This window comes from Budorcas taxicolor, chromosome 5, assembly GCF_023091745.1.
Source record: "Budorcas taxicolor isolate Tak-1 chromosome 5, Takin1.1, whole genome shotgun sequence".
Classification (NCBI taxonomy): Eukaryota; Metazoa; Chordata; class Mammalia; order Artiodactyla; family Bovidae; genus Budorcas; species Budorcas taxicolor.
Window position 1 is genome coordinate 101,159,497 of NC_068914.1, and position 60,948 is coordinate 101,220,444.

Here is a 60,948-nt window from a genome sequence, read left to right on the forward strand (position 1 = left end):
AATCCCGTGGATGGAGGAGCCTGGTGGGCTGCAGTCCATGGGGTCGCTAAGAGTCAGACGCGACTGAGCGACTTCGCTTTCACTTTTCACTTTCATGCATTGGAGAAGGAAATGGCAACCCACTCCAGGGTTCTTGCCTGGAGAATCCCAGGGACAGGGGAGCCTGGTGGGCTGCCATCTATGGGGTCGCACAGAGTCAGACACGACTGAAGCGACTTAGCAGCAGCAGCAGCAGTAAACATATCAGATTTTGGAAGTGATGAAATAAGATAACGTAGGTGAAAGTGACTAGTAGGTCGTGGTGACTAAGACATATTTAAGTGCTCAGTGGTTGCTTTTGTTTGTTTGGGGGTTTCTCTGCCACTTTATTTTTTTAATTGAGGGATAATTGCTTTATAGAATTTTGTGGCTTTCTGTCATACATCAAAAAGAATCAGCCATGTCCCCTCCTTCCCACATCTCCCTCCCATCTCCTTCCCCATCCCACTCTTCTAGATGGTTTTAACTTTAGAGTCTTACCTCAGAATATCTGAGAAGGCTTCCACTCCATACTTGGAACAACAGTAGACTGCTCCAAAGAAAGCAATTCTCCCCAGAATGCTGGAGACATTGACAATTCTCCCCTGTGCTCTCCTTACCAGGGGGAGCATGCTCAGGGTCACCTCTATCACACCAATGAGGTTCACCCTAAGGGTATCCCTGTAGGTCTCAATCTTCACCCACTCAGCATAGCCATGTGAGTGAAAGATGCCTGCATTGTTGACCAGACCCCAGAGCCCTAAAACAATAAAAATCAAAGCAGGAGTTTAGTTTCAGACAAAAATGACAGACTTCTACCTTGATCAATCTTTCTGTTGAAAACAGCTAAAAATGCTAGACAAAATATACTTTTTCAATCTTAAACAAATCAGAATATGTATTTTCAATCTTAAACACATCTATCAGTAAGGAAATAAAAGAAGGTCAAGCCAAAAACAAAGAGAAGGCAGGAATCCAGGGAGGATAAACAGAACCCTAATGATAGCTTTTGATTTGAGGGAATTTGCCAAACAGTGTGAACTGAACTTCAGTATTTATAGCATCAAAAAATATACACAATTAGAAGATATGAAGTCCAAGGCCCACTAAGGTAGGGAGTCTAGTAAAAAGACTCTTTCTGGATTAAATGGCTATATTATCACTTTCAGGGTGAAACAGAAAGTACTTCCAAAGGACTGAAAGTATATCTTCTTGTCTTGAGCTCTGGAGTTGGAGGGAGAAGAAAAGAATCAGTCTCAAGGACCAAAATGAAAAGCAGATTTGGTGACGATGAGACAATAAGAGTTCTCCTTTAGATTTGGTGAGTTTGAGCTTCCAGGAGAATTTCCAGTTGATAAAACCAGCAAGTAGTTGGAAATTCAGGTGTGATGAACAAGAAACAATTTAGAAATCAAGGGCATAAAGGTAATAGATTAAACTATGCGTAAATGAGATCCATTCAACACCTGTTGAGCCCTCAACATGTATCAGACAATATGTTACCAACTGGGAACACAGTGATGGTTAACAGAGACCCATGTCCTTGAGCACACTCTCTAACAGGTGGGAAAACATGAACAATAATAATGACAGTACAGTAGAAATAAACCACCATGTACAGCACAGAGGCTGTAACTAACCATAACTTCTGCCTCTGGAGTCAAGAACATCCTCAGGTAGGAGTAATATTTTAAAATCAGTTTCCTAATTTAAAGCAAATTTAAAAAAATAAACATTCTTCAATCCAAAAAAATAATTTTATTACTATTTTAGAACTCATTGGATGAATAGATATCTAGGAGGTCCAATTATCAGGACCTAAAGAACCATAAAACAAGGAGAGAAAGAAGAAAGGGATCAAAGAGGATTTGGATAATATCCAGCGAAAATGAACTTTAGAAAAGTGGATTTATCCATAATTGCCAAAAAATTTAACAACCAAGATGTCCTTCAGTAAGTGAATGGATAAACAAACTGTAGTATATACAGTGGAATATTATTCAGGAATAAAATTAAATGAGTACTCAAGCCACAGAAAAACACAGAGGGACCTTAAGTGCATATTGTTAAATGAAAGAAGCCAGTCTAAAAAGCTACATCCAATATGATTCCAATCGCATGACATCTGAGAAAACGTAAAACTATGGAAAGAGTGGGGACAACAGAGGACAAGATGGTTGGATGGCATCACTGAGTTTGAGCAAGGAGATGGTGAAGGACAGGGAAGCCTGGCATGCTGAAACCCATGGGGTGGCAAAGAGCTGGACACAAATGAGTAACGGCACAACAGCCACATGGAAAGAGTAGAAGGCTGCACAGTTGCCAGGATTTGAGAGGAGTGGGGGAGAGCAGAGGAGGTGAATAGGTGGAGCCAAAGGAGTTTTAGGACACTGAACGTATTCTGCATCATACTGTAATGGTAAATACAGGATATTTTACATTCGGCAAAACCTATAGAACCATACAACACAAAGTGGATCCTAATGTAAACTATAGACTTTCATTAATGCTAATGCATCAGTATCAGTTTATCAATGTAATAAATGTACCACACCAATGCAAGATGTTACTAATAGGAGAAACTATAAGAGGGGGGTTGCATATGGGAACTCTGTGCTTTCCAACTTTTCTGTAAATCTATCACTGCTCTAAGGAATACAGCCTATTAATTAGAAAAAATAAAATGAAAACTTATTTTAAAAAAAGAAGATGATCAAAGTCTGGCTTCAAAGAATGTCTGTATTTTAGATGGTAGCCAAGGGAAGAAGAAGCAGATCCTTAAGAACACCTTGAAAATTCTTCAAACATAAAGAATTGTGAAGAAAAGAATTGTGGTTGTAAATACTTCACTTGCAAGGTGAGATAACAGCCTGAAATCTACTGGGTTCATTATTCAATGCAAACATTGTTAAGGAAAAAAAACACCGCCAAAGATCACAACTGTCTTTCAAATGACAAAGCCAGTCTTTCAAGCCCTGTTTTTGAGATTGTATATGTGTAATATATATGCACATAAAATGTTAACATCTTCATGCCTGAGTAAATGAAAGGAGAAAAAACTTCCCCATACCTCTGTCCCCAACACGCTCCTTCACCCACTCAGTGGCCGCAGCAATGCTCTCTGTCTTGGTGACGTCTAGAATCACTGTCTGCAGCCTGTCTGATGTCTGGTTCCTCAGCTGCTCGGCCCCCTGCTCTGTCAGACACCCAGCCAGGACCTTCAAGCCTCGCAGGTCCAGCTGCCTGGCCAGCTGGTTCCCGAAGCCTGAGTCACAGCCCGTGATGAAGACAAACTTGTCCCGGAGGTGACTCACCACCTGCCTCTCCCGGTACCAGCGCAGGAGGTAGTACAGGACCACGAGGACCACCAGGTACAGCCACATGGTGAGAGGACCTCCTTCAAAAGAAAAAGAACAGCTTTCATTTTATTCCTTCCTTTTTTGTTTAACCAGTATTTACTATGTGCCAACCATCGCACTATTTGCTAGGACTCTGTATTAACTAACACATGGTCCTACCCTCTAGCCACAGTCTAGAGAGGGGAATCAGGGAAGTAACCAAACAACTGCATTGCAATTGTGGTAGATGCCAAACAGAAATATACACAGTCTGATGGAGCTATAAAGGAGAGTGACCCACTACCTGCTAAGTTAGACCTAGCTTCACAGAGGCAATAATTTTTGAAACACTTCCAATAAAATAGTTAAAGAGTTCAAAAAGTGGATAAGGATGAAATTACATTCCAGGCAGCAATAATGTGTACATGAACGGAGGGGTGAGCAGCATAAAACTTCCTGATACCTACAAGCAGTTTAGGTGATGTAGAGAGCATATGCAACAAGAAATGGAAGGTGAAGTGGTAAAGGGTCAGACCAGGAGGGGTCCTGTAAACCGCACGAAGGAATCTGGATGTATGTTATAGGCAACAAGGGTGTGCCATTAGAAGGTATTAAACTGAAGGCTAAGATGGCCAGATATAGCTTTAGAAAGATCTGTCTCACAGTGGGAATGAAGGATGGATTAAACAGGGGTATGATGAAAGCAAAGAGATTAGTTAAGAGATCTAACAGTTTGGTGAGACATTGTAGCCAAAGCAGTTTGTAAATATAGACCAATCATATGCATTGTTGAAATGAATGTTCAGAGATGCCTACACTTCTATACGTAGTTCTAGAGAAAAATCCACCTTTTGGGGGCAATCTGTAGTTTCTGGCTGAACTAACACATGACTCATAAAGTCACGTGCATGCTCAGTCGCTCAGTCGTTTCCGACTCTGTGCAACGCCATGGACTGAAGCCACAAAGCTCTGCTGTCCATGGGATTTCCCAGGCAAGAATACTGGAGTGGGTTGCTATTTCCTTCTCCAGGGAATCTTCCCAGCCCAAGGATCAAACTCGAATCTCCTGAATCTCCTGTGTCTCCTGCCTTGGCAGGTGGATTCTTTAACACAGAGCCACCTGGGAAGTCATAGATAGAGGTCAAAGATGGGTGTAGGGGCTTTCCTGGTGGTCTAGTGGTTGAGAATCACTTTGTAATGTAGGAGACACCAGTTGGATCCCTGGCCTGAGAAGATCCCCCGTGCCATGGGGCAACTAAGCCTGAGCACTGCAACTTATGAGCCTGTGCTCTAGAACCTGAGAACCACAACTACCGAGCCCACACGCAGCAAACAATGAAGCTTGCATGCCTGGAGCCCATGCTCCACAACGAGACAAGCCACCACAGGTAGAAACCCACGTGCCATAACCAGAGAGTAAGCCCCTGCTCACCACAGCTAGAGAAAGCCCAAGTGCAGCAACGAAGACCCAGATCAGCCATAAATTAAGATTTTTTTAATAGATGGGTTTGGGCCCACTAGGACATCACAAGGCCTACACAATGCTTACCTTAGCTTCGCTTTAAGGTCTCCCCAGAGCTCTGATCCCAGATTTCTTTCTTAGCCTCCTCTTTTACCACCCTCTTTTGCACCCTACTCTTTAGCTGTAATAAGCACCTTTCAATAACCCACACAGTACGGGCTTTTCATGCCCCAGTATACAATTCTGTCTATAATTCTTTGCCAGCTCTCATCCATTTGACAAATAATACTCATCTGTTAAGACTCCACTGAATCATTTTCATTCAACAACATCAATTCAACATCCACTATGAGTCAGATACAATGTTAAGCACTGATACACAAAAGCGAACAAAACAAGATTCCATTATGCATTGAATTCATGGTCCAAGTGTAAAGACTGACAAGAAAACAATGCAATATACAGTCATCCCTTGGTATCCATGAGGAGTTGGTCCCAGGACCCTTCACAAATACCAAAATCTGAGGATGTTCTGTCCCTTATGTAAAATTACATTGTATTTGCATATAACCTATGAATATCCTCCTTAAATCATCTCTAGATTACTTACCATACCTAATATAATGTAAATGATATGGAAATAGGTGAAAATACAATGTAAATGCCTGTAATTAGTTGTAAATGTGGTGTAAATGCTATGTAAATAGTTGCTGGCATGACGCAAATTCAAGTTCAGCTTTTTTGGAACTTTCCGGAAAGTTTTCTCCTAATATTTTTAATCTGTGGTTGGTTGAATCTGCAGGTGCAAAACCCGTAAATATGGAGGGCCAACCATAATAGAAGTAAGGGCCAGATGCTGTTGGAGCATTCAGGAGAGGCTTCCAAGCCAGTCCAAGAACTGAGAGATTTCCTAGTGAGAATAAAGTATAACTTGAGATCAAAAGCATAATAAAATTATAGTAAGAGCAGCTAACACTTGCAAAGCACGTGCTGTATTACAGGTCCTGTTATAAGCATTTCATATATACTAAGTCATTGAATTTTCATAACAGCCCATTAAGGTAGGTCCTATCAATATCCCTGTGTGTCAGTTCAGATTCCAAGACAGAAACAGACATGCAAGGCATTCACTGGGGGAAAATACCTAAAGAGACTAAAGGTGGAAAGTGTAGGAGTAGGTGCCAATACAGGTCTGAAACAAGAAAGAGAAGGAAAGTTGGATTTAAAAGGAAGAAACTTAAACTGCAGTTCAGCCCTGAGAAACTCTCAGCTAGGACAACGAGGGTCCTTGAACAAAGACTGCCCAGTAGAGTTCTACGTTGTGCTGAACTGGTTGGAACTTTCAGTTCCACCTCCTGACCTCCAGGGAGAGGAGAGGGGTTGGAGATTGAGTTTTATCACTAACGGCCAATGACTTAGGGGCTTCCCTGATAGCTCAGCTAGTAAAAAATTGGCCAGCAATGCAGGAGGCCCTGGTTCGATTCCTGGGTTGGGAAGTTCCCTTGGAGAAGGGCATGGCAACCCACTCCTGTATGTTTGCCTGGAGAATCCCATGGACCGAGGAACCTGGCGGGCTGCAGTCCATGGGGTCACAAAGAGTCAAGACACTACTGAGCGACGAAGCATACAATGATTTAAATCAGTTATGCCTAGGTAATGAAGCCTCCACCAAAACCAAAAAGGATAGGGTTCAGAGAGCTTCCAGATGAACATTGGGAGATTCAGGGAAGGTGGCTTGGAGAGGGCAGAGAAGTTCTGTCGTGTCCACTAAGTTCTGTCGTGTGTCACTAAGTCGTGTCCAGCTCTTGTGACCCCCATGGACTGTAGCCCACCAGGCTCCTCTGTCCATGGGGTTCTCCAGACAAGAATACTGGAGTGGGGTGCCATTTCCTTCTCCAGGGGATCTTCCTGACCCAGGGATTGAACCCAGGTCTCTTGCATTGCAGGCAGATTATTTACCAAGTGAGCTACAAGGAAACCCAGACCTTGCCCTAAGCATCTCTTCCGTCTAGCTGCTCCTGAGTTATATCCTTTTATAATAAACCAGTCATCAAATAAGTAAAATGTCTCTCTGTAAATTCTGTTAGCCACTATAGCAAATTAATCAAACCCAAGGATGGGGTTGCTGGATCCTTGAAACTACTGTCTGTCAGAAGCACGGGTGATAATCTGGGCTTATAACTGGTGTCCAAAGTGAGGGGTGACGAGAATAGTAGGCTTGTAGGGCTGAACCCTTAACTTGTGAAATCTAATGTTGTCTCCTTGTCGTTAGCGTCAGAACTGAGTTGAATTGTGAAACACCTAACTGGTGTTGCAGAGAATCATTTTTTTATAATTAGGTCCAGAACTGTTGAAGGTAGAGGTGAATAGAACTCGAGGAGCCAGTGAAGGGGAGAAAACAGTGGACAGAGACATTGAATGCTCCCTCCCTCCTCTGCTGTTTCTCTCCTTTTCCCTCCTCCCCCTGCCTCCGTATTCTCTCCCCTCCCCCAAGTTTTCTGCTCTCTCCAATATGAGTCCTGTGTTCTCTAGGCAACTGCCTCTGTTCTGCCCAGTTGTCATTCTCTGGTGCACTGTATAAACAGAGCTTCATCCTGCCTGTCTGTTGACTAAAAGGGTAATTTCCTGATGCCATTCAAAGATGAGAATCCATGTCCCCGGTGAAGAGGAAGCTTGGAACCCACAGCCTTTCTACGTATTACTATTCAACCACCACATAGTAAGACTAAACTTGAAAAAGACATATGCCAGGCCAGGCAGAATCCCAAAACATAAGCCAAAATTGAACATGAATCAAAAGCCTTGAGATGTCTTGACTATTTCAAATATCTATATCCCTTGACCTGACCATTTTCTGAGGCTCTATCCTGTGTTTCTAATTTCCTTAAGTACTCTCCAGCCAGATGTTGAGCCAGATAGTCAATATATCCAAGATAGAACACATCATATTTTCTCCTAAAACTGTTTCTCCTCCAGGATTCCCAATTCCTGTTTGTATTATTTTTAGTCTTAAGGCTCTGACACTTTCTCTTCATTGCCCCATGCATTCCCTCCAGAGATGAGGCTGTAGAGTCCAGCTCTCTATCTGGAGCACCTGTCCCCTACCCTTCATTCCCATGGTCACACCCATTGTTCAAGCCTTCAACATTCAGTACCTCTTGCTTGCCCTATCATAGGAGCATTCTCACCATCCCCACAGTGTTAGTCCCTTCTCGCCTCCCTACAGTGCTGTCTGATAATTTTCCTCAAGCACAGCTCTGTTGATGTCACTATTTGAAAAGTATGCACTGTGCTTGGTCATTCAGTCGTGTCCCACTCTTTGCAACCCCATGGGCTGTAGCCCTCCAGGCTCCTCTGTCCATGGGGATTCTCCAGGCAAGAATACTAGAATGGGTTGCCATGCCCTTCTCCAGGGGATCTTCCCAACCCAGGAATTGAACTGGGATCTCCTTCATTGCAGGCAGATTCTTTATCAGCTGAGCTACTAAGGAAGCCCCACAGAAGAAACATATTTCAACATAATAAAGACCATATATGACAAGCCCACAGGCTTCCCAGGTGGGAAAACATAGGCAAAATTCCTTGATGTTGACCTTGGCAATAATTTTTTTGGCTGTGAAACCAAAAGCAACAAAAGCAAAAATAAGTGGGACTACATCAAACTAAAAGTTTCTACACAACCAGAGAAACAATCAACAAAACGAAAAGGCAACCTATAGAATGAGAAAAATATCTGCAAACTGTATATCTGATAAGGAGTTAACATCCAAAATATAGAAGGGACTCATAAAACTCAATAGCAAAATAAATCCAACTACAAAAGGGCTCCAGGAGTCCGTGATGGACAGGGAGGCCTGGCATGCTGCGGTTCATGGGGTCGCAAAGAGTCAGACACGACTGAGCGACTGAACTGAACTGAAAGGATCTGAGTAGACATTTTTCCAAAGAAGTCATATAAACAGCCAACAGATACATGAAAAGAAGCTCAATATCACTAATCATCAGGGAAATGCAAATCAAAATCAGAATGAACTATCACTTCACGTCTGTTAGAATGGCTGCTATCAAAAAGACAAGAGTTAACAAGTGTTTCCAAGGATAGGGGAAAATAATCCACCTATGTCAACAGTCCCAAGGTTGAACAACTACAACAACCTTAAGAGGTTGGGAGAAAGAAAGGGAAAGCCTAGGAGAAGTCTCAGGGGAGTACTGAGGGCTAGGCTCTGCTTAGCAGGTGTCTTCAGTGAGCCACCTCCTTGGACTGAAGACTCTCAAATGGAAACATGACTCTGTAGGTGTTTCCTCTGAGCCTTTTCTTTACCAACAGCCAAGTCATTAGCCCATTCTGTCTTGGAGACTTCATCCTAAGACTATCTACAGTGAACTGTAGAGCTCATCTGGCCATCCCCCAGCCTGAGATTCCCTTACTGCTCTCCCCACTTAGCAGAGTGAGCTTTTTTTCTAAGGGAACGGTGTTTGTTTTTGTGGATGGGGCCATGTAAGCATGAAAGGAAAGGGAGAATATAGCAGAAGAGGAAAGAAAGGTAGAAAAAGGTGTGGGGAAGTAGAGGGTTCCAGGGGCTCCAGGAGAAAGTAGAGATGGCTTAATCTCTGCTTAAGCACCCACCAGGATGTCCCTTCTTTGTCTCTCCTCCCGCCATCATGAGTCTTCGCAGCCCATCCTCACCAGCCCAGGTCTTATTCAGTGACAGGGCCCCAGGGAGGAAGCAGGAAGGTTTGGGGCCCCATGAACTGACCTCTCTGGATGCCTTGGAATCTGGGGTGAACACAGGGTCACTAGCCACTGGTATGGATATTAGAAATATTAATATTGACTACTACCCCTGATTGGTTTCTCTAAAACTTGAAAATCCCAACAAAAACTAGCCATAATACCGTGTCATCTATCTCTCAGTAGAGCAACCATAAAAACCTGACACAGGTGTGAAAATGAAAGGAAAAACCCAGGAGAAGTCCTAGGGAGGTTGGCAATCCTCAAGGTTAGGCTCGCTCCTAAACTGGGCTTCCCCACCCAGTCACTCTACTTGGTGTGTGCCGAAGACTCTCACATCCAAACCTGGAGGTGTTTCAGGCTTTTGTAACTTTCCTCTTCAGCAACTATGCAGAGCTAGGACTTCCCTGGTGGTCCAGTGGTTAAGATTCTGGCATTCCCAATGCAGAGGGCTCAGGCTCAGTCCCTGGTCAGGGAACTAGATCCCACGGACCACAACTAAGAGCCCTGACCCTACAATTAAAGACCTCGTATACTACAGTGAAGAGCCAGTGCAGCTGAATTAAAAATATATATAGTGCAGAACACATTACATTTCTCAGAACACTTTTTTTGGAGTCTGTTATACCAGTGAGACTCTTGGCTAATACTCTGCCTACCTTTCCTTTTATTCCTTTCCAATCTGCATGAGTTCCCCTGACCTCAACCCTGATTTTGTGGATAGCACAGAAATATGAGCATGTTTTCTGAAGTCAGATTACCTGGGCTCAAATCAGGCTTTACCATTTACTTGCGTAGCCTTGGGCAAGTTAATTAGCCTCTCTACCTGTGCTGTTATTGTGCATGCTCAGGCGTGTCTGACTCTTTGCCACCCCACGGACTGTAGCCCGCCTGCCTCCTCCATCCCATGAGACTTTTCCAGGCAAGAATACTGGAGTGGGTTGTTATTTCCTCCTCCGGGGGATCTTCCTGGCCCAGGAATCGAACCCCGGTCTGCTGCAGCTCCTGCACTGCAGGTAGATTCTTTCCCCGCTGCACCATTAGGGAAGCCCTCTACCTGCATGCTTATCTTCAAAATGGGAAAAGGACCCTTCAGTGATTTGTTGGGAGAGTTTAAGTGAGTTAACACATCTAAAGCACTATGTAATTTCTAGATATTATTAGGATTACTTTGGTGGTGGTTGTTTGATTATTGCCATTTTAGACTTTTATCCCTGAACCCTGCATCTTCCTCCAGGTCTTATCTGAATCACTTTTTCAGTGTGTGCAACTCCAAGCATTGCAACATCCTTAGTCTTTTCTATATGCTTTTTATCACTACACTGGGCCATACTAGTTCACCCTGACCTTCAGTCTCAAGCAGAGGACCTGTCTCTCTGCTATACAGCACAAGGCAAAATAAGGAATAGCTTTTATTCCCTTTTTTTAAATCTTCAGATGTGGGTTTATCTATAAGGTTAAATCAGTCTGGTCACTGATCCAAAGAGTGAGTCTATCAACAACACACGGATTCATGGACTGATCCATTGTGACATTCTTTGTCCTCACACTGGGCATACAAACTAGGTATTACTTGTAAAACAAAGAATGTTGCCCACTATCCAGTTCTACAAGGATCAAGTCATTAGCCTCTGCAGTCACTGACTGGCAGTACACTCTGAAAAGAATTCAGGATGAAGAATGTGATAAGGCATTTTATACTTTGGAAAAATAGATGCCTTAGTTTGAGATATCTCAGGTGGAAAAAAATTTAACGAACCCAGATTTTTGCATCTTCTCATACAGAAAAAAAAGCACTAAGATCATTAACTGAGGACTTCCTTGGCAGTCCAGTGGTTAAGAATCTGCCTACCAATGCTGGGGATACAGGTTCGATTTCTGGTCTGGGAAGATCCCACATGCCACAGGGGCAGCTAAACCCATGTGCCACAACTACTGAAGCCCACTCATTCTAGGGCTTGAGAGCCTGTTCACCTTAGAATCCCTGCTCTGCAAAAGAAAAGCCACTGCAGTGAGAAGCCCATGCACCATAACTAGAGAGCAGCCCCTGCTTGCCACAACTAGAGAAAACCCACATGCAGCAATGAAGACCCAGTGCAATCCAAACAAGTATATAAACAAATTTTTAAATCTTTAACTCAGATGTCTGACCCTGGTGGTGCAGTAGATAAGAATCTGCCTACCAATGCAGGGGACATGGGTTTGATCTCTGATCCGGGAAATTTCCAGGTACAGCAGAGCAGCTAAGCCTGTGCACCACAACTACTGGGCCCGCACTCTAAGGCCTGTGCTCCATGGTGAGAGAGGCCACCACCATCAGAAGCCTGAGCACCACAGTGAGAGTAACTCCGGCTCACCGTAACTTAGAGAAAAAAAAAAAGAGCTTGAGCAAAGTAACAAAGACCCAGCACAGCCAAAAATAAAAGTTTCTTAAAAAGAGTTCACAAGAACAATCAAACATTGCTATTGAACAAGTAAATATATTCAATTTGGAAAAAGCAATTTATCATTATCTACCAAAGATAATGATCCACCTTCCCTATACCCAAAGATTCCAGTTTAGATATACAACAACAAAATATGTACACCATAAATATTACTTGTGATGGCCAAAAGCTGGAGACCACCCACACATGCACAAACAGTAGAATGGATAAATAAGTTGAAATATGTTCATACAATGGAATGCTATACAGTGACAAAAACAAACTATAGCTACAAAGTTACATGAATGAGTCCCACAAACATAATACTGTGACACAAAAGAACACATACTACATGATTCCATCTACACGAAGTTTTAAAATACAAAACCAATCTATGTTGGCACTTCCTTGACTGTGCAGTGGCTAAAATTCCACACTCCCAGTGCAGGGGGCCAAGGGTCAATCCTTGGTCGAGAAACTAGATCCTGATGCCACAACTAAGACCTGAAGCAACCAAATAAATAAAAATAAATATTTTTAAAGCTATTAAAAAATTTTAAAATTAATCTATGTTGATATTAATACAAATCATATTACTGGTTACTTTGGGGGAGGAGGTAGGGTTCATCGAATGAGAACGGTATTAATGGATTATCTACGGTGCTCATAATGTTCTATTACTTGACCTGTGTGGCTGTAACAGAAATGCAAATTTTGTGAAAATTCATTGAACTGTCACCTGTGTGTTTTCCACTCAAATTAGAAAAATTAAAATACCACCTTGGGGCTGGTGCACTGGGATGACCCAGAGGGATGGTACGGGGAGGGAGGTGGGAGGCGGGTTCAGGATGGGGAACACGTGTATACCCGTGGCAGATTCATGTTGATGTATGGCAAAACTAATACAATATTGTAAAGTAAAAAAATAAATAAATAAAATAAAGGCTGAATAATTTTAAAAAAAATACCACCTTGATTAAAAAGAGAAGAAAAGGAATAGCCTGAAGAAAATCACTTCTGCATTTGTCATAAAATTCTTATCAAGAACCCTGTGCATTTATACACTGTGTAAGATCCCATATGATAAATCCTGTCATGCATTTAGTACCAGGAAAGACTTTGTCTTTTCTAAGTAAATAGTATACTATTGATTCTTTTTATATTATCTAATTTTTCCATATTATCTTAGTGGTTTAAGGCCAAATTTAATGTTCAGTCATAGTAATTCTATTAGTCCTCATAAATAGCATTTTTTTCTTCTCTCTTCTCTTTCAACACGTGGATTTTCTTTCTCTATGTTTCATTTGCATTTTAATAACTTCTTTTGTGTATGTGTCTTTTACTATAGATTACCTCAAACCCTTTTTGAAGATGCTACATTTGTCCAAAAATAAAATCTAACAGATTTGCCAACCGTAGTCTCATCCCAAAAGCTGACTCAATCCCTCTGCCAAGTGGGAAAAAAATTAGCAAATACTCCAGTAGTTGATGCCATGTACTGGCATATATATACACATATATCTATGTATAATATGATAAAATGTATCTATACACATATACATAAATCATACTTCATTCATTTCATATCAGTATATGAGACTCCACAAAGAGAAAGGACAAATGTTACCTGAGGAATTTTTATTTGTGAATATATATCACATTTCACCTACCTTTGGAATTTTACTTCTTCTCTGTTCTCTGCAGGATTAGAAATGTAACAAGAGAGAAGGAATCATGGGACTATTAAAACTTTGTTTACTGGTCACATGGGTTAAAAAAAAGAGAAAGAAAAAAAATTTCACCACTCCCAATGCAAAGAGCTTGCTCATGGTAGGAAATAGGGGTAGGGTTAGGGCAGGACAGAACTAGATCATAGAGCTTCAGCAACACAACTCTCAGGGCTTAATTACATAAAGCTGCTTTTGCTTATCCCAAAGTTCACGAACTTACTCCACAGCTCCCAGCATTAACTAAAAAATAGCTGGTTTTCCACACTGTCAAGATTCCCAGTTTACAGAGCATATCCAAGGGGTCTTATGTGTAAGTATAAAATCACTGTCAACTTCTAAACAATATTTAAACTGCAAAAGAATAAAGATCAAAAAAGCAGAGAAAATCATCAGTTCAGTTCAGTTCAGTCACTCAGTTGTGTCCTACTCTTTGTGACCCCATGGACTGCAGCATGCCAGGCTTCCCTATCCATCACCAACACCCAGAGCTTGCTCAAACTCATGCCCATTGAGTCGGTGATGCCATCCAACCATCTCATCCTCTGTTGTCCCCTTTTCTTCCCGCCTTCAACCTTTCCCAACACTAGAGTCTTTTCCAATGAGTCCGTTCTTCGCATCAGGTAGCCAAAGTGTTGGAGTTTCAGCTTCAGCATCAGAGAAAGCCATGGTGATGAATTTTCTTTCAGAAATCAAAGTTGAAGGGTCTTTTAAGAAAATTATAGACCACAATCAAGATCTTTCTCCAAACAGGTTTTATTTCCAACCCCAAACACACACACACACACACACTCACACCATTTGTTCAGGAAGAGTTTTCAGAGGACTTCATGAACCCCACTGAGCAAGGTCCCTTTCATTTCCTGCACACTGCCCATCCCAACCTTCTGCACCTGTTTCACAACACCACTCTCTTGTGGTCAGAGTTCAGGGTGCTTCGCTAGCTTGTGCCTACAGTTCTCAACAGTGCCAGCCTTGTTCAGCTGCAAAATCAGACCTGTTACAGTCAAAATCAAAAACAGAAAGCTCCCATTCTCTAAGTTGGAGCCTCTGCTGGAGTCAGGGAATGGGAAAGCAGAGCCTGCTCTTAGACTGCCCACCTGAGATCAGTTTCTGTGAACTGGGGCTCTGGGCCTTAAGGCTGTCAGACACGTTTACAAAAGACCTCCCACTGCTTTATGATCTAATACATTCTAGCAAATCAGTCAAACCCAAGGAGGGAGTCGTGGGAACCTTCAATTTAAAGCCGGTCCGTCAGAAGCACAGGTAACAACCTGGGCTTGCGATTGGCATCTGAGGTTGGGGGGAGTCTTCTGGGGGGGAGGCTTGAATCTATGGATTCTGACACTACCTCTGGGTGCATGCATGTTCAGTCACTTCTTTGCAACGCTGAGGACTGTAGCCCACCAGGCTCTTCTGTCCATGGGATTCTCCAGGCAAGAATACTGGAGTGGTTGCCATGCCCTCCTCCAGGGCATCTTCTCGACCAAGGGATCAAACTCGTCTCCTGAAACTGGGTAGATAGTATCAGGGCTGAGTTGAATTGTAATACACACAGCTGGTATCCAAAGAACTGGTTTAGAGGTATGGGTAAACCCATCCCTCCCTCACATTGGAATTGTTATAAAATCCTTCAGCATCCTTTCACAACTCTCGCCTTTCTTGGCTCCTATGAAATCACCATCTCCTAGCTCTCCTGCTTCTATTTCTATTTGTTCTCCTTGTCCTTCGCTGGCTTCTCTTCCTCCACCCAATATTTAAAGTCAGTATCTTTAAGAGTTCTATCCAGGCCCTTCTTCTCTTCTCAGTGCACACACCTTCCTTGTATGGGGACCTCAGTCATCATCAACTTCAACCTGATCTACAGTCTAATGACTTTGTAAATCTCTGCCTTCAGTCAAGATCTCTCCTGACATCTAGCTCCTCATATACAACTGCCTGCTGGGCATCTTTCACTGGAATTCATTCATTCATTCCATAAATATAGAGTTCCTACTATGTGCTAGGTCCAGTGCTATTTACTGGAGCTAATGTTATTGATTTTGTTTAGTCAGTAAGTCGTGTCTGACTCTTTGCAACCCCATGGACTATAGCCTGCCAGGCTCCTCTGTCCAAGGGAGTTCCCAGGCAAGAATACTGGAGTGGGTTGCCATTTCCTTCTCCAGGGGATCTTCCAGACCCAGGATCAAACCCACATCTCCTGCACTGGCAGGTGGATTCTTTACCACTGAGCCAGCAGGGAAGCCACTGGAGCTAATAGAGAAGAGTAAATTGGCATGATATTTGAAATCTTAGAACTTATCATTTTAGTAGGAAAACAGACATTAAATATACATTCCTACAAATAAATATATAATTACACACTGTGATGAAGGCTATGGAAGAAAAGCATGGGGAGCTTAGGAAATATCACAATAGAAATTCAAATATAACTTTTCAAAACTGAAATGATGATGATTCAGTGCAATCTGATCCTCCTCATTTTCATGTTACTTCTTATCCCTACATGTATTCAACAAATACTCAACAAATTTAATGGTTACCCACTAGATGCTAAACAACTCCCTTCCAACCAGCTGCCCAATCCTGAAACCTGGGAGATCATCCTAGACCCATCCCTCATCCCCTACATCCAATCAACATTAATTTTTCATAATATTTCTTGTCACTTATGTCCACCCAATCACATCCATCTCTACTGCCTTAGTTCAGGCCACAAGTATTTGTGCCCTGGATTCCAACAACAGTTTCTTGGGATGGTGCTGCCTCTGGTTGCTCTTTCCCCTTCTATCTGTCCTTCACAGGGCTCCAGAGGTTATTGGAACAGACTGGTTCCAAATCGGGAAAGGAGTACATCAAGGCTGTATTTTGTCACCCTGTTCATTTTACTTATATGCAGAGTACATCACGTGAAATCTTGGGCTGGAGAGGCACAAGCTGGAATCAAGATTGCTGTGAGAAATATCAATAACCTCAGATATGCAGATGACACCACCCTGATGGCAGAAAGTGAAGAGGAACTAAAAAGCCTCTTGATGAAAGTGAAAGAGGAGAGTGAAAAAGTTGGCTTGAAGCTCAACATTCAGAAAACTAAGATCATGGCATCTGGTCCCATCACTTCATGGGAAATAGATGGGGAAACACTGGAAAGAGTGACAGACTTCATTTTTCTGGGCTCCAAAATCACTGCAGGTGACTGCAGCCATGAAATTAAAAGATGCGCGCTCCTTGGAAGAAAAGTTATGACCAACCTAGATAGGATATTAAAAAGCAGAGAAAGACATTACTTTGCCAACAAAAGTTCATCTAGTCAAGGCTATGGTTTTCCCAGTAGTCATGTATGGATGTGAGAGTTGGACTATAAAGAAAACTGAGCACCAAAGAATTGATGCTTTTGAACTATGGTGTTGGAGAAGACTCTTGAGAATCCTTTGGATAGCAAGGAGATCAAACCAGTCCATCCTAAAGGAAATCAGTCCTGAATATTAAGTGGAAGGACTGATGCTGAACCTGAAGCTCCAATACTTTGGCCACCTGATGCAAAGAACTGATTCATTTGAAAAGACCCTGATGCTGGGAAAGATGGAAGGTGGGAGAAGGGGACGACAGAGGATGAGATGGTTGGATGGCATCACCGACTCAATGGACATGAGTTTGAGTAGGCTCCAGGAGTTGGTGATGGGCAAGGAAGCCTGGCATGCTGCAGTCCATGGAGTCGCAAAGAGTCAGACACAATCGAGCAACTGAACTGAACTGAAAGGTTATTTCTTTCTTTTTTAAAATTTTATTTATTTCTTTTCTGCTGCCCTGGGTCTTCACTGCTTTGTGCAGGTTTTCTCTGGTGGTTCTTTCTCTGGTTCTTGTGGTGTGTGGGCCTCTCATTGCGATGACTTCTCCTGTTGCGGTTCATGGGCCCTAGAGTGCACAGGCTTCAGGACTAGTTGTACCATTCAGGCTTAGTTGCTCCATGGCATGTGGAATTTTCTCAAACCAGGGATCTAACACTGTCCCCTGCGTTGGCAGGCAGATTCTTACCCACTGCACCATCATAGAAGTCCCCAGAGTTTCTTTCTAAAACACAGTTCTGATTATGTTTCTTCCCTGCTTAAAAGCCTTCCAAGAGTCCCTATAGTCTTCAGACAAATACAGATTCCTGGGGAGGAACAAAGTTTGATGTTATGTTTTGATTTGAATCTGTCATCCTTTATTTTAAGCAGTCTGCAAGGAGGAAGCTAGACCCAAAATGTATATAACTTTATAATTAACAAGAAAATCTATTCAGTAGGTATATTAGCAGGTTATTCATCAAAAATCTGGTGGGTTTGCTATTGTATAGAACATGGAACTCTGCTCAGTGTTATGTGCCAGCCTGGATGGGAGGTGGGTTTGGGGGAGAATGGATACATGTATAGGTATATGAATGGATGAGTCCCTTCACTGTTCACCTGAAACTGTCACAACATTGTTAACTGGCTATATCCCAATACAAAATGTTTTTGGTGTTAAAAAATAAAATTAAGAAAAAATTTTTTTAAATATTGTGGGTTCATTTACAGCTTAAGTGAAAAAATTCAATTTCATATATTATATCCATCAAATAGGTTAAAAAACGATTGCAAAGGCCTATAACATGTTTTATCAGCTTTGAAGTCATCATTTGCTTTGTGGTTAAAAGAATCATTCCTGTGAGATTTAACTAAAACTTTGTCATTAAAAAAAATGAGGGTACTCTTTATTACTTTCAGTAGTTGATAACAAGTGATAAAAGTTATCATAAATTGAAATATGATCTTGGCTCCACCTAGACAGTCTCCCCTGGTTTATGATGCTCTTCTGTGAACATAACAGATTTTCTTATTTTCTCCTATTTTATTGAGGAGGAAAATAACTAGCACAGGGTAATTCAAATTTTCAACTTGTTTCAACAATATTATTCATTCCCAAGCCTTCAATGCAGATATGATTGAATCAGATACGATCAATATTTTATTTTAATTTTAACCAAAACTGAATTAAAATGGACAAATGACTTTTATTTCCATACTCTTTAGCTGGGCACACAATGCTTTGGCCATAGCTTGCCAGAGAGATGTCTTACTGTGCCTTCCCTTGAAGTCTGAGTTCTGACCATATGGAACTATTACTGGCAGTTTCCTGGAAACACCATGCCATTTAAGCTTTTGAGCCCTTCCTCCCTGTACCAATCTTGCCCAAGTCTTTAAAAAAAAAAAAATACTGATACCAATAGACAACTGGGTTAAAAATTCATTGAAGAGTAAACAAAAAATAATTTACAAGTAGATGGACTTTGGGGCTTCTCTGGAAGACCAGTGGGAGGGAAAAAAATTCATCTAAAACATTTTATTCTACTTTTTGATTTGTATCAATTGCCCTTATTAGACTATAACTTTCTTAGAAACAGAAACCATGTCATTTTTCTCCCCAGAGCCTAGCTAAATGTCCAATACAAATTTTTATTAACTGCAGAATAAATGAATTAGTTAAAAAAATGACTGGATGAACCATATCTTTCCCAAACATTCCTTTTACATGCTAAAAACATCCAGAATAACAATACAAGCTGGACTGAAAGTCCATGAAGTAGGTGTCCAAGTCTGCAAAGAACTTGAAGAGAGTGATGGAGGGCTGACAGATTACCCAAAGAGGTTGACAGTAGACATAAGCAGTAAATGTAAAGAAGGTACATAGTGTAAGACTTGAAGGACAAAGGCGTTTTGCAAGTACAAAGATGAAAACACAGGGGAAACCAACTGAATGGCAATACTGCCTCCCAGTGGCCCTTGGGATAAAAACCTGTATATCAAAGCACTTCCACAAAATATCTTTCTCTCTTTGAGTGGTTCTGGGCTATGAGCTTGCGCCAGGCACCTCTTAGTTTATCTCATTTAACCCTCACAACAACCCCTTGTAGACAAATAGCTTGAAGCTTAGGAGTTAATCTCACAGACTAGGAGCCAGGATGTCTGCTTCTCTCACTTACTAGCTTTGTGACTGGGACAAATTAGATCTCAGCATATGTCTCCACCCTAATGGCAGAAAGCAAAGAGGGACTAAAGAGGCTCTTGATGAAAGTGAAAGAGGAGAGTGAAAAAGCTGGCTTAAAACTCAACATTCAGAAAACTAAGATCACGGCATTTGGTATATCACTTCATGCAAATAGATGGGGACACAATGGAAACAGTGACAGACTTCATTTTCTTGGGCTCCAAAATCACTGCAGGTGGTGATTGCAGCCATGAAATTAAAAGACACTTGCTCCTTGGAAGAAAAGCTACGACAAACCTGGTCAGCATATTAAAAAGCAGAGATATCACTTGCCAACAAAGGTCCATCTAGTCAAAGCTATGGTTTTTCCAGTAGTCATGCATGGATGTGAGAGTTGGACCATAAAGAAGGCTGAGCACCAAAGAACTGATGCTTTCAAACTGGTGCTGGAGAAGACTCTTGAGAGTCCCTTGGACTGCAAGGAGATCAAACCAGTCAATTCTAAAGGAAATCAGTCCTGAACATTCATTGGAAGGACTGATGCTGAAGCTCCAATACTTTGGCCACCTGATGGCAAGAGCCTACTCGTTGGAAAAGACCCTGATGCTGGGGAAGATTGAAGGTAGGAGAAGCAGATGACAGAGGATGAGATGATAGGATGGCATCACTGATTCAATGGACATGAGTTTGAGCAAACTCTGGGAGATGGTGAAGGACAGGGAAGCCTGCCGTGCTGAAGTTCATGGGGCCATGAAGAATCGGACGCAACTGAGTGACTGAACAACAACAAATAGGTCTCCATCTGTAAAACAGGGATATGGTTAGTACCGATCACATATGTCCTTGACAGCATAGCAAATGCTATACAAATGTTAGCTATTATTATGTCCTCTTGCCTAATGAGAAAAACTAATGTTAAATAAATCAAGCATACAATAGGAACTCAATAAATAAACTTCCTTTGCTTTGCCCCCTTATGTCTTAGCTCCTTGCAGTGTGCCCTCTTTAATGGTCCTGAAATTCAAATGGAGGACTCCCAAATAGCTAAAAGAAATTAGTTCCTAAAGGCAGCAATAAGGAATTTCCAGTAAAGAAACACCAAAACCTCCATTAAAAAGCCTAAGGGTATGCAGCTCTGGAAAAGAGAACTCTTAATGTTGCTCTCTTTTTTGTTCTTTTTTTAATTTTTGACTTTTGACTGCATCAGGTCTTAATTGTGGGAAGCTCAGTTAGTTCCCCAACAAATTTCTGTATCCCCTGCATTCAAAGCATGGAGTCTTAAGCTCTGCACCACCAGGGAAGTCCCTCTATTGGCACTCTTGCTACTGTTATTAGAGTGAAGACATTCCCAGAAATGAAATTTACTCTACCCAAAACAGGTTGTCTGGGGATTGTGAAAATCAGCTAACATTGTGCAGAACATCACACTTCTAGAAATACTCAAATAAATATGATCTGTCTAGAGACTATTTTTCACCATGTTGCCTACAAAAGATGAGGGACCATGATCACTTTCAAAAATTAAAGTTCATGAAAATGATAGCTTTCAAGCAATAATACTGATGTAACTATCAGACTACCCACCCCGACCCACATTTGTAGTGAGATGTATCTTTACCTGGTAAGACTGATTGGCAAATCTGCACATCACTAGTAAACAGGCTCCTTTCATACTTATAAAACTCTCCATGATTCTGCAAGCTTCCTTGGATTCAGATTTTAGTACTCCTGGATGCTCTATATGAGAGACCAAATATAGAAAGAAATAATGACCAGACCATATACAAAAACAGAACTCTGATCCACAATCTGCCCAAAATATACCCAGGAAACCAACTCCCTTATCTATAATAAACAGCCCAGAAAGCCAGCTTGCTTTAGGTCAGACTTGGAGGAAGTGAGACTGCAGTCTGGAGTAATAGTCCAGGAAGCTAAATAACCCACATAATAATCCATCCAAGATAGTCAAGACTTGATTAAAAACTGACAGCTTCCCTAATTTTTGCCCCCACTTTCAATTTAGAACCAACAAGAGAAAGCCAAATATGCGCACCTAACCAATCACACAGGATGTCCCAATGTGTGTTAGCCCACTTATACCTGCCCAATGCAAAGGCCTTGATTTAGGATATACCTGAAACCTTCTCTCTTGTCCCTATTAAAGCTTTCCCATTCCTCTGCCTACATTTAAGTCTGTCAAAATACAAGTGAGGGTGGCTGACTCCCTTTCTGTATAAAACAAGTTCTTGAATAAATAGATCCCACTTTTCTCATTTGGTTGGTCATTTATTTCCATATATTGGACCTAGAAATTCTATGAAGAACTAATTTCAAAACCTTCTTTAATTGCCTAAATGTGTTGTCTCTAAAACAGTTATAAAGTTAGCAGAGAACATCTCTTTTACTTCATCTTGATAATCTAAGTCTATATGCATTCTTGCCTTGAGAACCCCATGAATAGTATGAAAAGGCAAAAAGATGTAACACTGAAAGATGAACTCCCCAGGTTGGTAGGTGCCCAATACGATACTGGAGAAGAGTGGAGAAATAGCTCCAGAGGAATGAAGAGGCTGAGCCAAAGCAGAAATAACACCTAGTTGAAGATGTGTCTGGATATGAAAGTAATTCCGATGCTGTAAAGAACAAAATTGCATAGGAACCTGGAATGTTATGTCCATGAATCAAGGTAAACTGGAAGTGGTCAAACAGGAGATGGCAAGCACAAACATTGACATTATAGGAATCAGTGAACTAAAATGGACAGTAATGGGTGATGTAATTTAGATGACCATTATATCTACTACTGTGGGCAAGAATCCCTTAGAAGAAATGGAGTAGCCATCATGGTCAACAAAAGAGTATGAAATGCAGTACTTGGGTTCAGTCTCAAAAATGATAGAGTGATCTTGGGTGGCTTCCAAGGCAAACCATTCAATATTATAGTAATCTAAGTCTATGCCCCAAACACTAATGCAGAAGAAGCTCAAGTTGAACAGTTCTATGAAGACCTACAAGACTTTCTAGAACTAACACCAAAAAAAGATGTCCTTTTCATCAAAGGTGAATGGAATGCAAAAGTAGGGAGTCAAGAGATAACTGCAGTAACAGGCAAGTTTGGCCTCGGAGTACAAAATGAAGCAGGGCAAAGGCTAATAGAGTTTTGCCAAGAGAATGCACTGGTCATAGCAAACACCCTCTTCCAACAACACAAGAAACAACTCTACACATGGACATCACCAGATGGTCAATACCAAAATCAGATTGATTATACTTTTGCAGTCGAAAATGTAGAAGCTCTACAGAGTCAGCAAAAATAAAACCAGGAGCTGATTGTGGCTCAGATCATGAACTCCTTACTGCCAAATTCAAACTTAAATTCAAGAAAGTAGGGAAAACCACTAGGCCATTCAGGTATGACCTAAATCAAATCTCTTATGATTTTACAGTAGAAGTGACAAATAGATTCAAGGGATTAGATCTGATAGACAGAGTGCCTGAAGAAGTATGGACAGAGGTTTGTAACACTGCACAGCAGGCAGTGATCAAAACCATTCCTAAGAAAAGGAAACGCAAAAAGGCAAAATGGTTGTCTGAGGAGGACTTACAAATAGCTGAGAAAAGAGAAGTAAATGGCAAAGGAGAAAAGGAAAGATATACCCATCTGAATGCAGAGTTTCAAAGAATAGCAAGAAGAGAAGAAAGTTTTCCTAAGTGAACAATGCAAAGAAATAAAGAAAAACAATAGAATGGGAAGGACTAGCGATGTCTTTAAGAAAATTAGAGATACCAAGGGAACATTTCATGCAAAGACTGGCACAATAGAGGACAGAAAAGATATGGACCTAATAGAAGCAGAAGATATTAAGAAGAGGTGGCAAAAACACACAGAAGAACTATATAAAAAAAGATCTCAATGAGCCAGATAACCATGATGCTGTGATCACTCACCTAGAGCCAGACATGCTTGAATGCAAAGTCAAGTGGGCCTTAGGAAGCATCACTTAAAACAAAGTTAGTGGAAGTGATGGAATTCCATCTGAGCTATTTCAAATCCTAAAAGATGATGCTGTTAAAGTGCTGCACTCAATATGCCAACAAATTTGGAAAACTCAGCAATGGCCACAGGACTGGAAAAGGTCAGTTTTCATCCCAACCCCAAAGAAGGGCAATGCCAAAGAATGTTCAAACTACCACACAACTGCACTCATTTCACATGCTAGCGAAGTAATGCTCAAATTCTCCAAGCTAAGCTTCAACAGTATATGAATGAACCCAGAATACCAAGATGTTCAAGCTGGATTTAGAAAAGACATAGGAACCAGAGATCAAATTGCCAACATGCACTGGATCATAGAAAAAGCAAGACAATGCCAGAAAAAAATATACTTCTGCTTTATTGACTACGCTAAAGCCTTTGACTGTGTGGATCACAACAAACTGTGGAAAATTCTTAAAGAGATGGGAATACCAGACCACCTTACCTGCTCCCGAGAAACCTGCATACAGGTCAAGAAGCAACAGTTACAACCTGACATGAAACAATGGACTGGTTCCATATTGGGAAAGGAGTACGTCAAGGGTGTATACTGTCACCCTGCTTATTTAACTTATATGCAGAGTACATCAAGCAAAATGCCAGGCTGGATGAAGCACAAGCTGGAATCAAGATTGCCGGGAGAAACATCAATAACCTCAGATAGGTAGATGACACCGTCCTTATGGCAGAAAGCGAAGAGGAACTAAAGAGCCTCTTGATGAAGGTGAAAGAAAAGAAAGAAAAAGTTGGCTTAAAACTCAACATTCAGAAAACTAGGATCATGGCATCCAGTCCCATCACTTCATAGCAAATAGATGGAACAATGGAAACAGTGACAGACTTCATTTTCTTGGGCTCCAAAATCACTGTAGATGGTGAAAGCAGTCATGAAATTAAAAGACACTGCTCTTTGGAAGAAAAGCTATGACAAACCTAGTCACCGTATTTAAAAGCAGAGACATTACTTTGCCAACAAAGGTCCATCTAGTCAAAGCTATGGTTTTTCCAGTAGTCATGTATGGATGTGAGAGTTGGACCATAAAGAAGGCTGAGCACCAAAGAATTGATGCTTTTGAATTGTAGTGTTGGGAGAAGAGTCTTCAGAATCCCTTGGACTGCAAGGAGATCAAACCAGTCAACCCCAAAGGAAATCAACCCTGAATTCATTGGAAGGACTGATGCTGAAGCTGAAGCTCCAATACTTGGGCCACCTGATGGCAAGAGCTGACTCATTGGAAAAGACCCTGATGTTGGGAAAGATTGAAGGCAAGAGAAGGGGACGACAGAGGATGACATGGCTGGATGGCATCATCGACTAAACGGACATGAGCTTGAGCAAGCTCTAGGAGATGGTGAAGGACAGGGAAGCTTGGCAGTGCTGCAATCCATTGGGTCGCAAAGAGTCCGACACGACTGAGAGACTGAACAACAACCATATGCTTCTGGGCTCATCTTTCCGTAGTAAATCGTCCAGGAATGGGCGTGGTCTTCTTCGTCCCACCTGTGCAGGGAAACTAGCAAAGAAGTAAATGGGCAGGGACCACAGGAGCACCTACCTCAACCAGAAAGTGAACGGGAAAGTCGCTCAGTCGAGTCCGACTCTTTAAGACCCCATAGACTATAGCCTGCCAGACGCCTCTGTCCATGGAATTCTCCAGGCCAGAAAACCAGAGTGGGTAGTCAATTACCTTCTCCAGGGCATCTTCCCAACCCAGGTATGGAAACCAGGTCTCCCTCATTGCAGGTGGATTCTTTACAGTCTGAGCCACCAGGGAAGCCCAAGAATAATGGAGTTGGTAGCCTATCCCTTCTCCAGCGGATCTTCCCGATCCAGGAATCGAACCTGCGTTCTCCCCTTGCAGGCGGATTCTTTATCAGCTGAGCCACCATGGAAGCTCAGTCGGTCAGAAGCAGTCTCGCCCAGGCCAGCCTCCAAATAGGAACTACAATTCCCAGCGGCCCCTTCGGAGGGCGCCACGATGCGCCTGCGCAGTGGCGCAGGCTCGCCCTGTGTGGTTCCCGCCAATTCTTGCGGTAGTCCTCTCAGTGTTGAATTCTGCGTTCCATGGAGGCGTTTGATCCTGCCGAGCTGCCCGAGCTGCTTAAGCTTTATTACCGAAGGCTCTTTCCCTACGGCCAATACTATCGCTGGCTCAACTATGGCGGAGGTGATGGAGGCAGGGGAGAGGGGTGGTAGTGTGTCTGCAAAGGCGTGTGAGGAGGTTTGGGGAGGGTACCTTGGAATGACAATATGAAGTGCCTCCTGTGCGCCAGGCGTTGTGCTGGGCGCCTTCGTCTCTTATCTCCAGCCCTCTCCGTCACCTCTGAGGGGTAAATGGGCCGAGAGAGGATGTAATGACCAGCCTACGCCGCACACGGAAAGGTATAGCCGCTACCACTACCACTACGTGTTAGTGTGTGCTAAGTCGCTCGGTCATGTCGATTTTTTGCGACCCTGTAAACTAGCTCACCAGCTCCTCAGTCCATGAGATTTTTCCGGCTCAAATGGTCGAACTCACTTTCCGTTTGGTGTTTACCTGCAACCGCGGGGCGGGAGGGGAGTGGAGGGGGGGGTTGGTACAGGGTTCATAGCATGAAGCTGCGAAGTCGTGATCTGCTCAGGGACGGGGGGGCATCTTCTAAAAGAGGAGAGGTACTTAACTCTTCCCTCTTGAATTTATTAGTGCCCACCAAGGAAAGAGGGGTGGTATTACATATTGAAAATATTTCTGCATCTTTATCTTCATCTTTGTAAACCCCTTCAAATTAGGAACTAGCTCTTGTCTTTTTTTTTTTAACATGTAGCATAGTGTTGAGCACAGAGGACTCACTAAAAATATCTTCTCATTGGTTAATGTTTTAATGCTCTGAGCTGGATAAAGTACCAAATTAAGGTGTACATTTATTTTGCAGTGGTAAAGAATTACTTTCAGCATCGTGAATTTTCATTCACATTGAAAGATGATATTTACATTCGCTACCAATCCTTCAACAACCAAAGTGATCTGGAAAAGGAGATGCAGAAAATGAATCCATACAAGATTGATATTGGCGCAGTATATTCCCACAGAGTAAGAAATCATTTTTTTATGTAGTTTGTTGTTTTTTAAACCAAGAAAGGGTTGGTGCCCCTAGCATTTTGAGATAAATTTGTAGTGTTTATTTTATTTGAAGAGCCACACTTTAACCATTTTTGTAAGGAAGTTGTAAAGGTAAAAAAAATTTTTTTTAATGTCCTTTGATACTTTACTGACTGGAAATCATTTAGAAATGGATTGGCTATAATTCACTCTAGGACAAAAATACTTTAAGCCAGTATCTGGCTAAAAGACTAAATGAGGGACTTTCCTGGTGGTACAGTGGATGCAGGGGACATGGGTTCAATCCTTGGTCCAGAAAGATCCCACATGCCATGGAGCAACTAAGCATGTGTGCCACAACTAATGAGCCTGTGCTCTAGATCCTAAGAGCTGCAACCGAAGCCCAGGTGCCCTAGAGCCCATGCACCTCAACAGGAGAAACCACTCCAATGAGAACCCCATGTACCGAAACTAGAGAAAGCCCATGTAGCAACGAAGAGCCAGCACAATCAAATAGATTAAAAAACATTTTTTAAAGACGAAATGAAGAAGTCAGCATGGTTGAACACAGAGGACATTGGAGAGAATCATTCTTGATTCCTCTCTCACACCTATATCTGTTTCGCTAGGTAATCTCTTTAACTCTACCATAATAATATCTACTAACCACTGCTATTAGTGCTACTATCATCATCATCACCTCTTATCTGAATTATTGTAAAAACTTCCTAACACTTTGCTCCTGTAGACTCTAGACTGTATTCTCAACACGGCAGCCAAAAGGAACCTTTTAAAACAAGTAAGATCATCATGATTCATCTGCTCAAAACCATTCTCCAGTGGCTTCTAATTTTACGCAGAGTAAGAACCACTCTCTCCCTCACTCACTCCATTCCTGTCACACTGACCTGTGCTCAATCAATTTCCACTGCCTAGAACCCATTTCCCGAAGTATCTTTTTGGTTCATTTTTCTCACCTTCAAGTCCTTACTCAAAGAGGCCTGCAGCCTGCCCTTCCTCCTACCCTGTCCCCTCACTGATGCATTCTAAGTGCCTAGAATACTGCCAGGCAGAGAGAGTACATCATAAGTATCTGTTGAATGAATCAACATAATTGCCCAAAATTGCCCTTCTTCCTCTCCTTAAAAATACACACAGGTAGGAAAAAGATACACATAGAATAACAGCTTTTGTATGGAGCTTTTTTTTCATGTTGTATAACTTGTTTTTCATATCATTCTTCATTATTCTTTTTTAAAAAAGAGAACTTAGATAATTTGGCCTAGGTTACACAATTTCTAAATGAGGGAGATAGGACTTGAATCCAGGTTTTCGGACTCTAAATTCCAAAGGAAAGAGAGGAGGTAAGAAAAGGCAGGCAGGGAAAACACTTTGGAGCAGGTTTCTCCTCTTTTAGGGATAGAGATTAAAACTGAAGTCTCTGTAGACGAGCCAAGGTGTCACTCTAACTCCTCTCTAGCACAGAAGGGGGAAAAGGTGTCATTTCTTAAATTGGGCCCAGACAGGCATCTATACATCATCTTTGTGTGTTTTTATTGGTTATATGTGCACGTAGCTTACAAAATCAACTACTATTAATTAGGCTTTTTTTTTTTTTTTGGTTTCTTACTTTTGCCTCTATTTTCTGTTCCCAAGAGGCAACCTCTTTTTTTTTTTTTCGGCTGTGCTGGGTCTTAACTAAGGCCCAAGGAACCTTCCGTCTTCATTGCAGCATATGGAATCTTTAGTTGTGGCATGTGGGATCTAGTTCCCTGACCACGGATTGAATCCCAGGGCCCCTGTATTGGAAGTGCAGAGTCTTAGCCACTGTACCACCAGGGAAGTCTCTCTTCCTATTTTTGTTTTCATTTTCTCTGCTTTCTGGGGAATTTCCTCAGAGGTTTTCATTTCTGCTATTATGTTTTCATTTCCAAGAACATTTTTTTTCTAACATATCCTGTACTCTTTTCATTGATATATCTGGTCTTGCTGAAGATATCAATGACAGTTTTTTACATTTTCTTCTGTTACACAGGCTGTTTTATCATACAGTTACATTTTTTTCTGTTTTTCCACTTTTATCAGAGGTTTTCCTTATATATCTGTTAATTTCTTGCTTGTTGCTTATATTTAAGAATAGAGTACCAAAGAGCTGATTGGAAGCTCTGGCTGAGATCTGGGCCATTTTATTGTGGGAGGCTCTGGTGTCAGTTTCTCTAGGTCTTTGCTTGAATGAAAACTCCAGTTGATCACTGATCTGTTCCTAGAGCCTAATAACAATGCCTGACACACCTGGTCAGTCTTCAGAGAGGAATTTTCCTGTCTCCTGCCTGGGGTGGCAGTGGAAAGGTACAGAGGAGAGAACTAGGTCTCAACATTCCACAAGTAAATGTCTAATTAATCCCCTGAATATCTGTACAGTACAACCTTTTTTCAGCTGTGCCTACTCTCCCCTTCTCAGTCCAGGGACCCTCTGTTTTATGCTCTCCAGGTAATGATTCAGGTGTCTTTGCCAGGGAAATGGAAGCACAGTCAGCTAGCTCCACACAGTAGGTTTAGCACTAACTGCTTCGTAAATAGATTTATAATCAGTCCTCCTGTTTTTAATCTCAGCTCCAGAGATACCTGTTGTCACCTTTTCCTAAGACTTGGAGATTCTGAGATGTAAACTGGGTTTCTTCTTGTTCTTCTTTACTGAGAGCTGAAGATTCAGCTTTTTGAATCTCCTTATAAAAATTGTGGTGGTATTGTCTCCTCTCTGGTTCTCTTTTTAAAAAGACTTATACCTGTCTTTAAAAAGAAAAAATTATTTTTGTGCAGGTTTAGAGGAAGCCAAATAAGTATTTGCATTCAGTCTACCTTCTTTACCAGATAGTCCATAGCCTCAAAAGAAATTCCTTAGAGCTTGAGCCAGTCTGACTTGGGAGATCTTTTTGAATTATTGAAAAATTTTAAACACATTTTTGTTACTTATATGACCAATAACAACTAAAGGTCCTTAAAATATCTTGCAGTAGGCTACTAATTATTTGTATGGACCTTTCCTGATCAGAAACCTAAAAATGCTTCATTATGATTTCTACTGATCAACAAATGTTTATTATACAATGTCTTATGTCAATTATATCTCAATAGGATTATCAGAAAACATACTTATGGTAAAACATTGACCAAACCTTGTTTTTAGTAGATGGAAGTTACACTGGCATCACTTCTGGCTGTATAGGATCAAATCAGTGAGCTTCTTTTCTGTGTCAGTCACTGACAGACTTGGCATTATATGGTTTCTTTCCTTCTCTTTGGCCCCTTTTTCTTTATAGGTAGGAAATAAGCATATCTGACAGTGTGGCAGCTCTTATAGAAACTGATTGATATTTTGTCCCTTTAGCCCAATCAACACAATACAGTGAAGCTGGGAGCTTTCCAGGCTCAGGAAAAAGAACTGGTGTTTGACATTGACATGACAGACTATGACGATGTGAGGAGATGTTGCAGGTGAGTTCCGCATGCTTTGCTAGTAGGGTGGGTGATATCACTGACAGTGAGTAATGATCATTCTGCCCCAGTTCTGCAGACATATGTTCCAAGTGCTGGACCCTTATGACGATGGCCATACATATCATCGACCGAGCACTGAAAGGCAAGTATTAGCAGTATCTAAATGGGGTCACGTGCAAGAATCTTTTTTTCTTCTGAATATTAATCTGTCTACACCATTTTATAATCAATTCTCATAAATTTCTGACATGTTTCTTTGAAATATATGATGGGAAAATAAAAGATTAAAGTTGTAGTTAAAACTTTGATAAACCTATTGATCAAATCATGTAATTTTTTTCCCAGTTCAGTCATGTGTTGAGCAATTCTTGCATGCCAGTTACTGTCCTAAGTGAGGGAACTATGAAAGATAACAATTCTTACCTCAAGTAAGTTATGCAGTCTAAGGAGGAAACAAGAAAATTAAGGATTACATATGTGTTAATATGCACAGGGTGCTATGGGGATATAGAACAGCAGGAGTGCATACAGGAATGGGAAGATATTAGATCAGAAAAGGCTTCCTGGAAGAGGTGATGGTAAGGATGAGAATGATAATGACTAACTTATATAAGAGGCTTATTATGTACCAGGCACTATTTCAAACACTTTAAATGTGTTACCTCTTTTAATATTCTTAGCGAGGGTCTTTAGAGAGAAATGGCAGTTGGTCAGGGAGAGAAATGGAAGTACTGGGGCATGAAGAAATTCTTAGCAGAGTGACCAGGATAAGTAAAGAACTGAAAGCAAGAGCTCAGGGAGCATGGGAAACTACAAATAATGTACAGTTGACTCTTGAACAACATGGGTTTGAACAGCACAATTCTACTTATACAGATTTTTTTCAATAGTAAATACTGCAATACTATATGCTTCATAGTTGGTTAAATCTGCAGATGTGGAACCACAAATATAGAGGAACTGCTGATGCAGAGGAACTCGTCCTTTTATATATATATATATGTGTGTGTGTGTGTGTGTATATACATACACATATTTATTTGTTGGCCGGACTGGGTCTTCATCACTAGACATGGGCTTTCTCTAGTTGACAAGGAGGGCTATTCTTCGTTATAGTGTGCAGGCTTTTCTTATGGCAGAGTATAGGCTCAGTAGTTGTGGCACACAGGCTTAGTTGCCCCACGACATGTGGAATTTTCCCTGACCAAGGATCAAACTTGTGTGCCCTGCATTGGCAGGCAGATTCTTAACCACTGGGCCACCCAGGAAGTTCAAGGAACTGTTTCTATGGAGGGCCAACCATAAGTTTTATGTGGATTTTCTAGTGGGAGGGTCGGCATCCCACTTTGTTCAAGGGTCAACTGCAGTATAGTTAAGATGAGTACATGTGGATAAGAGGTAAAAAAAAAATCAAGCTAGAGAAATATGCAAGAACCAGAAATTTACAAATTTATTTTAAAACTGATGATTTCTTCCCTCCTCAGAGGACTTTGGATTTAAACATCGTCTCTGGGTATATTCTGGAAGGAGAGGTGTTCATTGTTGGGTCTGTGATGAATCAGTTAGAAAACTGTCCTCTGCAGTACGTTCTGGGATAGTTGAATATTTGAGTCTGGTAAAGGTAAGGTCTTCTTAATGATAGTTTACATTTCTTTGTTAGCTAGACATCACCCAGCCTTGTATGTTTAGTAACAAAAGCAAACTATCTTTTAAGCATTCATATTTCAGAGTAAATGATTTTACCAGTAGATCAGTTAAAATCATAGTAGTTACATTTTTTAAGATATCTCATATTTTGCTGTATGTGGCAAAAGGAAGTTTAGTTTACTTTTCTGGTCCAAGTATGTCAAGTAAAGTTAACCAAGATTTATACTTTGACAGAATTTAATCAATATCTTTAGAACACATTAAAGAAAATTTTGATTCTTACATGAAGTTTTGTTTTGTTTTTAATGGTTTGTTTTTCAGGGTGGTCAAGATGTTAAAAAGAAAGTTCACCTAAGTGAAAAAATTCACCCTTTTGTCAGGTCTGTTGGGGAAGACTCCATGAAGTTTAAGTTGTGTCTGATTTACCTGCATGTGCTTTTAGAATTACTTTATCAATTTTCTGCACCAGGGTAGCATTTTACAACAATAATAGCCAGAATTAGTTAATTGTCTGTTTTGTACATTCCAGTATTCTTGATAGGTGTTTCACAAATGTTCTTACTGGTCTTCACAACAACCGCATAACATACATGATGGTTATCTCCACTTATAGATGAGAGAAGTGAGATCTGGAGAGATTGTATAATTTGTTTGGCTTTATGCAAGTAATTATTAAAATCAGGATATATGTCCTTGTCTGCTTGATTCCAAAGACCGTACCCTTAATTCACTACTTCTCTAGGATAATGGAAAGAGCGTTGCATTAGAAGTAAGAACCCCTATTCTGCCACTTTAATATGGCCTTGATAAGATATTAGAGACTCTGTCTCTTCTCAGTGTGGGGAGAACAGTGTCTACTCCATCTATCTCAGAGTTGTGGCAGAGATTAAATGAAACAGTGGAAGGGCCCTGGCAGTCCAGTGGTTAAGACTCTGCCTCCACTGCAGGGGCCATGGGTTCAGTCCCTGACTGGGGAACTAAGATCCTGCATGCTGCATGCTGTTCAGCCAAAAAAACAATAATAATAAAATAAAAGCTAGTAACCTAACGTACAAATATATATGCATAAAACAGTAGATGCAAAGTCTATTTTCAAACTGCAAAGCACTTTGTAAGTGTTGAGATGCTAAAGCAAGCAATTCAGAATAGAAACTGTAGATTGTATCCCACATCCTACTACTGATGTATTATTACATTGTCCTGACTTGGTTGCTTTCTGCCCTTGTTACATGTCTATGATGCTATGAACCTTCTAAATTGTGGGATTTAAGAAGTAAACATTTCTTGAATATCTAGTCTAAGCCAAGTACTTTGCTAGGTTCTTTCCCCTTAGAGTGTTTCATTTAACTCTCATAACCCTGTGAAGAGGTATAATTCCCATTTTTATCTAGTTAAGTTCTAGAAATTCAGTGAAAATAAGTACTAGCCTCCCTAGTAAACAAAAGCCATGTGCCATATATGTCGCTAATAGTGTTGGGACTTTGTTATTATTGTTCCTACAGAAAATCTATAAACATAATTAAAAAATACTTTGAACAATATGCCTTAGTTGATCAAGATATTCTTGAGAATAAAGAAAGCTGGGATAAAATTTTAGCCCTTGTTCCTGAAAATATCCTTTCCCAAGACCATTTCTATGTGAGCTACTTGTACTGACCTGTGATATTATAAATTTGTTCTACCTGCATGTTCTCATGTACTTACATAGTTTTAATCTTTTTTACACAAAACATCTCCTATATTTCTGCATTTTTTTTTAAAAAATCTCTAGTCTGGAATACAATAAGAAGCGAGGCTGTTTTGTAAATAAATTTCCTCATTTTGGAAGCTGATCCTCCTAAAATTAGTGACTACTTAACGGATACAAAATCATCATCAAAATATATACAGATCACGGACCAGTTTTACCTTAAACCTTAAAGCTATTTTGGCATTCTTTCTGTCGTACCTAATACAATTAACAGGGGAATTTTTCTAAGGTTTTGTGTTTAATATTTGTATTTTAGAAAACAATAATTACTTTCTATGTAATCTTTAGATATCCTTGTGGTAATACACATTGAAAATAAGTTGTTCATTGATATACCCTAAATGAGTGTGTTCCTTAATGATCCATCACCAATGCGTGATGAACTTCAACAAGGCTTCCAAAGGCATAGCAATTCACTTCAGCGTTGGGAGAATTTGAAGAACACCATCAACAAATATCAGGTATATTCCATTGAAATCTGTATTACAAATACAATAATGCAATTCTTAATTAAATTATCATTTTTTCGCTTACTAAGTTAAAGATGGTTGAAGATCATTTTTTCACCACCTTAAAGAAATCTTCAAAAGTTCCTACTGATCCTCATGCTGGACTAACATCTGTTTTTAGAAAAACAACAAAAATGACAAATGTGGACCCTGGCTTGAGTGGGAGATCATGCTCCAGTATTGTTTTCCACGACTGGATATCAATGTTAGCAAAGGAATCAATCATTTACTGAAGAGCCCTTTTAGTGTTCATCCTAAAACAGGTACTATGTAAAAAAAAATTAAGAACAACAAAAGAAAAATCAAAGTTATTTTTTGTTATAGAAAGCATGTCACTGAGTGTGAATGTCTGAAATAGTAAAGCTTGAAGAATTGTTCTGTCAGCTAGTATCTGAATTAACTTATTTTTCCATTGTCAGTTAGTAGGTATTCAATGAGTTTCCACTATGTAAATAATTTTCAGTTGGGTTTCTAAGGTTCAGCGTTAGAAGCAGAGTTGGAGAGGAACTTAAAAATCATAGAACAACAGCACATATTGTTCAGATGAGAAAATAGTGGCTCGAGAGGTTAAAGTGATTGTCCACAGTCTTAAAACAAATTTTGGGGAATTCCCTGGTGTGATCCAGGGAGGTTAGGACTTGGCACTTTCACTAACGGGGACCAGGTTCTATTGCCATTCGGGGAACTAAGATCCCACAAGCCTCGTAGTGTGGCCAAAAATAAAAAAATTATGTCAGAACTGATAACAGAGTTCAGTTTTTAAGACTCAAAGTTCCATGCTTTTTAGAAATAGAATCACAGATGTAGAGGACAGACTTCTGGTTACCAAGGTGGAAGCAGGGGGTGGCATGAATTGGGAGACTGGGATTGACATATATACTCTACTATGTAAATAAATAATGGGAACCGACTGTAGAGCTCAGGAACCTGTACCAGTTATCTGTGGTAACTTAAATGCGAAGGCAATCTTAAAGGGGGGAGCGGTATATGTAATGTATACATAGAACTAGTTCCTTTTGCTGTACAGCAGAAATTGACAACACTGTAAGGCAACTGTACTCCATTCCATGCTCTTTCCACTATGCTGCCTCCCTCAGGTCTTTTTCAATAGATTTAGCTTTCTTCTTTCACTCTTCTGGATAAGATTTGATGGACTAAAACTGACTTTACAATAAGTATGATAGTAGATACAGTGGCATAAACTTTGCTCCATCCAACTAGAGGACACAATTAGAAGTATCTAGTTATCCTTTTTAGTGTCAACAATTCAACTCTGCCACTTGCTGTGGGAAGTTAAGCAAACGACCCTTGGTTTTAACATCTGTACAATGGAGATACCTCAGTGGTTTATGGTGAAGATCTAAAAGGTTAAATGTTTAGAAAAGTGTCACATATTCAGTACTCCCACATTACCTAGTTTTCTTTAATAGTCTACAATGACTCTGTAGTATATACATTTATATAGCCCCTTTTCAAATGTGCCAGTTATGTGTTTTTAGTTTATTTTGGTAATAAGCTTAATGTTTCTTAATGTTTCTCTTAATATTCTAAAGCTTCAGTGAGTATTCCCCTTATTTAATATTCAAGATTTGAGTAACTAATTACATTCACTCGTAAGTATACATTTTTATTATATCTTTTTCCCATTAAATGGCTATAGTCTTTTCACTCTGCCTTCTACCGGTAACTCTCAATTTCCTTAATTATTTTGTTAGTCACCTGCCATTCTTTAAATTCATTATCTCATTTTTCAGATATGAATTTTATGTCATGTCCCAGTTGTGGATTTTGTAAAAGGGTAATATGTCATTTATATTATTTCCATAGATGCTCAACACATAGGTGTCTGTTTTGATTTCAGCAAATTAAAGTAATGAAGTAAACTACTTCCATCTATTTTGTGTTCCATCTTCAGGACTCACTAAATTTGAGATTGTTCCATACTTACATATTGGAGGATATAGGGAAGAGAAAAACAGAAATCAAAATGGATATAAGAGCAACTAGGTAATAGCTCAACAGTCTTTCACATCTATTTTTTGGTGTTTTTAGAGAAATAAAAGGCACTAATGTGAAAGTACTTTTTTTTAAGACCCAATTTTATTGTGTTTATGTATTTTTTGAAACTTCTTGGCCACATGGCATGTGGGATCTTAGTTCCCTAATCAGGAAGAGAATCATACCCCCTGCATCAGAAGTGTGGAGTCTTAACCATTGGACCTCCAGGGAAGTCCCGAAAGTACTTTTATATTTCTAAATAAATATTCTTAACAGATTAGTGTAACCCTCTTTCTAAGCCTTAAAGTTTTAGCCAAAAATAACTCATAGGACACAGCCTATAATTATTTGTATTGTACAATATTCACCTTATAATTTTTTGTTTTTCACAGGTCGCATTTCTGTGCCTATTGACTTACAGAAAGTGGATCAGTTTGATCCATTTACTGTTCCAACCATAAGGTATGTTCCAGATCACTGATCACTCCTTTTTTGTTTGTGACTGTTGTAAATGTGAAGTAAATTGGATTAGATCCCTTCTGGAGAGGCAGCTTCTCTGAGGCTGTATGATGGTGCCCTTCCAGAAGAGCATTTCCTCGTAAGTTCTACAGAACACAAATTTTTCAGCTACTATTATGCAAAAAAAAAAGTTCAAATAAGTTTGAGAAGTGTTGACTTAAGCAAAATTTCCTAGTCTTTAATATGGTAACATGCATGGAAAACTCCAGAAAGAGAGTATGATGTTTAGAATATCCCAAATTCATTTGGCCACATTTTTTTCACAGAAAATCTTGTGAGATTCATGTGCTTTCATACACTGGGTAATATTGACCAAGAATCAACTTTTAAATTATCTTCTATTATTTGTAGTTCCATTTGCCATGAGTTGGATGTTATTTCTACTAAAGAAGAAAAAGAGAATGGAGCTGAATCTGATATTAAACACAGAACCAGAGGTAGTTAGTATATTGAAGTCTTACTTTAACATAATCTTTTTATATTGACGTCTTTCTGTGACTCAGTAATTAATTTGCCTTGGATTCAGACCAGAATGGATCATTGTTTATCCTGAAACCAGCTCAGTAGGAAATAATATGATCACAGTGTTTCTCTCCTTCATCAGTTGCCCAAATGGTGCTGTTGAATCCAATGTGAGTCTACAAATACTTACAAAGTAACATTTAATGCCAGGATCTATACTGAAAGATTAAATTGTCAATTGATTTTGACAATTGTTTGAATCTCACAGTCTTAGATTCAGTAACTGTTTACTTAACAACTACCATGTATGCAGTATTTCGTTTTCTATTTTTGTATCCAGATGAGTGTTATGTTAAATATATGTCTAAACTGTAACTGAATTGTATATCCAATAATTTGAAAGAGATGGGAATATAAAACGGCCTGTTCAGTTCAGTTCAGTTGCTCAGTCGTGTCCAACTCTTTGCAACCCCATGAATTGCAGCACGCCAGGCCTCCCTGTTCATCACCATCTCCCTGAGTTAGTGAAAGTCAAATCTTATACCAATACCCAAGAGACACTATAGCAATAGTTCAACACTACTTTCTATGATGAAAATGTCATGCACTGTCCAAATGGTGATCACTAGCCTTTATACATGACTTTTGAGAACTTGAAATGTGAGAAACTGAATTTTTAGCTTCATTTAATTTAAATAGCCCCATGTGACTCGTGACTACTGTAATGGGCAGAACAGATCTCTGATTGATCTTTTTAGTCAAATGTTGCTACCTTGCGTTCAGAATCCAAGCTCAAATGTCACTTCATATATTTCAGCTCTAACATAAACAAGGTACATTCCTCCATCAATATTTATAGAATGATTACAAGCATTCTGTTTAAAGTAATGGACAAAAGTCTCTAACAAATAAACTGGAAAATAATAAACTGAAAAAAAAAAGAACTCAGGGAAAATAAACAATGCAAGGAACAGAGGAAACCTTTTTTAAAAAAACTGATCTCCTCAGAGATTAAGAGAAGACAGTGTATCCATGAAGCAAGACCAGAATGCTATGGGAAAAAAAACATTCAGAATAAGAAAGAGGTCTTAGAAATCAAAAACATAATCGTTAGAATAAAACTTTCACTGAAAGGGCTGGAAAAGAAAAGAGGAGACTTCCTAGAAAGTAGTAAAAAAAAAAAAAAGACAAGTTAGTTATGTTTTTTAAGGAGGAAAAAGATAAAGAAAATTAAAGACTGATTCAGGAGGTCTAATATCTGACAGAAAAAGAACAAATAAAATAGGGAGGGAAAAAATTGCCAAAATTATATATGAAAACATCCCAGAAATGAGCCCTTTGTTAAAAGGGCTCAGCATAATGAGAATGATATGCCTACACCAAGGCACATCATTTTGAAATTTAACAGAATTAAGAGAAGATCTTAAGAGCTTTCAGACCCCTTCCTACAGTCCCTCCCCACAAAAAAGCCATGGACCTAGGAAGAATGGCCTTAAATTTCTAAGTAAAAATGGAAGTATTCATTTTTAGAAGTAAGTGCTAGAAAAGAAAAAAGTAGTTGCCATTCAAGAAGATGGAAAGGTTAGCAGGGAGCTGCTATTTTTTTCCACAAAAACCTGTTAATACTATTTTACTTTTTTTTTTTAGTAAATTACTTTTAACACAACTTTTTAAATTTAATAATAAAAAATAATAAATTTAATAGTATCTCTTTGTGGACATCTTTTTACTTTATTCAGAGGTTTTAAGAAAGCAAGTTTTGGCTCCCTATAAGGAGAAGCTTTATAATAAATATCTGTTCAGAAATAAACTGCTCTTTCAAGTATTCATAAAGGCTATTAGCCATGAGTAAGTCAGGGATGCTTTAGATGAGGTGGGAGCCTGGCATAGGTGATATATAAGTTCCATATTATTTCTTTGATTTCTATGATTCTAAACTTTTGTCCATTTTCATATTAGTACCATTTGTTCCTTCCTTTCTACCTCCCAAATACTGGTATGTTCTCTACCTTCCTCACTGACTATCTAATTAAATCTTTTTTCTAAGACCCAATTCATAGCTACCTCAGTCAACTGTGATTGGTCAGTTCTTTGGACACAAAATTATCCGTATGCCTGTTTGGCCTTTAATTATATGTTGTCTTCTGTTACTACATAGAGGAGTTGTTTTTCCAATTCTTTTGAAAGCTTCTTGAAGGAATTCCCTGATGGTCCAGTGGTTAGGATTCCATACCTCCACTGCAAGGAGCCCAGGTTCCATCCCTGGTCAGGGAACTAAGATCCTGCAAGCCTCACAGAGTGGCCCAAATAAATAAATATATATTTTAAAACATAAAAATTTCTTGAGATGAAGTGGTATGTATGGATTATACTTTTTTATAATTTAGCATAGTACTCAATATATAATTATGGCATGTGGGATCTTAGTTCCCTGACCAGGGATGGAACCCTACCCTGCAGTGGAAGCATGGGGTCTTAACCACTGGACTGCCAGAGAAGTCCCTGGTTCCTTTTCTTTTCTTTTTTTCCTTTAAATTCTTTTTAGTAAACTATTATGAGTATTCTTAATTCCATGCAGATAAAATCCAAATCTCATCTTGATCTCAATTAGATTTTTTCCCTTCCTTTGGGTATTAATTATTGATTGTATAATTAAATGGATGATTATGATTCTGTATTCAAAGTTTTATGTACATTTTTAAGACTTTATAAATCAAAGAATACCTGTACTTAATGCATGTGACTATAAACTTCTGATTGTTTCTAGAAGGTATGGCCCCCACTTCACATGTTCAGTGTTTTGATCTGTTGGTAAAACTATTTATTATTGAAGCCACAATTTCCAAAGAAAGGAGTGTTTGGTGGGACTTAATACATAGCAGTAGATGATGTTGGTCTAATACCAGAAAGCCTGACTACTAGAGTAGTTATATACATATGGTTTGGATGTTTTAGAGCAGCACTGTCTATAATATATTAGCCATATGTGGCCTTAGGCATTTGAAATGTGGCTAGTATAACTAAAGAACAGGGTTTTGTTTTCTTAATTTTAATTAATTTAAGCTTAAAAACTGATAACTGATTCAATTATTGGAAAACTTTTAAGCATGTTAGAAAAATTAGTTATATGAGCTTGCTTTTTTACCTACATATACTATAATTTAAATCTAGATCAAGTATTTCCAAGGATAATACAGTATCTGTTAATAAATTGTTATACTTTAAGTACAAAATACTAGACTTGAAAGACTTAATATGAAAGAATGTAAAATATTTCAATCTTTAATGGCAACCCACTCCAGTATTCTTGCCTAGAAAATCCCATGGATGGAGGAGCCTGGTAGGCTACAGTCCACAGGGTCGCAAAAGTCGGACACAACTGAGCAACTTCACTCACTTTTTATCATATGTTGAAATATTTTAGATATAATGGGTTAAATAAAATATACTATTAAAATTAATTTCACCTTTTTAATGTGGCTACTAGAGTGTTTTAAATTATACATTTCTCATTATTTTCTATTGGACAGTACCATTCTATAGAATTTTTACAAGAGACTAAAAGTTATACTTTATGTTATTCTTGCTGCCAAAATGCTAATTATAACTCATGGTCTTCATAATTTAGATTATAAGAAGACCAGTCTAGCTCCTTTTGTAAAAATTTTTGAGCAGTTTCTTGAAAACCTGGATAAATCCCGAAAAGGAGAACTTCTCAAGAAGAGTGGTAAGATTCTACACCTTTCCCTTATAGCTATTTTGATCTTAGTATGGGCAGTTTAAAACATCTAACAAGTGAACAATTTTAAGAGCTCTAATCTTTGCCCTCTCAAGAAAAGTTACTAGTTTATCTTACTATCTTTAGTGTTTTGAAAACCGAGGTCCCTTAATTCAATTCAGCACATACTCATATAACACTTTCTATATGTCAGGTTCTATGAGAAAAATAAAAATGAATTATACAAGGATGAATTCCACACCATGGCTCCCTGCCCTTAGGGAGTACTAACTGATACCAAAAAAAGTATAAAATGCTAAAAAAGCGATAGAGGTCTCGTCTGACTGAGAGAACCTGGGAAGATTTTATATGAAAAGAATGGCATTTAACTCTACTCAGTGAACTACTGTATGAATTCTAGTCCCCAGTGCCATTATATCATGCCTTGAGGTATGAGTAGGAATTCCACAGAGATTTGATGAGATAAACATACAAGAGTGGAGAAAGGAGACAGGTTGTTCATTCTCAAAGGAACAGCAGAAACAAAGGCATAGAGCAGGAAAACATCGAGTCACTCTAGAGGCCATCAAGTAGCATAGCTTATTTGGAAAAAGATGCAGGAAGTGATGAGATAGAAATTCAAAGAAGCCACAGTGTAGATTGCCTTTAATTTCAGACTTGGGAATTTGAGTTTAATTCACATGAACAGGGAAGCAATTAAAGCTTTTGGAGGAAGGGAGTGTCATGATTTTTAGTTGTATCTAAAAAGATAAATCTACTAGCAGTATATGGGGAGAAACAGGGAATAGAATGAGCTGTTAGTATTAGGACAACAGAGCTGGAGATCTCCAAAAAGTGCAAATACTAGAGCCACCATTGAAACTTGGTAATGATTTTTGGGGGAAGCTGAAAGATCTAAGTGTCACAGAAGCCAAGCAAGAGGAAAGTTTCAACGAGCTTATCGAGTTCTTTGACTAGGAGACACTCAAACATATGTCTAAAGCAAAAGGAAAAAAATCAGTAGTGAGTATTATTCAAGAGATTGATGAATACCATAGAAAATTCGCAATGTTATAGAAATGCAAGCCCCTTTTCCACTTCATTTTTTAATAAAATGTGTGATGATTAAATAGCAGTGCCTAAGATAACGCTCTACTCATAGCAGACACTCAAATACGCGCTTGTTGAATGAACAGTGATGACTCTGAACTTGGAAAGCCTCATTGAAGCTGCCATTCCAATGGGGCATATTAAGTCCTTTGTATTCTCGTTCTGTACTAACTCAGCCTATAATGTGGGCTTCAGCAAATGTGAAAGCAAATCTTTATGCATGATGTGAATTTAATGGAAACATTAAGCAAATCAGAATGTGAAATAAATGAGCTTTGTTTTCCTTTACTATCCTTGATAAAAGTATATCCTGTTTTAGATTTACAAAAAGACTTCTGAAGACAACAGCTCCTTTTATATGAATATGGATTATCGTCTACCATCAACCAAGAATCAAATACTTCAAGAGCCATTTAATAAATGTAGCAGAACTGTGTATGTGTCTTAATGCTCAAAGCTAAATTTCCTTTTCTTGAGAAACAATTATGTTGAAAAGATTCGGGAAACCACCAAAGGAGAATGTTCAGATTCCTGAAAGGAGCAATAATGGGAGGATATAAGTGAATGCAGATTAATCTGTAAAATTTAATATTATAATTCTAAGATTACTTATACAGGTACTAACTTCTAGTAGTTGCCATATATAGAAGTGAGTAGTAATATGACCAAGCCTTTAATGTCAGCGCACCAGATTCAACCTCCATATTTCTAGGTGTATGAGGGTTTTGTTCTTAAGTTCTTAATTAACACTTAAGTTAATTATACCTGGAGTGTATATTCAGTAACTTCCTCATTTTGTTCACTGATATTTTTATTGGTCAGGCCACACCCCACTCCCTGTCTTTTAAAAAATCATTTTAAAATGGGCATCTAAACCTACTATAACTTTACTTCAAAAGATATGACTTAATACTGTTACAATATTAGAGCCTAGTATTTTTTACAAGTGTTGGCAATTGTAGCTCCTAACTTCTTCCCTCAGAGAATAATTTTCTAAGCAATTTAGAAAAAATAAACCACTTCACCAGCATAAAACTTTTGGTACTTGTCAAAACACTTGGACTTTGTATATCTCCAGACACTTAAATTTAATTTTAAAGGTTTCATTTCTTCCATATTTGATTTCATATGATAGATTCTGAAATGTCAGATTACTTTTGCCTGATTTTATAGCCAGTCTAAAAACAAAACAGTCATTCTGGTTTACATTGTCTTTTGAGAAACATTGAGAAGCAGGCTTTCAGGCTGGTGCTTTCCGTGGGGTATGAAAATTTTCCTTTCTTTGCATTACCTATAACATTGTTTTCACCATAGCCACAGTCTTTTTTTTCTTTTGTCTTTTGACTTATATAAAACAGATTGTGTAATACAGTCAACACACTGAAATGCCTTGCATTTCTTTCTCTTTTCTAATTTTTTAAGAAAAAAAGACTATTGTGTAAAATTCCTCTATTGAACTTCTGTTTGCTATATATTGTTAAGTCTTTTTGGAAAACAGTGACTGGTCAATTAAAACTCCTGAATAAAGAATTACTAAAGACTCGTTAGTCCATCTTAAGTACTTAGAATGAGAGGAGAAAGACTGGGATTACCCGTTCAATAAAAGATGTTTTAGCATTAAAGCATTTTAATGCTTTAATATTAGAGCCCTTGATAAAAACTGGTATAACCGCCCATAAAATACAGAATATATTGTGCTTGTATATAACAACGTCTGGTTCTTGAAAATAGCAGAAACATGCTCAAAGACAATTAACTTCTCTAACTCTGATTTGACAACTCATCCATGTATGAAAATTGTAGAAACAAAGGGCACAGAACTAGTTTCCATCTTCAAACTTGCCCAGTTTATAAAGCAACCCAAAGAAAGCAAGCACATCCTTGGCTAACGATTAACAGTTATAAGTCAGTAGGCTTGCTGGGAAAGAAAGGGGAGTAGTCAGAATGTTTTACTTATCTAAGACCACAGTTGGCTATTATGGGCCCTTTCTTCTGAAGGTAAATGGAATGCACTGAAAGCTTCCCAGATCACTATTAAGCAGAAATTCTATCAAAAATTTTAATAGTAACATTAAGTTGGCTTTTACCTTCCTAACAGTCCTATGAAGTAATCCTCAACACTATAGTAAAATAGTGAAATTTTAAAGTAGCTTTTAGAGCATTTAAAATATTCACTGCTTATCTTAAAAGTGTTAGGCTCTCAGTCATGTCCAACTCTTTGGGACCCCAAAGACTAGCCCTTCAGGCTCTGTCCATTGAATTTCTCAGGTAAGAATACTGGAGTAGGTTGGCATTTCCTTCTCCGGGGGAACTTCCCCACCCACGACTCCTCCCCTCATCTCCTGCATTGCAGGCATATTCTTTACCATCTGAGACAACAGGAAGCCCACTTATCTTAAAAGGTAGCCACAATTGTCTTAAAGCCACTAGCTTTTAAGTGTATTTAAAGTGTGATGTTGGAGAAGACTCTTGAGAGTCCCTTGGACTGCAAGGAGATCCAACCAGTCCATCCTAATGGAGGTCAGACCTGGGTATTCATTGGAAGGACTGATATTGAAGCTGAAACTCCAATACTTTGGCCACCTGATGCAAAAAGCTGACTCATTGGAAAAGACCCTGATGCTGGGAAAGATTGAGGGCAGGAGAAGGGGACGACAGAGGATTAGATGTTGCATGGCATCACTGACTGAATGGACATGGGTTTGGGTAGACTCCAGCAGTTGGTGATGGACAGGGAGGCCTGGAGTGCTGCGGTTCATGGGGTCACAAAGTCGGACACGACTGAGCGACTGAACTGAACTGAAAGTGTGAATACTGTATTTGTTGAGTCCTTTTGGAGAGAGGATATGGGAATCAAGACCCCTAACCTTTTCATTAACAAAACGTTTGTATTCTACTTTTCAAAAACTACCGTATAAGAAGTGGGATCCTCTAGAACGTATGAGTTTCAGGATACAGTGTCCAAATTAGAGGCAAAAAGAAATATACTGAGTATAGAAATTTACACCTTCATGATAATCTCATTTAAATTATGTATTCCAAAGTAAAATAATTGACAGCCTAGGTCACAGCTACCTTTCATTGGTGACTACAATCTCCGTGTATTCGGCATTACTTAATACGTCGTTTTACTGAATTAACTGATAAAAGGAAGTCAGAAAGTAATAATGTTGTGACCCGAGAGCAGAGGCTGCTGCCTTTCGCGTGTCAAAAATGCCTCAACATGAGGTATGCGAAGGGGTCGGCTATCTAAGGACTGCATAGCTCAGGATAAAGAGTTCTGCCAGGCCAGCGAGTCCTGTTCTAAATTCATACCCTTATTTAGCCCTTGTCACCACCCCCAACTGGAAACAGCCGGATGACTTACTGGTTAAAGGAAGTGACTGTAAGCAGCTCCTGACCCGGAATTAGATCCTGGTCCCGCCCCCTCCCCCAGGCTTCGTTCTGCAACAGGCGTGGGTCACGCTCTCGCTCGCTCGCTCTTTCTGCCGCCATCTTGGTTCCGCGTTCCCCACACAGTAAGTGCTTGTCTTCGCCGCTACTTTTTATCCATAGCCATCCGCCTTTCTTGCGGTCTGAGGCGCCGCGCAGAATAAGAGCTAAGGAGAACTAGAGTTTTTATGAGGTCACGGGGTTCCTGTTCAACCCTGGGCAGTGTGGCCTTGGGGCCTCCGGACAAAATGGGTTCTGCTCTTGGTGTCCTGGCAAGAGTAGGGCAGGAAGGCCAGAGAGTCCCGGGCTGGGGAGATGGGAGCCGTTGGGGATGGAAGTGGGCTGCGTCTGCTGTTGGAACCGGCTTCGCCAGACCCCAGAAGATATTAAGGGGTCACAGCTTTGGAACAACCACCCCCACTCCCTCGCGCGCGTATACACACACACACATCCTTATTGTGACAAGCTAGTGTTGGGACTTAAGACACCTTCTTTCCCCTTCTGGGTCCCGGAAGTCAGCAAACGGGGGTCCTGGAGGTCCTCGCCCAGAAAGCGCGGGCGAGAGGGGGCGCGGCGTTTCGAGGTCGCGTCTGAAGTCTCCCATCCCGTGCTCAGGAGCCAGACCGGGATCCTCTCCCTCGGGTTGAGAACGCAGTGGTAATTGCTTCTGTGTGGGATTTGGAGTGTGGAATAAAACGAATCCCTGGGCACTGGGAAATCCGCTCTCCGCGGAGTGAAGAGGAGCGATAAAAAGGTGATTCTCTTGATCAAAAATGTGAGGGTTACGTCGTGTTTTTCACCTATTCCAGCTACTTTGGGGAGGGTTGTCCCACACACCCTTACGCTATTTAACAGCTCTCAGCAGTTTTAAGCGTGACTCTGGATTAGGCAGCGGGATGGATTCCAGTCAATTCAGGCCTCCTTTTTATTCCCTTCAGAAATGCCCGGTGAAGCCACAGAAACCGTCCCTGCTACAGAGCAGGAGTTGCCACAGCCCCAGGCTGAGACAGGTAGGTTCCCCCTGGACGCCTTGCCCTTAATTAAGATTGTAAAATTGGCCCTAAAAACATATGGTGGGTTAAATGACATATAGATTATATTTCTGTTTTTCAGTATTGGTTCTCATTAAAGAAGATGGGGCTGTAGCTTTGACAGGGAGGAGAGTCCATAATAGTTACTTACCTATTGAAAATAGGTGACACACTGGCAGGCCAAGGAGACCTGAGCTTTTGTGAAGTTGCAGCCAGCAAGTTGCATCAAGGTTTTAGATGGCAGTGCTTGGCTTTGTGCTGTCATCACACGCCTGGATGAGTTGTGTGCTGGTGGTAAATGTGTTCTCCTGGGCCCTGGGGCCCTCCTAGATTGGTTAACTTGTTTTGTGGATTGGTGCTGAGATGTTTCTAGTGTCCTGGAACAATGCCTGCATCAACAGCTTATCTGGAACCCAGGATTGAATTAGAGCCTTCTTTTGACTGCTCTTCAGCTTTGAAATTAATGAATGTAGAACGTAGTGTAAATGCAAGGTTTGAATTCTGTTTAAAATACAACTCTACAAAATCTGAGGGGGGTAGTGAAAAAACTTTATGGTAGTCTTCTTGCTGTTCAGTTGTGCAGAAGTAAATGAAGGGAATCTTCAGGCTATGACCTCCATTCTGGCCTCTCCCCGCCCCCATGGTAAATTCTTTTTTTTTTTTAACTCCACCTGTCACTTAAGGGCAGTTTCTATCTCCTGGAATTAAAATAGTTGAAAGCATTAAGGTTCTCCCTCCCCACCTGTCTGATTTAGCAGCTGAAAGGATTAATACAGCTGCTTGAAAAGAAAAAGGAGGGGGCCTCTGAATTGGGGAATGAGCTATATGAAATCCTTGAACTATTGAGATTTAAGGTTGAAAAATAAAGGACTGGTCTCTGAAGAGTCTGTAGTTTCAGTGTTAGACAAAACTTCAGAGAGTCTCAACTTGATTTTACAAGTGTGGGGACTGAAATTCAGATGAATTTTGAATAATCTGAATCAAGCTTCAAAATTAATGCTGTTTGCTTCTGAAGCAGTCCTCACAGCTGTTAAACTATACTTGAGTATTTTGAGATTGCACTGTAGGTTAGATGAAGTGCCTGTGGTGAATACTCAGGGTTTGTTTTTTTGGTCTTTTTTTTTAATACATAACTATGACTAAATAATTATTATTAGAGTAAGGAAACTAACTCAGGAAATCGGTTATGGTGTCTAAAGCAAGTAATTTGGGCCTTATCCCGGAGTTTTGAGGTTCGGTGAGAAGAAAACATTCTAAGTTTCAAATTCTGACTAATATGTTTGAGAGCATTTGCACTGTAGTCATAAAGACTTTGAGCTACCAAGTTTCCAGGAAAGACTGGTTTGAGCCTACCTCTGTATGGGATACTCTTGATTGAGTGACCTGTGAATTTGGATGCTCTAGGCCTTTTTAAAAAATAATACTCCCTTCTAGGTGTTGAGCAATCATTCAGAATCTTTTTCATAGCTTCAGTGTGGTGGCAAGTAATGCCTGTTTTGGTACAGTGGCATACTCCAGATTAAGGGGTGGGGACCCAGTGTATTCTCTCCACTTGCATTCCCTACTTTCAAAATAGAACCACCGTCTAGTTTGACAAGTTGGATTGCAGTTTCATAATACAGTTCCTACCCTTGTGACTAAGCTCTGTTACTCGTGGTCTAATTCATCCAGATTGATATCTGAAGAGCTAACATTGCTTAGAGACTGTAGAGTCCACGCTTTTGTGGTTGGTTTTTTGTTTGTTTGATTTGGGTGGGTAAAATGAAGTATAGGGAAGCTCAGCGACTTAGTATTCAATATTGAGTATTCTGAAGCCTGAGCATTAAGAGACCTGTGTTTCTCATTCAGCTCTGATTCTCCATCATTATTGCCACTCGTTAGCTTCCTTGTTCCAGTTTTCAGCATTTGTTTCAGTTCATGCCCCTTGGGTGGATAGAGTAGAACTTTCTGTTGGTGATTCCATGGTCTGTGAGAAAGTCTTAGGGTTCCTTTGAGGAGGGAAGAGAGGGGCACAACTGGGAAAGGGTAGAAAGCCTGCTGTTGCCAACTTATTCCTGGGCTTGTGCTCCCCGTTTAGAGACTAATAGGCTGCTCTTAGCCGGTTCTTCACCATAAAGTGGTTTACTTACTTTAGTAGATTTGGGAAAGGAGAAGAATGTATTCTACTTGACCACTGAAGTATGTTTGGGGAAGATTGCTGTTGCTTGTCACCTTTGTCTAATCCTGCGTGGTGACTTTCATTCTCAGATTTAAAATTCCAGTGTTTCTTGTGTGAGGTGTGTTGTACCAAGTTGGGCTGTATAACTCACTTTTGTTTTTTTCCTTCCCTTTCCTCCTTCACCGCCCCCCCCCCCCCCCGCTCTTTTTTTTTTTTCCCCCGCTTTTCTTCTCCAGCTGTGCCTCCTGTGTCTTCAGCCTTGAGTGTCACTGCTGCTTTAGGGCAGCCTAAACCTACCCCTACCCCTCCTTGTTCCCTGGCCACCCAACAATGCCCTCTGGCAACCCCTGACCAGCCTTCCCCATTCCTTTCTCCCTCTACCATTGCCTCAACCCCTTTTGAAGCTCCTTTTCTCCAGTCATCCCATGGGACAGCCCTGCCTTTGGGAGCTGCCCCTCCCACTGACACCCCCATTTTCTTACCAAACCTAATAGGGCCTCCCATCTCCCCAGCTGCCTTAGCTCTGGCCTCTCCCATGATAACTCCAACTCTGAAAGGTGCTCATTCCTCTTCAGCTCCCTTGGCTCTGGTGGCCTTGGCTCCCCACTCAGTTCAGAAGAGCTCTGACTATCCCCCTAATGCTCTTAGTTCACCTCCTTCAGTCGCCGTGATTGAGTCGGGGTCAGTGACATCTCTGTCAGCTCCAGTTGCTCGCTCAGAACCAAAGCCTTCTCCTAGTCAAGCTCCCTCTCAAGTAATTCCGAATCCAAAGGGTATTCCCAACCCTCCAAGTATAGTCAGTGCTATCCCTTCCCATCTTGTAACTCCTTTGGCCTCTATTCAGTCTGACCTACCCTCATGTTCTCAGATAGCACCCGCCACTCCCCCAGCCATCCCTTCCCCTCAAGTCAAAGGTGTCTCTGTTTCCTCGGCTCTGACTGCTCCCCAAAACCCTGTGCGCCTCAGCCTAAAGGGACCGCTTAGTCCACCTGCTGCTTCATCTCTTTCAACTCAGTCTTTTGCTGAGGCTGCTGGGTCCCCCCCAGTTTGCCTCACTTCTCTGGGCTCTCCTCTTACACCTTTACATCAGAGTTCTCCTGTTCAAACTTCAAGTTCTAATATTCTGTCAGATCCCACAGAAGATACTATTTTTGTAGATGATTCTTCTACAGATGCCTTTTCTCAGAGATCTGTAATTCCTCCCCTTCCTTCCAGAAATGAGGTGGTTCCTACTGCTGTGACTGCTTTTCCAGGGGGGACTCCAACTTCCTCTCTGGCTCTGTCTGCTGACAAAGGCATCTCTGCTGTCACTGACCTCGCCTCCTCAAATGTAGTTGCCTCTTCTCCATTATCTCCTACAGCCTCTCTAATTCTCAAAGATTTTCCTAGTACAGCAGCCCCGGTAGCACCTAAAGATGCCCCCTCTCCCCAAAGTACATCGTCTTCCCCAGAGATAGCTCTTTCTCCTGAAGCCACCCTAGCAACAAAAAGCTACCTAGAGCCTCTCCCTGTAGTGAAGCCAGCCAGTACTACTCCCTCTTCTCTGAGTGTTAACTCCCCAGTCTCTGTAATCAGGACAGATTCTTATACAAGCCCAGACCCAACTAATCTGCTTCTCAAAAGTTCTTTCACTACCCCAACTGTAGCTGCATTTCCTTTGGAAAGTGCTGCCATTGATGGAATGGCTCCTACAACTGCCAAAGGTACTTCCTCTCCTTCAAATGTAGCCAGTCCTTCCACTCTTACTACTTTACCTTTGATGCCTCCAACCTCTGAAAGTTGCCCTATGGCTCCAGTAGTGACTTTATCTTCCCAGAATGCTTCTGCTTCTCTAGCTCCTATGGCACAAGTCCCTGAAATTCCCAAGTCTGAGTCTTCTACCCCTCTGCCTCCAACTGGTACTCCTCAGGGTGAAAAGAAAGTTCATGGCATTTCTCAAACCTCACCATTGGCACCTGTGGCTTCTGCTCCTGAAGGGTACCCAACTAAAGACTCTGGTGCTTCTGTTACTGCATCTTCCAAAGGAATGTACCTAGCTGACTCCCCATCTCCTTTAGGGACTACTGTGTCTCCTCAGCCTAAAAGAATTCCAACCAAGAAGGGTTCAGCTACTGCTCCCTTAAGTCTTGCCCCTTCTGCTTCTAAAAGTGTACCTGCTATCCCTGATACTCCTGCTGGAAATCTCTCGTTTACTGTTTCTCCAGTTGAAGCTTCCTCTCTTCCAGAGGCCGATCTTCCTTTTCATGTCTCTAAAGGATCACTAGCCGAGAAGCATTCCCCTACTCCCCCATCCCCCAGAGAGGCTCCTGTTCCCTCGCCTATGGTTCCTTCCCCCAAGGAGGGGCCAGCATCCCCATCCCCTAAAGAGACCCTTACTCTAGCTGTGACCCCTTCCACCCCCAAAGGAGCCCCAGCAGCTCCTTCCCCTAAAGAGGCTCCCACTCCCCTAGCTATGACTCCTCCTTCACCCAAAGGGAGCTCAGCAACCACATTACCTAAAGAGACTCCCCTTCCTGCTGTGACCCCTTCCTCCCCAAAAGGAGCCCCAGCAACTCCTTCCCAAAAGCAAACCCCAGCCACCCCACCTCCCCAAGAGGCTCCCACTTTCCCAGCTAAGGCTCCTCCCTCTTCCAAAAGAACCCCAGTTAACCCACCTCCAAAGGAGGAGTCCACTCCCCTAGCTGTGACTCATTCTTCCCCCAAAGAGAGCCTAGCAATCCCGCCTCCCAAAGAGACTTCCTCTCCCTCAGCTCTGACTCCTCCCTCCCCCAAAAGGGGCCCAGCAACTCGATCTCCCAAAAAAGCCCCAGCTAGCCCACCTCCAAAGGAAGACTCCACTCCCCCACCTGTGACTCCTCCCTCCCCCAAAGGGAGCCCAGCGACTCCATCTCCCAAAAAAGCCCCGGCTAGCCCACCTCCAAAGGAAGATTCCACTCCCCCACCTGTGACTCCTCCCTCCCCCAAAGGGAGCCCAGCCACTCCATCTCGCAAAGGAGCCCCGGCTAGCCCACCTCCAAAGGGAGACTCCACTCCCCCACCTGTGACTCCTCCCTCCCCCAAAGGGAGCCCAGCCACTCCATCTCCCAAAAGAGCCCCGGCTAGCCCACCTCCAAAGGGAGACTCCACTCCCCCACCTGTGACTCCTCCCTCCCCCAAAGGGAGCCCAGCCACTCCATCTCCCAAAGGAGCCCCGGCTAGCCCACCTCCAAAGGGGGATTTTACTTCCCCAGCTATGACTCCTCCGTCTCCAAAAAAGGCCCCAGCAACTCCATCACCCAAAGGAACCCCCACTCCCTCTGCTGTGACTTCTCCTCCCCCCAAAAGGGGTCCAGCAACCCCACCTCTCACAGGAGACCCTGCTCCCCCATCTGTGGCTCCTCTCTCCCCCAAAAGAGCTTCAGCAACTCTGGCTCCCAAAGAGTCTCCAGCAACTCCAGACCCCAAAGAGGCCTCAGCAGCAGCATCACTCAAAGGAACTCCCACTCCTTTAGCTGTGGCTCCTCCCTCCTCCAAAGGGACTCTGGCCCCCAAAAGAGCCTCAGCAACTCCAGACAACAAAGAGGTCCCTACTTCCCCAGCCGTGACTCCTTCCACCAAAAAAGCAACAGGGACCCCTGTCCCCAAAGGAGTGCCCACTCCCTCAGCTGTAATTCCTCCCTCCCCCAAAAAATCTCCAGTCCCCAAAGGGGCCCCAGCAACCTCATCCTCCAAAGGGGCTCCCACTCCCCCAACTGTGATTCCTCTCTCTCCCAAAGAGGCCCCTACTTCCCCAGTTTCAGTCACATGTCCCTTGGGGTCCACTACCCCTCAGGCATCTAAAGGGCCCCCAATAAAGAAAGGCCCCACAGCTGTCAAAGCAGTGCTTGATGGTTCAGCTCCAGAAAGTGCACCAGTCATCACAACTCCCACTCAGAAAGGTCCAGCAGCCAAGAAGAGTTCTATTTCACCACCTGTGTGCCCAGATCCCTCAGCTCAGAATGGTACTAAAGGACCCCTTCCTGCAGTGGCTCCAGCTCCTCTACTGACAGTCTCTACTCAGAAAGGTTCTTCTCCAAAGGTTCCAAAAGCCCTCCCTGTCTCTCCCTTAAAGGGCAAAGATTCTTTCCATTCCCCAAAGGGCCCCTTGCCTCCTCCTTCTGAGTCAGAGACATCTACCCCTTCAGCAACAGCTGCCCCAGAGAAGATACTTCCTAAAGCTGGATCAGTGTCTGTCTCTCCAGCACCTACCCCATCAGTCTCTCTGCCTCTTGCTTCCTCCCCAGTTCCCCCTCTGCTTCCTAAACAGCAATTTCTGCCGTCCTCACCTGGGCTGGTGCTGGAATCACCCTGTAAGCCCTCAGCCCCTGCTGATGAGGATGAGCTGCCGCCTCTGATTCCCCCGGAACCAATCTCGGGGGGAGTGCCTTTCCAGCCGGTCCTCGTCAACATGCCCACCCCTAAACCTGCTGGGATCCCTGCCCCAACCCCCTCTGCCAAGCAACCTGTTGTGAAGAACAATAAGGGTATTTGCCTTGGTTTGCCGTGTGCATGGTGTGTTGCCCACAACCCTCCCGGGCTACCCACCAATACTAACCATAGGATGCGCCGCTTTCTCCAGTATATCTGCTTGTGTTTGGGCATAGAATAAGCTTAAATGCAGAAACTCTAGGAATGTGAGACAGAATCTTGGTTTTCGCCTCAGAGAGTCCATTGTGTATTATCTTGTGTAATGTGGTCCAGACTAACTCTGGGTCCATCATCTTCCTTACCTACCTGATCTGACACTGAAAACCAAGACCTTCTAGACCTTTAATTTGCTCTAATCTCTACCACATCACTAACCTTGTCCCTGGGCCTGGGATTTGCTAAAATATTGGGAAATGTAGAACTGCTTGAATTTCTTCACATCTTAAACTTAGTAATAAGCAGTGCCCAGGGACTCTTTTTCTCCAAGACCTATTTTTCCTAGCCTGAGAATGGTGGAGGTGTGTGCTTTTACGCTCAGTAGTCCATTGATGCTTGGCCTTTGAATTGAGAGAAACTTAAATATGTGAGTTACAGTTGGAAGAAATGGATGAGGTCATAGGACAATTACCTAGAAGTGACTGTTAGAACTATAGATCAAAAAAAAAACTATAGATCAGCATTTTGAGAATCTTTGGGTTGGGTTGATTAGATCAAACTGCTAGGGTTAGTAGTTTGAAAATAAAGCTAAATGTGTACACAACTGCTTCTGGCCTCCCCCAACCCAGTTTAAAGGATGAGGGGAAAGTGTCCTCTCCCTCAACCCCCTCAAGACCACCTCCACAATGTCATCTTAACTGTTTTCACTGAAGTATACCTGGAGGCACCTTGCCTACCAGAACCTTTCTAAGATGGATGGGCTATTGGGTAGAATTTGGCATTGCATAAATCATTGGTATTTGCCTGTGCCAAGAAGTGAAGAACTTGAAGGAAAAGTAACAGTTATATAAAATGCTGAGCTGTGTCTAGTGTTTCTGGGGCTGGGTCTTTAATGGATGTGTACACACTAGTTTGTGACTAAGTTACAGGCTATCATACTGTACAAGCCAACTTCATACAAGTCCATTGGTTTGCATTAAATTCTCTGAGGTCTGGCGTATAAACCGGTGACCTTTGGTCTGGGCAGGCCATGGTAAGGTGCCTCTTGTAATCTTCACTATATAATAGTAAAAGTTATTTGTCATTTTAGGGTCTGGAACAGAATCTGATAGTGATGAATCAGTCCCAGAGCTTGAGGAACAGGATTCTACACAGGCAACCACACAACAAGCTCAGGTGGGTATTAACTTACTAATGTAAGTGCTTGGGTCAGAGAAGCATTGGTGAACCAGTGTTGATCAGAGAAAGCTGGCTTATGCATTTGGAGCTGTGAACTTTTGTAAAGGGAAAACCACATGGGGATTTTGGTATCCAGGTCTTACATTCCAGTTTACTCATAGCTATTTAATTTTCTTAGCTGGCAGCAGCAGCTGAAATTGATGAAGAACCAGTCAGTAAAGCAAAACAGAGCCGGAGTGAAAAGAAGGCACGGAAGGTAAGAATTGAAGTTATAAACAAGAGTTAAACGTTCTGATGAAGCAACTTTCTAAAGGGGGAGTCTGTAGTGGGATTCAGGGTCGTGGCAGGAAGCCTGGGAATCAATGATGTATTCCTGTGTAAACTTTTCTTCACCCACAGAAAGTCTTTGCTTAGAATGTAGTTTTGTTGAGTTTATTTCCTGAAGCTGCTTCTAAAGAAGTTGACGACCTGTTATTTTTTATTCTTTAGGCTATGTCCAAACTGGGTCTTCGACAGGTTACAGGGGTTACTAGAGTCACTATCCGGAAATCTAAGAATATCCTTTTTGTCATCACAAAACCAGATGTGTACAAGAGCCCAGCTTCAGATACCTACATTGTTTTTGGGGAAGCCAAGGTAAGGAAGGTTTTCTTGAGAATTGACCAGGATTTCTCAACCTCAGTGCTGTTGACATTTTGGATCAAATAATTCTTTGTTGTAGAAGGGCTATCCATTAAGCAGTATCACTTGCAGTTGTGATAACCAACAAAATCTCCAGGCTTTTGACAAATGTCCCCTGGGGAACAAAATCACCCTGCAGTGGAGGACCACTGCTTTAGACATAAGCTATTTCTTTGTCTACAGGGATATATCAGTATAATCTGAGTGAGATCAAGTGATTTAAAGCTAGGTGGTAAGTTAATGTGATTTAGATTAAGTTAGTTAGAGTGAGAGTTTGGGAAAGATACCATTTTGTTGATTTACTGCAGTTGATCTACTCATTTAAATCTGTACTTTCTGTCCTATAGATTGAGGATTTATCTCAGCAAGCACAGTTAGCAGCTGCTGAGAAATTCAAAGTTCAAGGTGAAGCTGTCTCAAACATCCAAGAAAACACACAGACTCCAACTGTACAAGAGGAGAGTGAAGAGGAAGAGGTATATAAGGAAATCTTTTGTATCTTAAATCCTTTCAAGATAATAGCATGTTTGTATTGATGGGTGTCTTCTATATGGTTTTAGGCTCTTGAACTCCATCAGTTAAGTAGCTTTTGACTTAAGTACTATTAAGTAGATTCAAGTGATGCCTGACAACTCTTGAAGTTGTTCTTGCCTTTAGTTTATTATTAAGTATTTTTTCCTTATCTTAGGTTGATGAAACAGGTGTGGAAGTTAAGGACATAGAATTGGTCATGTCACAAGCAAATGTGTCGAGAGCAAAGGCAGTCCGAGCCCTGAAGAACAACAGCAATGATATTGTAAATGCTATTATGGTAAGTATCCAAGCTTACTCTTTGACTCCCTCTTCCCTGACCGGTTGTGGGTGACTATTTTTTGTGCTTAATATCAGCCAATTAAGAAGCCTCTTTCCAGAGTCTGTTCTGAGTTTCCTTGGATTTTAGTGACCTGTATTCTCTGAATTTGCCTGTAACCACTTCTGATGATCTCTTTTCTCTTACAGGAATTAACAATGTAACCATCTGAAAAGAGGACCTTTTTTTGGTGTTTCAAAAGAGTAACTGCAGCTGGGTTTGAAATTTGTACTGTTTCTATCATTAATTAAAGTTATGGCTTCTTGTTGGATGAACTCTGGGTGCTTGATCTCTTTGGGGTTGTGCGGGGGGCGGGGGGGGGCGGGGCGGGGCGGGGGGGGGGCGGGGCGGGGCGGGGCGGGGGACAAAAGCTCCAGAAATGAGAACACATTTATTTGTAACTCTTAAGACCTCAGCTTCAGTTAAAGAGGTTTAATGCCACAGGTTTCCCTTTTAATAATTATCTTCTCCTCTGACCTATGATCTCTCTGAAAACATTGGGACTCATCTTGCCTCTTGTCATGTAGTAGCTTGGTACAGGGTTGGAAGTAATAGATGTGAAATGCTTGCCACAGAGGCCAGATGAGGCCCAGTATGTATTCAGACAGTACTTTGTAAAAAAGCGAAGATACTAGGACTTCCCTAGTAGTCCAGTGGCTAAGACTCCTCACTCCCAATGCAGGGGGCCCAGGTTAAATTTTTTTTGAAGGAAGGTACCTCATGAAGGAGAGATTTTTGACTATAGACAGTGCACATGCTGTGCTCTTAGACAGACATACAGACATATTAATCTATAAATTATGATTAGGGTAGCCATAATTGTCCTACAATAATAAATGAAATCAGAACTGCTCCAGGCAAACGAGTTTGGTTTAGCCAGTCGTGATAAATACACAATACAGATAACTAGAAGTCATAAAAAGAACAGTGAAGTTTCTGAGTTGCTCAGTCGTATCCAACTCTGTGACTCCATGGACTGCAACATGCCAAGCTTCCCTGTCCATCACCCAGCTCCCAGAGCTTGCTCAAACTCATGTCCATTGAATTGATGCCATTCAGCTATCACTTCCTCTGTCATCCACTTCTGCCTTCAGTCTTTCTAAGCATCAGGGTCTTTTCTAATGAATCAGTTCTTCCTATCAGGTGGCCAAAGTGTTGACGTTTCAGCATCAGTCTTTACAATGAATATTCAAGACTGATTTCCTTTGGGATTGACTGATTTGATCTTGCAGTCCAAGGGACTCAAGAGCCTTCTCCAATACCACAGTTCAAAAGCATCAATTCTTCAGCACTCAGCTTTCTTGATGGTCTAACTCTGAACATCCATACGTGACTGACTACTGGGAAAGCCATAGCTTTGACTAGACCTTTGTGGGCAAAGTAATGTCTCTGCTTTTTAATATGCTGTCTAGGTTTGTCATAGCTTTTCTTCCAAACGGCAAGCGTCTTTTCATTTCCTGGCTGCAGTAACCATCTACAGTACTTTTGGAGCCCAAGAAAAAGTCAAGTGTTTCTAGTGTTTGCCCATCTTTTTGCCATGAAATAATGGGACCGGATGCCATGATCTTAGTTTTTTGAATGTTGAGTTTTAAGCCAGCTTTTTCACTCTGCTCTCTCACTTTCATCTAGAAGCTCTTTAGTTATTAGGAAGTGGTTTGGGGAAGAGCAGAGGGCTAAAATTTGAAAATAGGAAGGCTACGTTTTAAAAAAAGTTAGATGCTGTGGTATGTTTTGGGAACTAAAGTTTAAATCTTTTTACTATTCTCAGTTCCTTTGAGAAAGTAGGCATTATTTTAGGAGTTGGGATTAAGACAGGACCAAAAGAGGTTAAATGACTTCCGCAAAGACCAAAGCCTTTTCACTGTAGTAGGCTATCCTAGAGAAGCACAGATTGACTTTTGGCTGAGAATAATGATCTGTTTCTCTGGAGTAAAACAATCATTAAGTGAACAGAAATCTCAAGAGGCTGAATTCTGCCAAGTCTGAGTCAGGTAGTAATTATTTCAGGAAGAAATTAGGGATATTAACTCCCATTTCCTCACCCTTCCCTCTCTACAGAGAGAACAAACTGGCAGTTCTTGGTTACATTTTTAGAGAAGTATCTTGTTCAAGGCTATTACTGCCACTGATAACTGTAGTGTATTCCCATTTCAAACTACTGCTACCCTTTATATCATATATTACAGGCATTTGTTTAGTTGCCAAGTCATGTCTGACTTGTGACCCCGTGGACTATCACCCACCAGATTCCTCTGTTCATAGGATTTCCCAGGCAAGAATACCAGAGTGGGTTGCCATTTCCTCAAGGGAAATCTTGCCAACCCAGGGATCAAATCCATGTCTGTTGCTTTGCAGGTGGATTTTTTTTACCACTGAGTTACCAGGGAAGCATTATTTTACTAGCATGTGAGATGAGTGCAATTGTACAGTAGTTTGAACATTCTTTGGCATTGTCTTTCTTGGGGATTGGAATGAAAACTGACCTTTTCCAGTCCTGTGGCCATTGCTGAGTTTTCCAAATTTGCTGACATATTGAGTGCAGCACTTTCACAGCATCATCTTTCAGGATTTGAAATAGCTCAACTGGAATTCCATCACCTCCACTAGCTTTGTTCATGGTGATGCTTCCTAAGGCCCACTTGACTTTACATTCCAGGATGTCTGGCTCTAGGTGAGTGATCACACCATCGTGATTATCTGGGTCGTGAAGTTGATTTTAGAAAAGGGAGAGGAACCAGAGATCAAATCTCCAACATTCGCTGGGTCATTGAAAAAGCAAGAGAGTTCCAGAAAAACATCTATTTCTCCTTTATTGACTATGCCAACGCCTTTGTATGGATCACAATAAACTGTGGAAAATTCTTAGAGATGGGAATACCAGACCACCTGACCTGCCTCTTGAGAAAAGTATATGCAGGTCAGGGAGCAACAATTAGAACTGGACATGGAACAACAGACTGGTTCCAAATCGGGAAAGGAGTACGTCAAGGCTGTATATTGTCACCCTGCTGCTGCTAAGTCGCTTCAGTCGTGTCCGACTGTGCAACCCCATAGACAGCAGCCCACCAGGCTCCCCCATCCCTGGGATTCTCTAAGCAAGAATACTGGAGTGGGTTGCCATTTCCTTCTCCAATGCATGAAAGTGAAAAGTCAAAGTGAAGTCACTCGGTCGTGTCCGACTCTTCACGACCCCATGGACTGCAGCCTACCAGGCTCCTCCGTCCATGGGATTTTCCAGGCAAGAGTACTGGAGTACTTATCTAACTTATATGCAGAGTACATCATGAAAAACGCTGGGCTGGAGGAAGCACAAGCTGGAATCAAGACTGCCAAGAGAAATATCAATAACCTCAGATATGCAGATGACACCACCTTTTTTGGCAGAAAGTGAAGAACTAAAGAGCCTCTTGAAAGGGGAGAGTGAAAAAGTGGCTTAAAGCCCAACATTCAGAAAACTAAGATCATGGCATCTGGCCCCATTACTTCATGGCAAATAGATGAGGAAACTGGAAACAGTGGCTGACTTTATTTTTCTGGGCTCCAAAATCACTGCAGACGGTGACTGCAACCATGAAATTAAAAAATGCTTACTCCTTGGAAGGAAAGTTATGACCAACCTAGACAGCATATTAAAAAGCAGAGACATTACTTTGCCAACAAAGGTCCGTCTAGTCAAGGCTATGGTCTTTCCAGTGGTCATGTATGGATGTGAGAGTTGGACTATAAAGAAAGCTGAGTGCCGAAGAATTGATGCTTTTGAACTGTGGTGTTGGAGAAGACTTGAGAGTCCCTTGGACTGCGAGGAGATCCAACCAGTCCATTCTAAAGGAGATCAGTCCTGGGTGTTCATTGGAAGGACTGATGTTGAAGCTGAAACTCCAATACTTTGGCCACCTGATACAAAGAGCTAACTCACTGGAAAAGACCCTGATGCTGGGAAAGATTGAGGGCAGGAGGAAAAGGGGACAACAGAGGATGAGATGGTTGGATGGCATCCCCGACTCAGTGGACATGGGTTTGGGTGGACTTCAGGAGTTGGTGATGGACAGGGAGGCCTGGTGTGCTGCGGTTCATGGGGTCGCAAACAGTCAGACACGACTGAGCGACTGAACTGAACTACCAGGGAAACCCAGGAAGGAAGAAGGGGTAGTAAGGCAAAAAGGTTGATCTCTGGCATACCTCAAAGATATTGTGGGTTCAGTTCCATACCATCACACAATACAGTGAGTCATGATTTTTTTTTCTAGTGCATTTAAAAGTGATGTAGGACTTACCAGTTTTTTGTGTTTTTTTTTTTTTTAAACTGGTGGAAGTCTTGATGGCTACCGACTGATAAAGTGGGAGTTTCTGAAGATTTGAGAGTAACTTTTTTTTTTATGGCCATGCCATTTGGTTCAAAGTTGGTGTGTAGGTTGCATTCACAACTTGGCCAATTGTTTGGTGTAATTTAGGCCTAGTTTCAGCCTATTTCTGCTTTTGACATGGCTTCCTCACTAAGTTTAATCATTTCTAGCTCTTGTTTTAAAATAAGAGACGTGAATCTCTTCCTTTCACTTGAACACTTAAGAGGCCATTGTTTGGCTATTAGGCCTAATTTCAGTATCCTTGTGTCTCAGGAAATAGGGAAGCTTGAGGGGAGAGAGAGAAAGAGAGATGGCTGGTCAGTAAAACAGGCAAAACACATTTATAGAGTCCACCATCTTATATGGGCATGGTTCATGATGTCCTAAAACAATTACAGTGGTAATATCAAAGATCACAGATCACCATAAAAAATATAGTAGTTTAAAAGTTTGAAATATTTTGAGAGTTACCAAAATGTGAGATAGACATGAAGGGAGCAAGTGCTGTTGGCAAAGTGGCGCCAATAGACCCCTCGACACAGGGTTGCCACAAACCTTCAACTTGTAAAAAACACGGTGTCTGCAAAGCAAATAAAACTAGGAATGCCTATAATTCCTTCAACCATTTTTTATCTA

At 41.2% G+C, this 60,948-nt stretch overlaps 3 protein-coding genes across 10 annotated transcripts in view; 2 read left to right on the forward strand and 1 right to left on the reverse strand.

Annotated features, from left to right (window-relative positions):
• The window catches only part of LOC128048794 (17-beta-hydroxysteroid dehydrogenase type 6), an 11,038-nt gene extending 7,637 nt beyond the window's left edge, over positions 1 to 3,401 (reverse strand). Inside the window, exons 1-2 of the mRNA XM_052641219.1 lie at positions 3,089 to 3,401; positions 520 to 778 (exon numbers count right to left, since the gene is read on the reverse strand). Coding sequence (XP_052497179.1) covers positions 520 to 778; positions 3,089 to 3,401 — 572 coding nt within the window. The remainder of the gene's footprint in view (positions 1 to 519; positions 779 to 3,088) is intronic.
• Positions 3,402 to 25,799: 22,398 nt separating this feature from the next.
• On the forward strand, positions 25,800 to 42,472 carry PRIM1 (DNA primase subunit 1). The gene is made up of 13 exons (XM_052641099.1): positions 25,800 to 25,913; positions 26,659 to 26,816; positions 30,214 to 30,320; positions 30,392 to 30,465; positions 31,808 to 31,944; positions 32,292 to 32,350; positions 33,473 to 33,582; positions 34,090 to 34,181; positions 34,351 to 34,492; positions 36,620 to 36,689; positions 37,098 to 37,183; positions 40,837 to 40,935; positions 42,356 to 42,472. The coding sequence occupies exons 1-13, from the start codon at positions 25,811 to 25,813 to the stop codon at positions 42,373 to 42,375; spliced, it is 1,257 nt and encodes a 418-aa protein (XP_052497059.1). The 5' UTR covers positions 25,800 to 25,810; the 3' UTR covers positions 42,376 to 42,472.
• A 2,992-nt stretch (positions 42,473 to 45,464) lies between these two features.
• Positions 45,465 to 56,242, forward strand: NACA (nascent polypeptide associated complex subunit alpha). 8 transcript variants are annotated; one of them, XM_052640975.1, is made up of 10 exons: positions 45,465 to 45,554; positions 46,407 to 46,478; positions 48,894 to 51,572; positions 51,669 to 53,159; positions 54,350 to 54,435; positions 54,617 to 54,694; positions 54,928 to 55,074; positions 55,467 to 55,595; positions 55,808 to 55,930; positions 56,119 to 56,242. In XM_052640975.1, exons 2-10 carry the CDS (start codon positions 46,409 to 46,411, stop codon positions 56,131 to 56,133), a joined length of 4,818 nt encoding a protein of 1,605 aa, XP_052496935.1. In that variant the 5' UTR covers positions 45,465 to 45,554; positions 46,407 to 46,408; the 3' UTR covers positions 56,134 to 56,242. The 8 variants fall into 8 exon arrangements, with proteins under 8 accessions (XP_052496935.1, XP_052496936.1, XP_052496939.1 ...); XM_052640976.1 differs by having other exon boundaries at positions 51,765 to 53,159; XM_052640979.1 differs by having other exon boundaries at positions 48,894 to 51,503; positions 51,696 to 53,159.
• Positions 56,243 to 60,948: the final 4,706 nt, after the last annotated feature.

Coding starts and splice junctions, on each gene's coding strand:
- PRIM1 (XM_052641099.1), top strand. CDS start 25,811: ATGGAGGCGTTTGATCCTGCCGAGCTGCCCGAGCTGCTTAAGCTTTAT. Junction 33,583..34,089: donor TTTAGCCCTTGTTCCTGAAA/ATATCCTTTCCC, acceptor ATGATCCATCAC/CAATGCGTGATGAACTTCAA. Junction 40,936..42,355: donor AGAACTTCTCAAGAAGAGTG/GTAAGATTCTAC, acceptor ATCCTGTTTTAG/ATTTACAAAAAGACTTCTGA.
- NACA (XM_052640972.1), top strand. CDS start 46,409: ATGCCCGGTGAAGCCACAGAAACCGTCCCTGCTACAGAGCAGGAGTTG. Junction 54,436..54,616: donor CAACCACACAACAAGCTCAG/GTGGGTATTAAC, acceptor TAATTTTCTTAG/CTGGCAGCAGCAGCTGAAAT. Junction 54,695..54,927: donor GTGAAAAGAAGGCACGGAAG/GTAAGAATTGAA, acceptor TTTATTCTTTAG/GCTATGTCCAAACTGGGTCT.